General features: G+C 41.4%; 1 protein-coding gene across 1 annotated transcript; it reads left to right on the top strand.

Moving 5' to 3' along the window:
* The first annotated feature begins 502 nt into the window (after nucleotides 1-502).
* On the top strand, nucleotides 503-53,937 carry LOC131721030 (FYN-binding protein 1-like). The gene is made up of 11 exons (XM_059013928.1): nucleotides 503-543; nucleotides 14,764-15,442; nucleotides 23,430-23,526; nucleotides 35,179-35,264; nucleotides 36,754-36,791; nucleotides 40,120-40,157; nucleotides 40,549-40,681; nucleotides 42,085-42,244; nucleotides 42,561-42,717; nucleotides 52,361-52,380; nucleotides 53,879-53,937. Exons 2-11 carry the CDS (start codon nucleotides 14,821-14,823, stop codon nucleotides 53,935-53,937), a joined length of 1,410 nt encoding a protein of 469 aa, XP_058869911.1. The 5' UTR covers nucleotides 503-543; nucleotides 14,764-14,820.
* The last annotated feature ends 7,011 nt before the right edge of the window (nucleotides 53,938-60,948 follow it).

Below are 60,948 nucleotides of genomic sequence, written 5' to 3'. Positions count from 1 at the left end.
GGTTGGCATGCCCATAGTGCCCTCTCTATGCCAGCATGGGCCCAATGAGTACATTTGTTGCTGGGTTCTGCCAGCGTCCTGCACGACTGGAGGATAGCAACCTCTCAATCAATTGTCTTCAGGGGTTTGTACATTATTATTATTATTATTATTATTATTATTATTATTATTATTATTATTATTATTATTATTATTATTATTATTAGTAGTAGTAGTAGTATTATGTGGGTGGGTGGTACACATGTATCTGACAGTTGAAATGTGTTGTTGTATCGGTTGTTAATTTGTTTTTGTATTTCATTTTATTTGTACAGTGTCTCATTTCATTTAAAAAAAATTAAAAATAAAGAAACAATCACATGTGTTAGTTACCTGAAGAAGGTGTAATTATCCCTGTATGCTTTTAGTGAAGTCGTTATAAATTACAGGTCTATTTATTTGAACTGGTTTCTTCACAAATGACTTTGAAAAATACGGTTTTGCCTGCGAGTATATGTACACACTGTGTTGAAAAAGATCAAAGAGATTAGTCAGAGACATGAAGTGAGTATTTCCTGAAACCTTGCTGTGCTTTCTGAGCGGAGAGGGTGTCTGTGTTGAGTTGCTCTGAGAAAATGTTTGCCTGCAAAGGTTGACTGGCATAACAGTTATTTTAAGTGGAATTATAATTTAGAATATTAACTACGATATTGCAGAACACGAAACATGGTAAGCCATTTAAAACGTTTCTACAGCAAACGGGCATAGAGCGGGTGTTAATTAATCAGCCGGGTAAATCGATGGCTTTTATTAAACAAGAGGCGGCCGGCTAAAACAAACGCAAGTGTTACAACTCTTCGCGTTCACTCGGCGACAGTATTTATTTTTATTTATTTTTTCTTTTGGAGATACACGTTACTATTCTCATACCTTCGTTAAACTAAAATTAACAATGAAGGCTCGGTTGCTTACACGCCCCATACACATTATTGGTTTATTATTAGCAACGAACTTATTTTGTTTCTTAATTGTAGCTTGTGTTACACAGGCAGAGCTTTGTTCTGTGAAAAGTCTATGCCTTTTGTGGTCTTTAAGTTAATTTGACAATTTGGGTAGGGTATATTAATTGTCTGTATGTATATGCTGTATGTGCATCCTGTGAATATTTAACACATATTTTAAACAATATTTGTGAAGTTTCAGGATCCATAGTTTTAATTTAGCAGAACGCTGTGTTCCCAGTAAAGTTTTTTTTAAAAAGGGACATATAATGAAGATAATTCACAAAGCTTAAGGACTGTTTTAAGGAATGTTTTGTGAAGGACTGTTTTTTAAATGAAATTTTCAGTTCATGAAACCTCCACTGTTTTAAATAGGGGTTATTGATTTATTCTCAGTTTTCAAAGCACTGTTCAACCCAAGAGAACGTTTATAAACACTCTGTAAAAATTCATTAAACCAAGTTTTGTTAATATGTCCTGATATGGAGAAACAAAAAATGAGTCTTAAAAAAGTGTATTAAACTACACTGGGGTCTATCCCAGGATCAGTAGACTGCTGTAAAACATTGTGACCAAATCAGTAATTTTTATAGCATTTAAAGGCATAAACAAAGAAATGTTGATGATTTTACCTTTATAAAAGTTTACCACGCTACATTTGCAGTATTCCGTGGTTATGCTATGCATTTACCATAGTTTACCATGGTTTGTTTTTTAATGTGCTTATTATGTGTTGTTTATTATGTATTACTGGGTGCTGTAAAGACCTTTCTTAGGTCCATTCACCTTGGAGAATACTGTGTTCAGATATATCATGCAAAGGAAACCGGTGCATCAAGGAGGTCTGGAATAAAGAACACACATTCCACTGTACAGAAGAGGGTTCTCTCCTGTCTTTAACACATCCTTTGATTAAATTTCAGTCACTTTGGAATTGACCAGTGAGGAACCAGGCATGAGAGAGGCTTTCATGTGGAAATCTCAATGGCCATTTATTTGTGTCGTATTTTTGTGCAAATCTAAAGGTGTGTTCCTGTGTTCCAGGGCAGTTATCAAATAGGGAACTACAACTTCCTGTAAATGATTACCATCAATGAATCACTGATTAAGCCGGACAATATCTTAATACAAACAGAGCACACACATACAAAACGCTTAATAATACCTGAACGGTTAAGATATGTGTATAAAATTGAGAGTTTATCAGAGTATAGCCAATCAGAGACACTCAGTGCACAAGGGTCCCCATTTCATGGAACCTGAAAACAATTCCATATCAAAACAGTCCAGTAACTAGGCAGCTGCTAAAAGGACCATCAGTACATAATAGGAATCGCAATGTTTAACCAAAGAAAACAACTAATTCAATGCCACTAATCATTAGTTAGAATTAGTTCATATTTTCATTTGCAAAATACTCCCCACCAACATCCCTGTGCACTGTGAGAGCCTCAGACTGTCCTGAGAGCCCCGAGAACTGACCAGCACCATTCCTGCTGAGCAACCAACACCCCTGTGCACTGTGAGAGCCTCAGACTGTCCTGAGAGCCCCCAGAACTGACCAGCACCATTCCTGCTGAGCAACCAACATCCCTGTGCACTGTGAGAGCCTCAGACTGTCCTGAGAGCCCCGAGAACTGACCAGCACCATTCCTGCTGAGCAACCAACACCCCTGTGCACTGTGAGAGCCTCAGACTGTCCTGAGAGCCCCCAGAACTGACCAGCACCATTCCTGCTGAGCAACCAACATCCCTGTGCACTGTGAGAGCCTCAGACTGTCCTGAGAGCCCCCAGAACTGACCAGCACCATTCCTGCTGAGCAACCAACACCCCTGTGCACTGTGAGAGCCTCAGACTGTCCTGAGAGTCCCGAGAACTGACCAGCACCATTCCTGCTGAGCAACCAACACCCCTGTGCACTGTGAGAGCCTCAGACTGTCCTGAGAGCCCCCAGAACTGACCAGCACCATTCCTGCTGAGCAACCAACACCCCTGTGCACTGTGAGAGCCTCAGACTGTCCTGAGAGTCCCCAGAACTGACCAGCACCATTCCTGCTGAGCATCTGATATCTGCTATCCTAATCTACATTAATGATTTAGATTCTGGTATAGTAAGCAAACTCGTTAAATTTGCAAACGACACAAAAATAGGAGGAGTGGCAAACATTGTTGAAGCAGCAAAGGTCATTCAAAATGATCTAGACAGCTTTCAGAACTGGGCAGACACATGGCAAATGACATTTAATAGAGAAAAGTGTAAAGTATTGCATGCGGGCAATAAAAATGTGCATTATAAATATCATATGGGAGATACTGAAATTGAAGAAGGGAACTATGAAAAAGACCTAGGAGTTTATGTTGACTCAGAAATGTCTTCATCTAGACAATGTGGGGAAGCTATAAAAAAAGACAAACAACATGCTCGGATATATTGTGAGAAGTGTTGAATTTAAATCAAGGGAAGTAATGTTAAAACTCTACAATGCATTAGTAAGACCTCACCTATAATATTGTGTTCAGTTCTGGTTACCTTGTTACAAAAAGGATATTGCTGCTGTAGAAAGAGTGCAAAGAAGAGCAACCAGAATTATCCCGGGTTTAAAAGGCATGTCGTATGCAGACAGGCTAAAAGAATTGAATCTATTCAGTCTTGAACAAAGAAGACTACGCGGCGATCTGATTCAAACATTCATAATCCTAAAAGGTATAGACAATGTCAACCCAGGGGACTTCTTTGACCTGAAAAAAGAAACAAGGACCCGGGGTCACAAATGGAGATTAGATAAAGGGGCATTCAGAATAGAAAATAGGAAGCACTTTTTTACACAGAGAATTGTGAGGGTCTGGAACCAACTCCCCAGTAATGTTGTTGAAGCTGACACCCTGGGATCCTTCAAGAAGCTGCTTGATGAGATTCTGGGATCAATAAGCTACTAACAACCAAACGAGCAAGATGGGCTGAATGGCCTCCTCTCGTTTGTAAACTTTCTTATGTTCTTATGTTCTTATCACTATCAGACTCCACGGCGCAGTGGCTGCAGGTGTTATAATTACATTGTACTTGAAGTGTAGCTAACTAAATAATTCCATCAATTTTAACCATTGGTGCACTTCCATTCGTTATATAGGTCTCAAATGTTATATTAAATTGTTTTTATTTTAAAACATGATATCTGGTACTACAGTTGGTTGCACTTCCTTGGTCACCTGGATAGTGAAATTGCCTCCTCCTTCAACTGCTTCCTTCCTGTCAGTAACCAGTCAGATGCTTGCCCTATTGACTGACATGCTTTCAGCCAGTAACATGACCCAGAAGACACTGCTGAGGTAAAATGACTTCCTGGGAATAAAGCATAGAAACTGAGAACATTCTTTAAAATATCAGATATTGTGTTTTTAAAATAAAAAAATACATGTTTGCTGAAACACAAAAGCATGAGAACAGAAGCACATTTACGAATGATAGGCGATCCCATCTAAACTCGTCCGGTTTTTATGACCTGACTGATCTCAAAACTTTGTCAAGTTGGGTCTTAAAGGATCCAAGTGATTCTGCCTCAACAACATGACTAGGCAGCCCATTACAACCCCTCTCCACCAAAACATATGTTTCTTTCAAGACTGTACATTTTAAGTGCAAAATAGGTAAGATTTATGGAATTCTTTTGTTAGCTGTAGTATTTTCTCTGAGAAGTATATCTATAAATAACCATCACTTCATAAGGTATAATTCAACTAATGCACAGTGTTTTAGAAATGTACAAATCCAGTCTTTTTCTTTAAAAAATATGTAAGCTGTAGAAATAACCCAACACCGAACTCTGAGACATTTCTGGACTAAGCCCTGATCTTCCCAGAAAGTTATTACTGATAGCGACAGCACGCTGCTGCTGCTCGGGATTCATTTGTGATTAGATGATTGGAACTTCTCAATCGACTCTCAACTTAAATCATGAATCATTAGCTACATAGGTCTCAAATGTGCATTTTATAAAGAAACACGTTATAGAAAATGTTCTTTTAAAACATGATATCTGGTACTAACGTAGGTTAAAAAAAATCTCTGTTTGTCTTTCAAAACTGCACATTTGAGACCTATCTAATGAAGGGATGTGCATGGTGAAGAAAATGTATGAAACTATTTTGTTAGCTACGATTACTTTAGCAAACATTTAACATATTTGTATGGGAGGTCCAAAGAGGTCTTGTTTTACCTTGGGACAGCAGGAAAGGCAGCATTATGTTTCTGGGATTATCAGGTTAACGCAAAAGGGTAATGAATATAGTTTTTGGAATCAGATAGACAAAGCAAATGTAAACCATACAATTGCTTGTCAGGATCAGGGCGCCCTTTCTACGTTACTAAACTTGATCAAAGATGAAGACATTTTAAATGTTGGATTTTTTTCAACTGAGTTTTGTTTTGCTTTCATTTTGCGTTGGGCAGTCAGATTATGGCAATGCTTACAAAGTTACCGAGCCCTCTGCAGTGTTTACAAGAAACGTATTACTTTAGATTCACTGTATCCTGTGCTGTCCATATAGTTTTGATAATTTTATTCACACATCATAGTTAAATCAGCTAGGGAATTACTTTATTAAGGAATCTTCACCAGTAGAAAAATATTGCAGTGTATCTGGATCACACTCCCACCTGCAATAATACTGGCACTCTGATTGAAATGTCTGGTGTATTGTGGGAACAGAAACCCAGCATTGCTGCAGGAGGGAGCGTGATCTGGATACACTGCGATCCAGCATTGCTGCAGGAGGGAGAGTGATCTGGATACACTGCGATACAGCATTGCTGCAGGAGGGAGCGTGATCTGGATACACTGTGATCCAGCATTGCTGCAGGAGGGAGAGTGATCTGGATACACTGCGATACAGCATTGCTGCAGGATGGAGAGTGATCTGGATACACTGCGATCCAGCATTGCTGCAGGAGGGAGAGTGATCTGGATACACTGTGATCCAGCATTGCTGCAGGAGGGAGAGTGATCTGGATACACTGCAATCCAGCATTGCTGCAGGAGGGAGAGTGATCTGGATACACTGTGATCCAGCATTGCTGCAGGAGGGAGAGTGATCTGGATACACTGCGATCCAGCATTGCTGCAGGAGGGAGAGTGATCTGGATACACTGCAATCCAGCATTGCTGCAGGAGGGAGAGTGATCTGGATACACTGCGATCCAGCATTGCTGCAGGAGGGAGCGTGATCTGGATACACTGCGATCCAGCATTGCTGCAGGAGGGAGAGTGATCTGGATACACTGCGATCCAGCATTGCTGCAGGAGGGAGCGTGATCTGGATACACTGCGATCCAGCATTGCTGCAGGAGGGAGAGTGATCTGGATACACTGCGATCCAGCATTGCTGCAGGAAGGAGAGTGATCTGGATACACTGCGATCCAGCATTGCTGCAGGAAGGAGAGTGATCTGGATACACTGCAATCCAGCATTGCTGCAGGAGGGAGAGTGATCTGGATACACTGCAATCCAGCATTGCTGCAGGAGGGAGAGTGATCTGGATACACTGCGATCCAGCATTGCTGCAGGAGGGATGGTGATCTGGATACACTGCGATCCAGCATTGCTGCAGGAGGGAGCGTGATCTGGATACACTGCGATCCTAAGAAGAGACATTCTCTTTCTTCTGGCGAACGCTCCTGAGTAAATGTTGAGGAATGTGTTCCTCAGTTGATTTATGAGGGTTTTGAATAAGGACTTTAGAATTTAGGCCTACTCAAAATATACTGTAGGTTAAAATGAATGGATTATTTTCAAAGCAATTAGAATTTGTCTCATCTAGTCTGTTCCAATCCCTTTCCTTGCTTGGCTGTTATCAGCATGGAACAGTTTTTACTGTCCCTTACAGACAGACTTCACAACCATCTTTCAGTAGCACTAGCTCTGTGAATGCATATTATTTCAGCTGCTTCTGAAGACGCGTGGTGTAATGCAAACAGACAGCAAGCAGCCACTCTATTCTAAGACAGCGGCGAGGTCTTTAATAAGATCACAGAGCAGTGCTGAAAGACTAGGGCTCATTTCCTCTCCCTTATAGGCTTTTTCTGCTGTGATATTCCCTCATCAGGGATGTGGTGAGATACATGGGGTAGAGCTTTTGTGTTGTGGATTCCACTAACTCTGGCCCCTCGAGGTCCAGTCTATTCCAAGCAGGTCTTAAATGAGTTAATCAAACCCGCTAAGGGTCAGTTCATTAATTCAGGACCAGATTGGAACAAAAAAAAAACAGACTGGACCAGAGTTGTGCGCTAAACCAAACAGAAGCCAATAACCTGCTGATGTTGGGATATTAGCATGCCAGGGGTGGTGTTGTGAAGGTAAGTGAGTTGTAGTGAGGTAGTGACTTTATATTTGCATGTTTATGGCTGTTGAAGCTGTAGCTGAATAGAGGTAGTACAATCTGGATTATATATTTTCCCGATGGGCAAATCACAGGCAAATTTCTCACTCCATAGTAAACGCATTACATGGGCCTGTTAGCCACAGTTGAAGATCAGGCCCAGTGTCTGAATCTTTGGTACCAGTGCTGTGTTTTTGTGAACAAAAACTCCCATTTCTAGTTTGAGCTGAGCTTGAATCTAACAGGCCTCCACAAGTGAGGGGAGAATAAGCCAGCTGCAGCACCACATAGACAGCATTCTTTTATTGTCCTACTTTTATACAAGAGAAGTACAAATGGCTTTGAGTAAGCCTCATGCATTTAGCCTGTTGCAAATTTGCACCAGTTTGAGTCTTACTATTCAGAGAAAAAGGTTTGCCTACATTTCCTGTCAATTTGAACACAAAAATGTCTCGCCGGCAGTGCATGTCTGTGATAGGCCAACCAACTTACCAGTCTCTTCTCCTGTCGTCATGGCTACCATTGTGGCGGTGTCTAGGTGAGTGTGACTTCCTGTTTGTGTGGTTAGCATTGTTCAGGCCTCCTGACTGCAGAGCAAAACCTCGGCTGTGAGGAGCACCCTGTGTGCCTCACTGCTTAAGAGACACAGTTGTAAAATGTGACAAGTACAACATCAGCATTTCTGTATTTCTGTTGTAAGCAGGTAATAAACACATTAAACATCATTTACTTTGTAAAATGGGAAAATGAGAGTAAGCATGTCCTTTTGGGACTCGGATATATGAACATAAATATAAGACGATGACTATGGCAATTTTGCCTAGACGTGATGACCAAAAATTAAATATTTACTACGGAAGATGGTTTACCTTTAATGGAAATATCATAGGGTTTATATGCAGAAATACAGTTGTCAATTGCAGCATTCTTATTTTTCCCATGTGTATCAGATCTTGTTTGGGCTCACTTATGCAATTTTGCTCATTTTAAAGTTCCTACTTTGTATCAATTTTCGGTTGTGAGCTTCATCTTTAAACATCTTGAAACATCAGTCTTCTGTATGCTCTTTAGCATTATGAAACTGGATAAACATTAAAAGGTGATATTGTTTAAAAATTAAAATAGAAATAAAAAATAGAATGTGGCACTAGACAAGTTCATTACTGAAAATATACTCTCTGGTAGTTCCATCAAAAGTAACTCAACTTCAGTGGTAAATATTTCATTTTTGCCATCACTAGTAGCTAAAATTCCCATGGAATGGACCCCTGTCTCTTATGAACAATGGGAGGCCAGGTGAGGCAGTCATACATACAGACGCATGTCTCTCTGTCTGTCACATGTTTACATATATCTAGAGGACCATTTATCCAAACGTGCTGTGGACATCCTTTTAAATTATTGATTGTATCTGAAGATGAATAGGGTGTGAGCCTCCTAGTATTAAATGTACAGTGTCAGCTCATTTATTTCATATTCAGTATTTCTTCACAGTGTATTCCATATACAATAACATGCTGTACACACACAGTCTATATATACAATAACATGCTGTACACACACAGTCTAAATATACAATAACATGCTGTACACACACAGTCTAAATATACAATAACATGCTGTACACACACAGTCTCCTACACAAATACATGGACTCAGTTATAAAACCTGTGCTCTTATCGTCCAGGTGTGGGAGGTTAGAACCCAGCAGGGGGCTCTCTGCTTCCCTGACAGGGGTGTCTAGTGAGGGGCTTTCTTTCACAGGAATCCCCTGTGGTAGTGGCTGTAATCTGTTTGGTTCATATGAAGTAACACTAAGCTGTGAGGCTGACAGTTTGTAGTTAGCCATGTGCTGGGATGCCAGGAAAGCCCCCATTCAAATGCAATTAGTTCAGTTCAGATATCACCGTGTAACAATTTTTTTTTTTTTTTTGGTTCCTGGGTAGTAAGTGTTATTTCCTAATTGCTTATGCCTCAAAAGTATAGAAAATGGCTATTATTCCCCACAAACTTTGCTTTTGTGACCAGGACAGTGATATTTTGAAATTTACCTATTTCCAATGAGAAAACGGGCGAATTTGTGTCTTTTCGTTCACATAAAGTCAGAATAAAACAACATATGAATCCAAATTAACATGTATTTATACTAAAGTAATACAAAAATGACTACAAAAGATTTAGAAGTGAGTAGTTTTTCGAGATTTACGATTATACTGTAAATCACTTTCACGAATCAGCCCCCAAATGTAGTCTCCCATCATGTTCTCGTTATACTGTCCTTGGTAGCGGCGTTCAAAGTCCAGTATATCCTGGCGGAAGCGCTCGCCTTGCTCCTCCGAGTACGCTCCCATGTTCTCCTTGAATTTATCAAGATGAGCATCAAGGATATGGACTTTGAGGGACATCCTACAGCCCATTGTGCCGTAGTTCTTCACCAGAGTCTCAACCAGCTCCACATAGTTTTCGGCCTTGTGATTGCCCAGGAAGCCCCGAACCACTGTAACAAAGCTGTTCCAAGCCGCTTTCTCCTTACTAGTGAGCTTCTTGGGGAATTCATTGCACTCCAGGATCTTCTTTATCTGTGGTCCGACGAAGACACCGGCTTTGACCTTTGCCTCAGACAGCTTAGGGAAGAAGTCTTGAAGGTACTTGAAGGCTGCCGACTCCTTATCTAGAGCTCTGACAAATTGTTTCATAAGGCCCAATTTGATGTGCAGTGGTGGCATCAGCACCTTCCGGGGGTCCCAGCCGTACTCATCATACTTCAAGGCGTCCAGCAAGGTCTTGATGCTGTTGTAATCCTCTTTGAGGTGCACCGAGTGAGCCAGGGGAAGAGACGGGTACTTGTTACCATTATGGAGCAGCACGGCTTTGAGGCTCCTGGATGAGCTGTCAATGAAGGACAGTATAACGAGAACATGATGGGAGACTACATTTGGGGGCTGATTCGTGAAAGTGATTTACAGTATAATCGTAAATCTCGAAAAACTACTCACTTCTAAATCTTTTGTAGTCATTTTTGTATTACTTTAGTATAAATACATGTTAATTTGGATTCATATGTTGTTTTTTTTCTGACTTTATGTGAACGAAAAGACACAAATTCGCCCGTTTTCTCATTGGAAATAGGTAAATTTCAAAATATCACTGTCCTGGTCACAAAAGCAAAGTTTGTGGGGAATAATAGCCATTCTCTATACTTTTGAGGCATAAGCAATTAGGAAATAACACTTACTACCCAGGAACAAAAATTGTGTTACATAGTGTATTCAGTCGTAGATTGAAGACTAATGCAAAACTAAGTCAAGTAGATACATGTTTTGGTGAGTGCCTTGATTGACCCTGTGATGTATTTGTTTATGGTTAAAAGTTGCTATATTATGTAACTAAACCCTGTTCCTTGTACTAAACACAGAATCATACATGTGTCCAGGAACACAGAATCATACATGTGTCCAGGAACACAGAATCATACATGTGTCCAGGAACACAGAATCATACATGTGTCCAGGAACACAATGTACTGGGTGAAAAAGTTCTGTGTTTTGTGGCAGGATTGTTTTCATTGAGTAATAATAGAACAGCTGAGCTGCATAGAAAACAATGGGAGAGCAGCTGGGTATTCACTGGAGAAAACTACACACGATAACATTAAGTATGCCACACAAACCCACAAAACCAGGGAAAATGATCTGTACTGTGTACTATCTTAACATGTCCTGGGCATTGCAGCACAGACAAGGAGAGTGTGGAGCACTTCAAATGATCATTTAAAATGTAACTAGTTACAGTTACCAATAGTTCCTGCTCAGGCACAGTTTCCGTTTTACAGAGATATTGTTTTCAGTTTGGTCAGGCTGCAGCTCGGAATATTCTCTGAAGATCCAGCTATCAGACCCACACGTTCCCTCCTTTGACATCATTTTCTAGCAAGATGATATGCAAAGTGTGCTCATGTGACAAAGGTTTGTATGCAGTATTCTGTGCTACCTTGCAATTTATCAGAACATTTTAGCACTGTCCAGCAACTTAGTGATCTTAAGTGGAGTGGAGATCTGTTGAATGTTGTGATATTACCGAAGTGTGATAATAACCAGAGTGATATTATCAGTACCATGTCCCCATTGACTCCCATAGTCAAACATAGAACATTATTTCTTTTTTTTTTTTTTTTTTACAAATGTGTTTGATTTGTCAATTTTCAGTAACAAAGCACAATTCATGTCAATAACATTATATAATAATAATAATTTGCACCAAAAAAAATACAGAACAATAAAAACAAGCAAATACAGTAACACATTATTACACATAGTTGACAAATGCGATGAGGGATGAGATGATTGGGGACCGGTATACCTTCGGGATGAGATGGAATCTTTACCTGGCCAAATAACTCAGCAATGGTTGCTATATCAAATAAAACTTATTAGTGCACCCACGATCAGTAAACTTTTTTCCAATGCAGAATTATTTTGTATGAACAGGCACCTAAAATACTGAAAAATGGTTAATACCCTTTGGAGCTTTTTTAACATATGAATAGACTTCAAATGAATAGCATGAACTGCATACTGTACAAGCTTATTGTCTGTTTCAAGACTGAAACGAATGTGTTTAATGTATAAAAATAACCAACACGTTCGTGTAAAGCTATTAAAGGTTCCTGTGTCTTCGACAGCATTTTAAACAAACCTAACCAATGGGCTTGTGCTGCACAGGGCAGTGTAGGTGGATCCCTGTAGGTGGATCCCTGCACTGTTTCATTTTGCTGCTTTTCAATTACGTGACACATTCAGCATTTCTGCATCCCTCGGTGCTTGAAGAGGATCGAACAGGTAAAACCGTCTTTCTGACAAACAGAATTGAAACCAGTCAGAGTAGATACTGGAATTAACATCACTAACACCTAAAGGCTTTTTAGATTTCTCTTGTTTGATATTTGTACCATTGCCTGCATGGGTAATGATTTGTTCAATTACAAAATTAGATCAATTGTAATTCCATGGATTATGTACTATATTGTAATTTTTGAATACTAAAAGAACACAGTCAAACATGTTGACTAAATGTCTTCTGGGTTATTGTATTTTAACTATTGTATCTAGGAGTGGAACGGCTACTAAGTTGAGTAGTTGAGGAAAAATATTCGAATCGGTTGACTAGTTGCCTCCTTATAAACAATCTGAATGAATCATGTAGCCTATTTGATGTCTGGAGCTCTACTTGTGAACATGCTGTTTTGTGACACACTGCAGTTGACTGTATTCTGAAAGTGCTTGGAATGTTTTTATTTATGAATGTTCTAAATGTGTATATTAATGGATTGCAACGGCACCTGCACTTGTGTCTGTCGGAAACCACACACGTCCCAATCACGTGATGCGCGATCAATCAGCTTCTGAGGTCAATAGTCACTGTTTGACTATTTGCTGGATTGGATTGTCGTTGGTCTGTAAATGGTTTATGATACTGCTGTCTCTCAGGACCTTTTTGATAATGGGACCCTTTTGACAATTGAACAATTTTCTGGTTTATCATCACCGTGTCCTGAGAAAAATAGGTTTTAGGAACTTATATTTCTTGCAAATTGGACTTGGCGAACATCACCATTGACAACTAAGGATCATAAACAAAATGAACAAGAATCAATATCCTGTATGATGGGCTGTGCCTACAGAATTAACAACACCACACCGCTTTTATGAAAGATCTATCTAATCCAGGGAGCCAAAGCTGGCCCTTCCACTGCTGGTCTTTGTTCCAACCTTGTTTTAAACGGTTTAATTGAACCAATTTAAACTTCTTCCAGAGCTGGTAGTAGTTCATTATTTCGTCTGCTAAATAAACAAATAATAATAATAATTATTTCATCAAACCTGTTTAACCTGGAGTGGAATGGCCCTCCTTGATTGGACACCCCTGATCTAATCTAATCAAATCAGATTTACTGCACCAGGTTGGAGTTTCAGGTAAAAAAAAAAAAAAAAAAAAAGACATTCAAAGCATTAAAATACTGTAGACTGGTGGATTACTCATTAGGGCTGTCAGTTAAGACTCCAAATTAAAAAACGATTAATTGGGCACACAAAATCTAATCGTTAGAAAACATATTGATGACTGTACCACCCACAGAAATGTTCACTGCCTCCCTCTGACATCATTATTTAATATCATTGCTGTTCAGTAAAAGCTTGTGCTCAACAATGGAATGCAAGGGGTAATTAACTGTAATACAGCTTTGCACGTGGTACAGTAGCAGTCCTGGCATCAAAATGTTTCATCAGCTGTGGGCGGCTCTGATTGTACTTACAGTGTCATCATCATGAAACCCAGACACAGCACAAAAAATACATCATAAAAAAACCTTAAAAAACAGTATTATTCCCAGGTTTAACAGTTCATTTTGAAACTCCAAAGAAGTGCAAACTATATACAGTCAGTTTTCTTCAATGTGCACAATGAAGAAAAATCGATTTTCGATGTAATCGTAGCAGCCCTATTACACACACACACACACACATGCTTTTTAAAATGAAGTTCCATTGAAGACACACACTTCGTTTGCAAACGTTTGGGCAAACAAGCCATACAAATTATTGTCAGAGACAAATTATAATAATAACCAACGATGGCTACTGCAAGGCAGACTTTCACCAAAAAGATGAAATACGACATACATGTGAACCAACCAGGGAACAAATTAAAATACTGCATACAGGGAACACATCCTGTATGAAATAGTTCTGCTTGCCCTGCATCTGTCATCTTCTCTTTCTTGGGACACGAAAGTGCAACGTTTTCTTCTCGGTTTCACCTCGAGTTTTTGTCTCTATTCAATACTGTTGCCCTTTTTTGTATGTGCTGTCCTCCTGCTCATTAGTGACAGCAGCAGGCTGTTCCTTCTAGTTCCATCTTTTTTTTATTTGTTCCTCTCTTTCATATGTTTCTTGTGTAGAACTCATCCTTTCCACCTCATGTTTCTCACCATTTCACACCCCCATTCCACTCCTGGTCACCCACCATTACCAGACAGATCACAATGAGGGTGCTGTTCACACACAGCTCTCACAGAGAGGTGCTATCATCCCTAACTGATATAAAAATACCAATGTATAGAGTTCTTAATTAGTACATTAATGCCAAAACATTTGACTCCTATAGTCTTAACTTGAAACAACTGATTCTATTAAAAAGGCATAAACAAGAAATGTGGACCTGCTCTTTTTCTAGTTTCTAATTTAGCTGCATAAACCAACAGCTTCTCTAAGGGATCAGTACTCACCTTCTAATGTCTTCCAATTACTGACTCCAGGTTCCACCCATATAAGATTTCCACTTCTTTGTAGACAAACATGTGGCTTTGTAAGTCAATGTGGACTGTTAAAATGCTGTCATTTCTTTTTCAGGAGGAAAGGAACGAAGGTTTCCAAGCCTTGAGGGCCAAGTTCCATACCCAGACAGACATGAGCGAAGCCAAGCCTCCGCCTCCAGTCCTGGTCAGGCAAGCTAACGTCTTCAGCTCCAACTCCCAGGCTAACGGACCCTTCAAACCCAGCCCTAGAGGCTCCCCCCTGAGTTCGAATGTGAGCACCCCTCCCGCTCCTAAAATCCAGGGAGCCATTCGAGCCTTCGGGGAATCCCCGCGATTTCCCAAACCAGAGACTGTCAAGTCAGGCAGCCCAGGGAATGAAAGACCCTCCCCTGCTGCTTTGTTCCCACGACCCCCCGGACCAGGCCGCGTGATTTCCAGTGATGGTGGAGAGTTACTAGACAGTCCTGTCAAGTCCAAAGCTGAGGAATTTCGCCAAAACTTGATGCTGATGCAGCAAGTAAATCGTGGGTCACCAGATGGGCCTAGAGAGACCCCCAGACCTGCTGCACCTTCCCCTGCTTTGGTCCCACCCCTACGCAGCCAGAAGAGCGTCACCGAGACCCCCGCCCCCTTGAGGAAGCCCCTCCCCCCTGAAACGACTCTGGGCTCCAAACCCATCAAGCCCAAGAGACCCCCTCTCGTCAATCTGGACAACTTCAGGAAAGGCAAGCTCCCCCAGTTGCCTGGACGACTACCTGTTGGGAAGATGATTGGTATGTATTAGATTTGTTTATTACGCAGTACAAAACAACATTACAAATGTACTCTTATATAACGCTCTTCATGTCAGTGCATCCCAAGGCTACACAAATACAAACTGAAAAACACAAATACAAATCAAAAAGCACAAATTCAAATCGAAAAATACAAATACAAATCGAAAAACAAATACAAATAAAAAAACTGAAAACACAACAAAACAAAAGCACGAAACGCAAAAACAAAGGCAGGAAACACCCACAACACAACAGGAGTAATTTCACAACAGACGTACATCACGATGGAGGCTACACCCCCAGATACCCCAGTACAGTCTCCACCTGTTTCTGGAGAAGGTGGAGCTGTTTAAAAAGAAAGCACAAGTTGAGTCTTTAGTAGCTTAGTTGGCCGTGGTATATTTCTGTCAGTGTTATAAGTTGGTTGTCCGTGGTATATTTCTATCAGTGTTATAAGTTGGTTGTCCGTGGTATGTTTCTGTCAGTGTTATAAGTTGGTTGTCCGTGGTATATTTCTATCAGTGTTATAAGTTGGTTGGCCGTGGCATATTTCTATCAGTGTTATAAGTTGGTTGTCCGTGGTATATTTCTATCAGTGTTATAAGTTGGTTGTCCGTGGTATATTTCTGTCAGTGTTATAAGTTGGTTGTCCGTGGTATATTTCTATCAGTGTTATAAGTTGGTTGGCCGTGGCATATTTCTGTCAGTGTTATAAGTTGGTTGTCCGTGGTATATTTCTATCAGTGTTATAAGTTGGTTGTCCGTGGTATATTTCTATCAGTGTTATAAGTTGGTTGTCCGTGGTATATTTCTATCAGTGTTATAAGTTGGTTGTCCGTGGTATATTTCTATCAGTGTTATAAGTTGGTTGTCCGTGGTATATTTCTATCAGTGTTATAAGTTGGTTGTCCGTGGTATATTTCTATCAGTGTTATAAGTTGGTTGTCCGTGGTATATTTCTATCAGTGTTATAAGTTGGTTGTCCGTGGTATATTTCTATCAGTGTTATAAGTTGGTTGGCCGTGGTATGTTTCTATCAGTGTTATAAGTTGGTTGTCCGTGGTATGTTTCTGTCAGTGTTATAAGTTGGTTGGCCGTGGTATATTTCTATCAGTGTTAAAAGTTGGTTGTCCGTGGTATATTTCTGTCAATGTTATAAGTTGGTTGTCCGTGGTATGTTTCTGTCAGTGTTATAAGTTGGTTGTCCGTGGTATATTTCTATCAGTGTTATAAGTTGGTTGTCCGTGGTATATTTCTATCAGTGTTATAAGTTGGTTGTCCGTGGTATATTTCTATCAGTGTTATAAGTTGGTTGTCCGTGGTATATTTCTATCAGTGTTATAAGTTGGTTGTCCGTGGTATATTTCTATCAGTGTTATAAGTTGGTTGTCCGTGGTATATTTCTATCAGTGTTATAAGTTGGTTGTCCATGGTATGTTTCTGTCAGTGTTATAAGTTGGTTGTCCATGGTATATTTCTGTCAGTGTTATAAGTTGGTTGTCCATGGTATATTTCTATCAGTGTTATAAGTTTGTTGTCCGTGGTATGTTTCTATCAGTGTTATAAGTTGGTTGTCCGTGGTATATTTCTATCAGTGTTATAAGTTGGTTGTCCGTGGTATATTTCTATCAGTGTTATAAGTTGGTTGGCTGTGGTATATTTCTATCAATGTTATAAGTTGGCATTGTAACGGTAAGTATCATGTTTACCATAAATGAGTTTGTGTAGTAATAGCGGTTTTAGATTATTCAAATATAAGTGCACTTCTCAGTTGTTTTTATGTCAATACTATGTGCTGTTAGGTGTACAGTACTACAAAGTTCATCTTTCGCGTGGCCATCGTTGTTGAAATGTTAAGGAATACCAATGGTGTAGTGTGGCAGGGAAGGGGTTAAAATCTCCCTTCCATACAAAAATGTTTAACTGATAGATTATGTGTTAATTGTTTTGGCAGTTGGCTCGTTATTGTAAATTAGAGCCAACTGCCAGTGTTTAAGGAGAGCAGCCAGGCTGTTCTGGGTCTCTCCTGTGTGTCGTAACTAAAGGTACAGTATAAACCTTTTTGTGTTTGTTTTGTGTACTGTGTGAACCTTTTTGTGTTTGTCTTTTGTGTACTGTGTGAACCTTTTTGTGTTTGTTTTTTGTGTACTGTGTGTTTTGGTTTTTAACAGGTATACAGTTTCGCTGTCCTGTATATTTAGTTAGGTTCCTGACGTGTGTAGTCAGCGCTCCAAAGTGGAGGTAGGTTTTTGTTTAGTTTATTCTTATTTGTGTTTAAAATAAAAAGTGCACTACCGTGCGTTTTGAAATCCATCTCCTGTGTGTGAGTCGAGTCGGTCACTGAGTGCTGAAAAAGAACCCGCTGCGAGCCTGTGTGGCGAGCATCATGTTACAGTATATATATTAGGGTAAGCTAGAAATTCACACTCATGGGAGCCAAACTTTTTTGAGCTACAAAAAACAAGTAAAACTTAAATGTTGTCTAACTAAAATTGTAGTTTTTAACTACTATTACTACACAAACTCATTTATGGTAAACATGATACTTACCGTTTCAATACCAATTATAACACTGACAAAAATATACCATGGCCAATCAACTTATAACACTAGTAGCACACTACTCTTTCAAATAAACTTGCTTTGATTTTGAATGTGAGGTTCTTAAGAACGGTATTGTCACTGTTTGTGCCCCGGCACCTCTCTCTGTACAAATTAAGCACTGCTAATTTTCATACATTTAAATGAAATTATAGCTTTGCAGAACTAATTAAATTTAAGCATGCCTATTGCAAAAAAAAAGTATATTTTTTTATTTAAAAAGTAAAAAAGATATGTAACAGAAAGATGGTTTAACAGGTGTTGAAATAGCAACGTAAGATGTAATAGACTACTTGATGCATATTGTGATACAGAATTATCACAAAATGCAAGACTGAGCTTGTACTTGCATACAATTTAGTTAATGGCTGCTTTTACAATTGAACAAAATAGCCATACCTTTGCCTCGTTGCCAAACCTTTATTTCCTCTGTAATACAATAATAACAATACTAGCATGGATAAATTAATGCAATATAACAACTACGTCAAATATTGAAGCAGGTTATATATTTATAGTCTACTGGTTATTTAATGTTTGCAACAACAATAACAACAACAATACTACGACTACTACTAACAGAAGCTTATCTGGACACTGAGGCCCTGGCGCTCTTGTCCTGGTGGCTTCAGACACAATGGGCTAGTTACCTCCTGCCACGTCTGACGGGGGGAGGCACAGACAGCGACGAGAACTCTGTCCTCTGCCGGGATGATAGACTACCCCACTCTGAAAGAGTCTATGCTCACTCGAGTGGGGGCTACTCCCGAGGGCTTCCGAAGAAAATTCTTTGAAGAGGTCATGCGCTGGCTTAACCAGGATGCAACCACCAAAGCCAGGCTGGTGGAGGTGATCGTAGGTGAGCGATTCGTGGAATGCTCTGCGCTGGGGCCCTGCTTCTGGGTGCAATGACAGGCACCCGAGACCTTGTACCAGGCAGTACAATTGGCGGAATGGTACCAGGCAGTGGAACCGACGCATGCTAAGCAGTCTGGAAAACTGGGTACTCCAGCATCACCCCCATGATTGGCCAAAGAGAGGGCAAAGGGGCTGGGGGGGAGGGGTAGCCAAGTGTTTGGATGGGGTGTGGCGGCGGGAGCTCCCAGCCTGAGAACCGGGGCGGGGTGGTGTTACCCACTGGCTGCTGCGGTGTCGGACCGGGGCGGGGTGGTGTTACCCACTGGCTGCTGCGGTGTCGGACCGGACCGGGGTGGGGTGGTGTTACCCACGGGCTGCTGCGGTGTCAGACCGGGGCGGGGTGGTGTTACCCACTGGCTGCTGCGGTGTCGGACCGGACCGGGGTGGGGTGGTGTTATCCACAGGCTGCTGCGGTGTCAGACCGGGGCGGGGTGGTGTTACCCACTGGCTGCTGTGGTGTCGGACCGGACCGGGGTGGGGTGGTGTTATCCACGGGCTGCTGCGGTGTCAGACCGGGGCGGGGTGGTGTTACCCACTGGCTGCTGCGGTGTCGGACCGGACCGGGGTGGGGTGGTGTTACCCAAGGGCTGCTGCGATGTCGGACCGGGGCGGGGTGGTGTTACCCATGGGCTGCTGCGATGTCGGACCGGGGCGGGGTGGTGTTACCCACGGGCTGCTGCGGTGTCGGACCGGGACAGGGTGGTGTTACCCATGGGCTGCTGCGGTGTCGGACCGGACAGGGGCGGGGTGGTGTTATCCACGGGCTGCTGCGATGTCGGTCCGGACGGGGGCAGGGTGGTGTTACCCACAGGCTGCTGCGGTGTCGGACCGGGACGGGGTGCTGTTACCCACGGGCTGCTGCTGTGTCGGACCAGGGCAGGGTGGTGTTACCCACGGGCTGCTGCGGTGTTGGACCGGGGCAGGGTGGTGTTACCCACGGGCTGCTGCGGTGTCGGACCGAGGTCTTGCGCGGCCATCCTCCCATCGAGCCCCTTCAGTGGGTCCTGTGTTCCAACCTGTTCCAACCGTGGTCTCAGTCTAGTGAGGGGAGACTGGACTGTAATTAAATCTTGCACCTTGCGGCATAGCGGAGGCTTTGAGCCGAACTTTTATTTGTAGTTTCTGAATTTTCTTTTGTTTTCTCTTATTATTTTTCCCTTTGGATTATAAATATTATTTGAAGTACAGGAGTCTCTACACCCAGGCTGGAATACCATTGCTGGTAGACCTCCCGGGCATCTCTGGTGCCACCCCACCGGGGTACAGAATAAAATAACCCTGGTGCACATGAGTGGCGCCTTCAATTACACCTGTCCGTCTCATGTGTGTTTAGTGAATTCCTTACACCCTCCCACAAACATTGATAAAGACTACATTAAAGCCCTGTAAATAGATTTGACAGATTTAATGATTTTTAGTGTTTTCAAAAATTATCTTGCATGTAAGCACTCTCCCGTCTGTGAGGTTATACAAAATGTTTAAACATAAAATGTGTGTTTAGAGGATAATAAAATGAAAAAAAAGTTTAGACAACACAACTTCCTATCGAAATGTTTGTCTACATTATTTACTAAACTTCTTTACTTCTGTTTTCTGGTTCACAGATTGTTCTTTGTATTGTTGAAATGTTGATAATGATCTTACAGTCTGTGTATTTGAATTCAATAAGTACTGATATATCTGTTTCCCTGCAGGACAGTCTCTTTGTTTTGTGTTCCTCAGTGTTTAGTTAGTGGGTCCCTATTCAAAAACGCTTTCAAAATATGTTTCAGATCAATGTTTGATCTTTGGTAAAATAAACAGGATTGTTATATTAAAAAAGTGATTTTATATTTTTGAATGGTATTACCCTAACCCTGAATCTTAACCTTATCAATATTAAATCTATATGCCCAGTTATCACATGTACTCTGTACTGTAGTTTCTAGTTCATATAAAGCATTGATTTTGTTGTCATATGAAACCATTGCAAAGGGAATAAAATATAAAGAACTGAAAACTGAGGACCAATGGTTATAGTCAGACATATAGCTAACTGCCTGTCTATATTAGAAATACTAAAGAAACCTTGTAAATTCAGTGAATTGGGCGGTGCGAGGCAGGCATCCTTGGGCGGTGCAAGGCAGGGCAGGAGCAGTCCTTCCCATGACGGTGGATGTGGAACCAGCAGGCATTCACCCTCTGCTGGTGGAGGTGGGAGGGGAAAGCAGTCCTCCCACGGCGGCTGAGGCGGAACCAGCAGGCATTCACCCTCTGCTGGTGGAGGTGGCGGAGGCAGAGGCAGCTCTTGCTGCTCTGCTCCTGGCGATGGTGGAGACAGAAGCAGCTCCTGCTGCTCTGCTCCTGGTGGTGGTGGAGACAGAGGCAGCTCCTGCTGCTCTGCTCCTGGTGGTGGTGGAGACAGAGGCAGCTCCTGCTGCTCTGCTCCTGGTGGTGGTGGAGACAGAGGCAGCTCCTGCTGCTCTGCTCCTAGTGCTGGAGACGGCAGCGATGGCTCCTCTCCCTCTGGCGCTGGAGAAAGCAGCGATGGCTCCTCTCCTTCTGGCGCTGGAGAAGGCAGCGATGACTCTTCTCCCTCTGGCGCTGGAGAAGGCAGCGATGACTCCTCTCCCTCTGGCGCTGGAGAAGGCAGCGATGACTCTTCTCCCTCTGGCACTGGAGAAGGCAGCAATGACTCTTCTCCCTCTGGCGCTGGAGAAGGCAGCGATGACTCTTCTCCCTCTGGCGCTCTCGACGGCAGCAATGGCTCCTCTCCCTCTGGCGCTGGAGAAGGCAGCGATGACTCCTCTCCCTCTGGCACTGGAGACAGCAGCGATGACTCCTCTCCCTCTGGCGCTGGAGAAGGCAGCGATGACTCCTCTCCCTCTGGCGCTGGAGACAGCAGCACTGGCTCCTCTCCCTCTGGCGCTGGAAACAGCAGCGGGGCCCCTCCCATATCTGCAGCCAGGTAGTTGAGCACCATGGCTGCGATGTCTGGGAGGGATGCTGGGTGGTGTTTCTGTTACCAGGCCTCCCAGCGCTCCCCATCTCTCGCCCACAGGAGGTTGATCACAGCAGGGAGGGCGACCATTATATCCCTCTCAGGCTCCGCCAGCCAGTCCCAGATCCCCTCAGAGGAGACAGGATTCTTCCACCTCGGAGGATGCGGGTCCTCTCTCACCCTTGCTGGATGCTCAGGCTCCTTCCTCTCCTGCCATGGAGAGGGTTGGTCCGGTGCTACGTGCCCGACCTCACCAACCGCGAAGTACCACTCCTCACCCTTCAAGCGGGTGAGGCAGACGTCCGCTGCGCCTCCTGCTGCTGTTGTTGTTGCTGCTGCTGCTGCTTTCTCCTCTGGCTACTTTTTCCCATTTTTTTTTTTCAAAAAAAATCACACAAAAAACACTTTGAAAAAAACGTCCTTATCCTTCCTGGTCCGACTGTTGGAGGCGTTTGTTTTGTCCCACGCAGGACACCATATGTGGCAGGCTGGCTTGCAGTAGTGACGTCACGGACCAGGAAGTACAGAAACCAAACAACAGTGGATGGGCGGTTGAAGCTGAATGCAATTGCATTCAGCGTATTTATTAACAAACAAAAGATTTAAACAAAACACAAAACAAAAAGACACAAGGGCCAGATGAATAAACAGACAAACATACATACTGCACACTTACATTTCAGTACATACAGACATACATACTGCACACTTACATTTCAAATACATACAGACATCATACTGCACACTTACATTTCAAATACATACAGACATCATACTGCACACTTACATTTCAAATACATACAGACATCATACTGCACACTTACATTTCAATACATACAGACATCATACTGCACACTTACATTTCAATACATACAGACATCATACTGCACACTTACATTTCAATACATACAGACATCATACTGCACACTTACATTTCAAATACATACAGACATACATACTGCACACTTACATTTCAATACATACAGACATCATACTGCACACTTACATTTCACATCTACATGCTGTGAATATGTGTTGGCTATGGAGATTAACTTTTTAATTCAAACTTCAGCCTTTATATCGCCTGCGAAGTGGATCTGGTGAAGGCAGACATACGTGTGTCACACATATTTTACAAAAAAAATATATAGAAAACTGCTTATCTGATTGACATGAACCTTGGTATTAACAATATTTAGTGTCATTTATTGAGTATCAGATTCTGGGGGTATCTGTATAGTATACATCTGTCCTTTTGTATGGCAAACTGCTTATCCCATTGTATTAACATTGTTGTCGTGGTTGGTCCCTTAGTTGTTTTTGTACTTCTGACATTTTTTTCGACTGTTATTGTATTTCAAATTGGTCTTTATAAATAGTCTGAGACAGATTGGGGATTATATTAATTGAGATGACATATATCAAATCTTTAACCAATGAAATCCCCAATTACTTTATCTCTCTCTCACTCTCTTTTTCTCACAGTGGCCAGCAAACCTCCACAGCCAGGATTCAACACTCCCCCAGCCCCGCTACGTCCTGGACTGAGGCCCAGCCCCTCCATGCCACAGCGCCCCCCACTGTGAGTACCATGCTTCTGATTCCCTGCCCTTGCCATACTGTAGGACTGTCAATACAGATACTTTGCAGATGCCATCAAAAAAGGAAACAGTTTTGATAGTACTACACTGAATAAAGGGGCTGGTTTATGATGCAAATGGACTCCTGGGGTAGTCTGTTATATATCAAATATTAGTAGGTGCTGGCTTGGGCAGGTGAATGCACACACTGATCCTGTTGATAATGTTACTGTATGAGGGGTCGCAGAGTGGTTTACCAGATAAAAGCATGGCCGCGTGGTGTGCAGAGGGAGTCATGAAGTCAGAGGAGTGCAGGTTCCTGGCTGTGCCGAAGTCTCTGGTCTTCACTGGGGATTCCACAGGGAGTACTGGGTCTGGCCCTAGGTTAGTGAGGCAAGCAGGGACTCCTCATCGTGTTACAGCTACTGGCCAGGCGCCTGTTGAACTGAAGTGTACACCAGCAGGGCTTGCTTTTATGCTCCAGGGGGCGGTAGCTCACTTACTTCTGCGCTCGAGTTTCTGGTGGACTAACTCCCACAAGAGAGGCAGGTTTATATAGGCTGGGAGATTGGCTTGATGAGGGCTTAATTAATCTATTAATTTTTTTAACCCTGTCAATCTAGTCACCTGCCCTCAACTCTGCTCACAGTGAAGCTAAAATGTCAGTGTAACAGGGGGAAGTGTTACGTGTGTGGGTCGTCACTGAACAGTACTGAGGCAGACACAGAGTATTGGGTGTTGACACGCCACACAGGTGTGCAGATTTAATCAACACAAGTGCTGACACTAGGGTACCAGCAATGATAGCCCTAGTACCACATTTAATAAAGAAAACAAAAGAAAACAAATCTAAAAATAAGTTTGCCACACTAAAAGAGACGTCCCACTCCAGGAACCTACTACTCTACGCTAACCCTCTCTATACACTGTTTGGGATCAGCCTCCCCTAAACTAAACTACTTTTGGGCTCCCGGAGTCACGGCCTCACGGCGACTCCTGCCTCTTCACAGGTCCACGGCTGGGCAATGCCTTCACAAGCACCGTCTTGCAGTTGAAGGGTTCCGTAGTAGTTAATCCTGCGGAGCAGACGCTCTCCTGAGTTGTGCTCGTGTGCAGGGGTAGAAGCTCCCGGGGTTAGTGCTGGCTCCATAGCTTCAGCTCCTGGGTTGTACGAGCCTGCAGCACAACATGAAACAAAACATAGCAATTTTTTGCTCAGTGCTCGTCTGTATTGCTATGGCCGTGCAGTAGCCTTGAGCTGTGACGCAAATGCTTTGGAGCTCCGTGCAGCCTCCCCGGGCACGCCCCCCAGCCAATCCGAACCTCCCAATCGGCTCAGCGCCGGGCAAGCCAACCTGCTCAACACGTCCCAGCTGCTTCCATAAGGCACACAGACTTCCAGTTGTGTCCTACCATATAGTCGGCCCATCCCTGTGTAGGGGTACCACCAACCTTACTTAGCGTCCTTCCTGTTCGGGAGGTAGACTTGCAGCTCAGATTCCTTCTCTCTCGTTCAGTGTCAACCACAACTGTGGGCAACAACCTCTCTCAGAAAGCCCATGGTCCAAGTCCCTATAACATCGGGAATACACTCTATCACAGGTGTTATAGACACATTTCCAGACACATGTGTCTGTAACACTTCCTAGTAGCTGATTCATTCCAGAAGTTTGTTAAGTCGGATCATAAAGGACCCAATGATTCAGCAGCAACACTATGGCTAGGGCGCTCACATTCCACCCCCTCACCACTCTGTGTGAAGAAGTGTCTTCTACCCTCTGTCCTGAGTCTCCACTGAATTTCCACTGGTTTCTTGCTTAAAGTATGAGCTAGCATTGACTGTGTCAACTCCTTTTAAGATTTTACTTCAATCAAGTCCCCCCTAATTCTTTTTTGGTCTAGGCTAATTAAATTCAGATCCCCATAGCGCATCCTTTCAGACCCTGGGATTAGTCTGGTTGCTCTTCGCTGAATCCTCTCCAGGGCCACAATATCCTTCTGGTACTGTGGTGACCAGAAGTGAGCACAATGTACTGCTGTGTGCATTATACAACCTATCACATCCTTGCTGCATTTGTTTTCTACACTTGCAAGCATTTTGTTTGCCTTTTGCAACTGATTGTAGCTTCAAAGACTTTTCAAAATGAAGTGTGTCTGCACAAATCTGAGCAGAACTGTTAAAATGGTACAGCATCTCAGAGACTGTGGGCTTGGGAAATGAATTTGAAAACTTTAGGGACTGCACCTAAAAAAACAGAAAAATTAACATCTCTTCCAAAATGAAAGATTGTGGTTTCTGCAAAGGTGTATTTTCTGTGGGTGGAGGTGCAAGGTTGAGCTGACTGTAACAATCAGGATTCACACCTCTTTATTAAATGTATTTCACTGCTTCTGCACTACATTGAGTCCAGTATATTCTATGGTTTTTTAATACTCACATGTTGCACATCAATAAGGAATGAGCTGTGAAGACTGAGGGGACTGAATTTATTTAGCCCAGAACATGGATTTAGGGGTGACCTCACTGAAGAACAACACAGAGACACGGACTGGAGGACACAGCTAGAAATAAAGTCAGACAGAGAAAAGGAGACACTTTGTCACACAGAGTGGTGAGGGTATGAAATGTGTTACCTAGCCATGTTGTTGATGCTGAATCACTGGGATCCTTTAAGACTTAACAACATTCTGTGATCAACCAGCAACTAGGAATCGACCATTTATTAATCTTCTTGTGTCTCACCAGTGCATTATATAACCTCATCATTACCTCCCTAGAGCGCTCTGCACTTTGTACTATATAACCAAGTATGCTGCTTCTCTACCATGGTTTGGCAGGCTTGGATTTTAAGCACATATGTTGATCAGTTGTTGAGTGTGTGAGTGGGTGAGTGGGTGTATGGGTAACAGATACGTCTCCATAGCCGTTGTGTTGCGAGTCGCACTGTTTGAGGTCTGATTGAGGAACATTTTGCAACGGGGTCTGAGTTTTTTGTGCATTGTGTTGATTTACAGGATGCTGTGTTTAGATCACAGTAATTGTATTCTTATTACAATACATTATCTGAAAAAGGATTTTGCTGTTCTGTTCATCTGTGTGGAAAATTCAGTTTCTAAACAAATTATCATTTTAACCTTAGGGATATTATGGCAGGGCTGAGGCCCTGAGCATCTAAACGTGTGTGTTTAGATGTGTGTGTGCGTGTGCGTGTTTGTGTATAAATAAAGTTTTGGATATTTGAATTTAAGTTTGGCAGGGATGATGTTAAAATCGCATTCCTGTGAAATCCACATGCAGAATGTGGCCAGGTGCTAACTGATGAACCGACTGTCAGTTGGACCTGGCCACATGGTACACAAGAGGAGCCAGCCCCTTCGTTCTGGGTGAGGTACTTTAGGGAGAGAGAGAGTAGTAGGTTGTGCACACAGTCCCTACACGTGGGCGTGGGCATGGGTGTGGGCCTGGGAGCTTCATTTCTTTTGTGTTTTATTTAATTGTACTGTGTTACGACACACAGTAACATTAGGTAAGACTTGCTGGAATGTTAGTTCTGTGTACTTTTAAAAGGGTCCTATCATGCGAGTGTGAGCTGATCAGCTGAGACAAACCCTGCTCAGTAATAAAATACACCAGACATACATAATACAATACAATCTCACTAAATAATTCATGTCATTGTAGCTAACAAAATAACCCCATAAACCTGACCTATTTTGTACTTCCATTACTAACACAGGTCTCAAATGTGCAGTTTTGAAATGTTCCTTTAAAACATAATGGGCATCATTCACTACCCAGTGGCAGGCAACCTAGTGCGTGGGGAAAAAAGTACCGCATTCATGTCATTTAAATATAATGAATAATGTTAATGAGTGGAAATGTATGCAAATCACCTCACAAAATACCATGAGGGAAGCATTTGATATGCAAACCATATTCACTTAAGGGCCTCAGTGTGTGTTAAAAGCACCGCTTATTGAAACCAGACAGTGTCACAGAACCAGCAGAAGAGCTGCACAGGAGAGCGAGAAAAAGAGTCAGGGAGAGAGTATTTCAGATCAGGCAGACGTAACTAGGGCTGTGTGAGGAGGAGGCATGGCCATCGCTAGCAAAAAGAACATAAGAACATAAGAAAGTTTACAAACGAGAGGAGGCCATTCAGCCAATCTTGCTCATTTGGTTGTTAGTAACTTATTGATCCCAGAATCTCATCAAGCAGCTTCTTGAAGGATCCCAGGGTGTCAGCTTCAACAACATTACTGGGGAGTTGGTTCCAGACCCTTACAATTCTCTGTGTAAAAAAGTGTCTCCTATTTTCTGTTTTGAATGCCCCTTTATCTAATCTCCATTTGTGACCCCTGGTCCTTGTTTCTTTTTTCAAGTCAAAAAAGTCCCCTGGGTCGACATTGTCTTTACCTTTTAGGATTTTGAATGTTTGAATCAGATCGCCGCGTAGTCTTCTTTGTTCAAGACTGAATAGATTCAATTCTTTTAGCCTGTCTGCATACGACATGCCTTTTAAACCCAGGATAATTCTGGTTGCTCTTCTTTGCACTCTTTCTAGAGCAGCAATATCCTTTTTGTAACGAGGTGACCAGAACTGAACACAATATTCTAGGTGAGGTCTTACTAATGCATTGTAAAGTTTTAACATTACATCCATTGATTTAAATTCAACACTTCTCACAATATATCCGAGCATCTTGTTGACCTTTTTTATAGCTTCCCCACATTGCCTAGATGAAGACATTTCTGAGTCAACATAAACTCCTAGGTCTTTTTCATAGTTCCCTTCTTCAATTTCAGTATCTCCCATATGATATTTATAATGCACATTTTTATTGCCTGCATGCAATACTTTACACTTTTCTCTATTAAATTTCATTTGCCATGTGTCTGCCCAGTTCTGAATGCTGTCTAGATCATTTTGAATGACCTTTGCTGCTGCAACAGTGTTTGCCACTCCTACTATTTTTGTGTCGTCTGCAAATTTAACAAGTTTGCTTACTATACCAGAATCTAAATCATTAATGTAGATTAGGAATAGCAGAGGACCTAATACTGATCCCTGTGGTACACCACTGGTTACCTCGCTCCATTTTGAGGTTTCTCCTCTAATCAGTACTTTCTGTTTTCTACATGTTAACCACTCCCTAATCCATGTGCATGCATTTCCTTGAATCCCTACTGCATTCAGTTTGAGAATTAATCTTTTATGCGGGACTTTGTCAAAAGCTTTCTGGAAATCTAAATAAACCATGTCATATGCTTTGCAGTTATCCATTTTCAATGTTGCATCCTCAAAAAAGTCAAGTAGGTTAGTTAGACACAATCTCCCTTTCCTAAAACTATGCTGACTGTCAACCAGGATATTGTTACCATAAAGGTAATTTTCCATTTTGGATCTTATTATAGTTTCCATAAGTTTACATGTAATAGAAGTCAGGCTTATTGGTCTGTAGTTACCTGGTTCGGTTTTGTCTCCCTTTTTGTGGATCGGTATTATGTTTGCAATTTTCCAGTCTGTCGGTACAACCCCTGTGTCAAGAGACTGTTGCATGATCTTGGTTAGCGGTTTGTAAATAACTTCTTTCATTTATTTGAGTACTATTGGGAGGATCTCATCCGGCCCAGGGGATTTGTTTATTTTAAGAGCTCCTAGTCCCTTAACACTTCTGCCTCTGTTATGCTAAAGTTATTTAAAATTAGATAGGAACAGGTTGACATGTGGGGCATGTTGTCTGTGTCATCCTTTGTAAAAACCTGTAAAAAGTAATCATTTAATATATTTGCTATTTTTTTCTTCATCTATGATTTTGCCATTTGTGTCTCTTAGACATTTAACCTCCTCTTTATCTCTATCTCTCTCTTGGCCTTTCTAACTTCCTTTTTGACTTGTGTTTGCAGTTCCAAGTACTCTTTCTGTGTACTTTGTTTTTGGTCCCTTTTAAACGCTCTGTAAGTGCCTTTTTTCGCTGAATATTTTTTTTAATTGATCTATTAAACCATTTTGGCCATTTTGTTTTAGATTTAGATTTGTCTACTTTTGGGATGTAATAGTTTTGCGCCTCTAGTACTACATTTTTAAAAAACAGCCATCCTTTTTCTGTGGATGTTTTCTCTATTTTACTCCAATCTACTTCTGTTAGTCTCTGTTTCATACCTTCTTAGTTTGCTTTTCTAAAATTGTAAACCTTAGCTTTAGTCATTACTTTTGGGGTTTTAAAAAATACTTCAAATGAGACCATGTTGTGGTCTGAGTTTGCCAATGGCTCTCTGACCTCTGTTTTAGTTATTCTGTCTTTGTTATTTGAAAAGACTAAATCAAGGCATGCCTCCCCTCTAGTCGGTGCCTTGACCAATTGCGTTAGGAAGCAGTCATTTGTCATTTCCACCATTTCAATTTCGTCCGTTGTGCTCCCCACCGGGTTCTCCCATTTTATACGGGTTAAGTTGAAATCCCCCATTAGTATGGCTTCTCCTTTTCTACACGCATTTCGAATGTCATTGTATAACAGATTATTTTGCTCAGTATCTGAATTTGCCGGTCTATAACATGCTCCTATTATTATGCCCTTTGCATTTTTGTCCATTTTTCTGACCCATATTGATTCTGCATTGTTTTCTTTGTCCTGATTTAACACCTGGACTTCAAGACTATTTCTTATGTATAGCGCTACCCCTCTGCCTCTTCTGTCCTGCCTGTCTTTCCTATACAGTGTGTACCCACTAATTTTATATTTGTCTCCATCACTCTCAGACAACCAGGTTTCTGTAACACCTATCACATCGTAGTTACTTGTTAGTGCAGTAGCTTCAAGTTCTAACATTTTGTTTCTGAGACTTCTAGCATTAAGATAAATACATTTAATAGTTGTCTTACACCACCTATATAGATAGTCCTTGTTGTGGAATGTGCTCCAATGTTCACGAAAGGTGAAGCCTTCCTGTGTGCACCACGATTTCAGCCATGCATTTTGATTTTGTATTTCCAGCTGTCCATATGGTCCTTTGCAAGGTGCCGGCAGTATCCCAGAAAATACCACAGTTTTGGTCTTATCTTTTGTTTATTTAGCAGACACCTTTATCCAAGGTGACTTACAGAGACTAGGGTATGTGAACTATGCATCATCTGCAGAGTTACTTACAATTACGTCTCTCACCCGAAAGACAGAGCACAAGGAGGTTAAGTGACTTGCTCAGGGTCACACAATGAGTCAGTGGCTGAGGTGGGATTTGAACCGGGGACCTCCTGGTTACAAGCCCTTTTCTTTAACCACTGGACCACACAGCCTCCCTTTTAATATGAGCACCTCGAGGTCGTGTCCTTGGTTGTTTTTTTGCATCATAAATGGTGATGCTCATGTAAAAATTCTACAGAAGACTCTGTTGGTTCGTAAAGTACAAGACTGTTGGTTTGCGTGTAACAGAGATTTGAAGGTTGAACAGTAAATACCAAGCAGTCATATAAATACTGCAGCTAGAGCTTGAAACCGAAGTTTGACCTCAGTAGAATGGCAGCTCTGGTTATGGCCCTGGGAGGAGGTAATAAATAGATACAGATTGAGCACAGAGATCATTCACAATATCAAGAATTTCACAGAAATCGTGTATTTGACTGCCTACCATGAAAAATATGCATTTTATTTCCTTACAGTATTTTACATTACTCTTCACCTCCCCAGGTGATGTCATACTTTTACAGCAGCTGTACACGGTCAGGCGTCAATGCCATGCATTTGGTTACTACGGCAACGGGGTCACACAAATACCGGCTTCACGATTGGTGAATTCCTCATACTGTACAATGACATAACATCCGAGTCAGAGGCGGGAAGTTTAAAATGGTTTGTGACAGGGATGGCTGAGTGGTCTGACGTCAGGCAGAAGCAGGAACAAAAATACTGACACCGGGGCAGTACTGCAGTTCAAAAAGGCTTGCGCCGTTTTTATTAAGCAAACACAAATAAAATAAATATTTAAACACAAAACACTGTGCTCACCGAGCAAAATAAAAGAGTAAACAAACACAAATCTCGAACACAAAATCAACAATAAATAATAAATAAACCATACAGGTCAGGCTGGGCAGTCGCTGTCACTGTTCCTGTATGCTATAATTTAGTTTCGTTTTCACACGATCGCTCTCGCTCTCTCCGCTCCTACAACACCCACCTCGAGCTGGAGAGCTGCAGGCTTTTTATAACAGGTGACCATCTCCCGATTAGCAACAAATTAAATCACCTAATTAATTCGGGAGATGGCCACCTTCTGCACTAGTTTTAATTATGTTGTGGATGGGGCTACCCATCCACGCTAAACAAAACAAATCGGCTACGCCGTCAAAATACAAACAATAAAACATATGGTGCCTGCTGACATAAATACAATAAATCATAATAAACAAAAAACAATAATCTGCACAGGGGCGGAGGGGACTCCGTTCTAAAAATAAACAAAACAATGTACAGGGCTGCTCGCCCTGTTACATGGTTGTTTAGCTATTGTTGATGTATTAGTTTGCAGTGTATGATTAATGTAATGTGTCTTTGGATCATCTAAGAAAAGATACTATTGATAAGCACTGTAATACAGCGTGTGTAAACCTGGTGCTGAATTCCGCGCGACCTGACAGCTTGCAAATAAATAATTTGGCTCGCTTTATTTGTGCATATTATTAGCTTCGTGAATAGAGCGACCGCTGCTTGATTTTTGCGTGCAGTGTGGCTTCCCCCTGCCACGCAGTAATTCTGCTCATTTACTGCAGATTAGAGAATGAGGACCAATGTCTGACACTACTTCAGTTTAAAGGACTTTCAGTTGTTCTGTCTTTTTCACAGGAAATATGAGAAACTTCCTGGATCATTTCACCTCAGCAGTGTTTTCTGGGTAAAACTAGTATGTTACCGGATGAAAGATGTCCTTCAACAGGGAAAGTAGCTGATTGGTTACTGACAGGAAGGAAGCCAGTGGGGACAATTTTATCATCAGGTGAAATGACCCAGGAAGTGCAAGATATACTATAAGCATGGCTAGTAAACAGAGCTTTCTTTACCGAGTGTAGTAGAAAATGTATGTTTGCTAAAATATTTGTATCTTTCAAAACTGCAGATCTGAGACACAATGAATGGATGTACATTGCAGTGAACTCTAGAATTGAGGGCCCCTGTTTTACACACTTCAATAGAATTCTAGAATTGCGGGCCCCTGTTTTACACTCTTCAATAGAATTCTAGAATTGAGGGCCCCTGTTTTACACTCTTCAATAGAATTCTAGAATTGAGGGCCCCTGTTTTACACACTTCAGTAGAATTCTAGAATTGAGGACCCCTGTTTTACACACTTCAGTAGAATTCTAGAATTGAGGACCCCTGTTTTACACACTTCAATAGAATTCTAGAATTGAGGGCCCCTGTTTTACACACTTCAATAGAATTCTAGGATTGAGGGCCCCTGTTTTACACACTTCAGTAGAATTCTGATATTTGACACCTGCTATCCGACTGAATGTTATAGTGTGGCTCGGATGATAGTATTTGGAATAGAAAGTGTGCTGTGTATATAAGAATGAGTCCACCACAGAGATCTATACAGCTCAAGTTGCTCTTTAATGGTAGTAACTAGGCAGAGCCTGTTTAAGTTAGAAATAGTAAAATAAACTGAATAAGTTAAATGACAAATATTTTTAATATAAGTCTTTTTAAATGTCTTCAGATGGTGGTATGGTTTTGATTTCACATACTCCCAGATTGTGTGAATGAATGGTTTCTTAAGTCGCTTTCTTAAGTCGCTTATGTGAGTGATAATTATCCACAAACGGGACACTAAGCTTGCAGGTTTCAGAGTGGCTAGTTAGTTACGCAGGCAAGAATGAAAAAGAGAAGAAAAAAAGTTAATAGTAAGAACTAAAAGTAAAAATCATAAAATAGATATGTGAGAATTAGGAGGGTATTTTAGGAGGATATTTGCTGGTGCAGTGGTGTTATACTGTTCAGTGCGAATGGGGTATCGGTTTGGTGTGCTATGATTGCTCTAGTTCTTCTTTCTCGGAGTGCTTTGGTAGCATGTAAGACTGATATGCATGCGTGCAGTTTGAAATGTTGCAGCAGCTTCTTTCCTTTGTATTTGCAAAAGCATGACTATAGGCATGCACCGGATGAACAGTGTAACGATCTCCAGCGTTACGCATAGCTCTACACACACACTTTATCTTTACATCTCTTTAAAGTCAGTTTGTTCAAAACAATCTATTTATTCATATGCTCAGTAGCTTTAAAAGTCATTTTAATTTATTTTTTTCACAATCATTCTAAGGGGTTGAGTCCTGTTTCTACAATATTGAGTTATTACAATTCTCTTTAAATCTGTCTTTGCCGGCTTTGAGCTGCTTTGAGCTTGTCTGGAGAATCCTAAGTGCCGGCACTCAGCAGCCTTCCTCTTTCAAACCCGCAAAGTGACTGTGGCTAACAAAATTACTGCATACACTCTCCCCATCAGAGACATCCATTCACTATAGAGGAGGTCTCAAATGTCCCGTTTTCAAAGAAACGTGTTGTAGAAAACAGTTTTTTTTCATTTTAAAACAATATCTGGTAATGCACTTGCTTGAATGAATCTTTTTTCTTTAGTCTGCGCTATCACAGTAATTTTACCTGGGAAGTGAAATTGTCCCCACCCCTTCAGGCCTTCTTTCCTGACAGTAGGCAAGGCAAGGCAAGGCTAAACTGGGAGCTTTATTTTACCTACTGTAGTACCAGATGTTTTAAAATGTAAATACAACACATGTTTGCTATTACGTGTGTTTCTTTCAAAACTGCACATTTGAGAGTTACAATGTGAGTGGAAGTCTACGACAGGCACGCTTTATGAAATGCTGAGAGGGAAGAGAAGAGCACCCCCTAGTGCCGTAGCTGGTTTTCCTGACCTTGCTCAGTTATTGAGCTGATGCAATCAGGCAAGTTGGTGTGGATAAAGACCTCTTAGACAAATCTCTTATTGGCAGGTATAATCTGCAGAGGCGAGAGTGTGGCTTTAGAAGCAAACTAGATCCAGGTGCATGGCTGGAGTCTGATGATAGATCCATTGTACTGTACACATCTTAATCATTTTAGCTAACAAAATAATTCCATACATCGTCCCTGTTTTGCACCTCTATAGCTTACATAGGTCTCAAATGTAAACTTTTTTTTTTTATTTTTAATTTGGAATTGCCAATTATTTTTCTTATTTTCTCCCCAATTTGGAACATATGATATAGCACACATGTTTTTTTTTCATTTTAAAGTCGTACTTTTGGTTAAAAGAAAGTTTTTGTGCCTTATTCTTAGGATATCTCTTGCACTGTCAATTCTTGAGTCATTTCACCTCCGCTCAACTATTTTGTTAGCTACAATTACTTGAAGGTGAGACAAATAATTCAATTAGTCTCACTCTCTAACCTTTAATCACACATTGATGATGCAAAAAGCCCTTGTGGGATACTGAACTAAGGCTACCTAAAATGGTTTTCAGCCGCTAGGCTTGTGGCTATGATCCCTGCTGAACTTTTAATAACCTGTGGGAAAAGAATACTTTCTTTATAACCCTTTTGCATTATACCTGTAAGTGACAGTTATTTCAGAATTCTCAACCAAGACTGTCTCTGATTTCACAGGCCTGAGGAAGAAGAGCAGGACACATACGACGACGTGGATTTCGTCCCGCCATTCCCTGCCCCCCCACCCCTGCCCGCCAAGCAAGGTACAGGACTGTGCTACTGACCCACAGAGTCACCGCCCCCCCCCCCCCCAACCATCAAGCAAGGTACAGAACTGTGCTACTGATCCACAGAGTCACCGCCCCCCCTGCCCGCCAAGCAAGGTACAGGACTGTGCTACTGACCCACAGAGTCACCCCCCCCCCCCCAGCCCCCCAACCATCAAGCAAGGTACAGGACTGTGCTACTGATCCACAGAGTCACCGCCCCCCCTGCCCGCCAAGCAAGGTACAGGACTGTGCTACTGACCCACAGAGTCACTGTCGTCCCCCCCCCCCCACCATCAAGCAAGGTACAGGACTGTGCTACTGACCCACAGAGTCACTGTCCCCCCACCCCCCACCATCAAGCAAGGTACAGGACTGTGCTACTGACCTGCAGTCAAGGGATCTCCCAGGCTTGCTGTTCATCACAGCTGGGGGGGAGTTCAATTACTCTATCATCAAGTTCTGAGTCATTTCTGACCCCCCCTCCTCCTTATCATCAACCACAATCACAGCCTTGTCTAGGCATGGAGTGGGCTTAGGTGCTCTTCCCAATGTTGTTGTCTACTTGACGTAGTTTCTTATAGTCTCCACTGAATTTCCACTTACTGTCTCCCTCCTCTGGTCTGGGTTTCTGTGCTGTGTTTGAAATAGTGTCTCGGGTGAAACACCTGACAGATTACGCTATTGAACACTACTGGCTGGAAACTGCTTTGTGTTGGCCATGCTCCTTTATTATCCTGCCCATCTAACATCCCTCAGATCAAGCCTGAACTCCAATCATTAACCCCCTTCACTAGTCTTCTCTAATGAGATCTCCCAAAGCAGCCTATCAAAATAGAACATGAAACCCACAGGGTTTTCTGAGTAGTACGAGCTCCAACCAATGAAGCTTCAAGGTGTTTAGGTAATTGCACGTAGAGGTGCACAATGATCTTAACTGTTCCATTAAGCCAGGCCTCCAAGGAGAACAGCATTGCACACACCCCTAACCCCTGATCTTATATCACAGAGAGAGCCAGGCCTCCAGGGAGAACAGCACTGCACACACCCCTAACCCCTGATCTTATATCACAGAGACAGCCAGGCCTCCAGGGAGAACAGCATTGCACACACCCCTAAAACCCTGATCTTATATCACAGAGACAGCCAGGCCTCCAGGGAGAACAGCACTGCACACACCCCTAACCCCTGATCTTATATCACAGAGACAGCCAGGCCTCCAGGGAGAACAGCATTGCACACACCCCTAACCCCTGATCTTATATCACAGAGACAGCAAATAGATCTTGGTCAACTTCCATAGCCTGGTGTCTATAATTAAAGTTGGCTTCAGTGAGTGGATTTGTTCCAGTACCATCTGTGTCCATCAACGCTTTACCCAGTTCCAGGGTTTTCTCCCAGTCTCTAGCCCAGGAGGACCTGCTACAGAACTGGTTGTTAGCTAATGAATCAAAATATGTTGAACTAAAAGTGCGTTTGTTTTCAGATTCCTGGAACAACCAAGGGTCTAATCAAGGAGATGAGGTAAGAATTCCCTTGTGATATCACTGTTAAAGTGCATGATACTAACCAAGTAATTCCAGTCAATCAGAGCTAATGTATTGCCACCATATAACAGTGTATACTGTTATTTAAATATGTTATTTAAATGGTCTGATTGTGGCAGTTGTGTGTGTGACATGCTATACAAATGTATTGTGGTTTGTTGTTTTTTTCTGCTATGTACTGTACAGTGCTTTGCGATACTTTTGTATAAAAAGCGCTATATAAATGCAATACATAAATAAATAAATACATGTTGCCTGGTGACAGGTTAGTGGTTGCACTCTGGTGTACCAGCTTGCGACCCAGTTGAACACAGGAATAATGAACCCACGACCCCAAATTATTCACTATTCGATATTTTAACTTAAATACTTAACCAATCAACTCCTCGTTTTTTTCAATAAATTCAGACAGAAGTAGAAAGATTTCCTAACGGCATTCTATCATTAGTTTCTGCCACAGTTGCAGCTTTTCCACCTTTTCCGTGCATTACTAAATGTAATTCGTTTAGGTAAGTGAATAAATCCGCAAGGTATGCCAGCTAAAGAAGCCAATTATTGTCATCAGTATAATCGGCAAGGGGTGCTTTTTTCAGTGAGGAATGAATGCACCCTTTTTGAAGCTCAAACAGATGCTGCAGCATCTTCCCATGGGAAAGCCAATGTATTTCAGTGTGCATTTAAAACAGCATGAATTTCATCAGACATGTTCTTACAGGCCAGAGCTCCACGGTGTAGAAAGCAAATTACTTTTAACTTTTCTGCAGCACTGGTGCCCAGGATTTCATGTCGATTCCCACTGGTAATATTAGTTACTCAGCAATTGTGTGCAGTTTTTTGCAGTATATGCATTGTAACCAGGTAGGACACATTCATCTCCTTCTCTGAGACAGTGATCGATTTTTTTCAAGAACGTTTGCTGTTCAGCTAATTGATCAGCTTCTGGATGCTGTGTCTCAAGATGCCATTTGGATGGCTTAAGGCTTCGTTAGCCAGTACTACACAACAAATGACACAATGAGTAGTCGGACCATCCTCGTTTCCAATGTAAGAAAAACCGAAGTTAATATAAGAAGTTAACCAAGATCATGCAACAGTCTCTTGACACAGGGGTTGTACTGACAGACTGGAGAATTGCAAACATAATACCGATCCACAAAAAGGGAGACAAAACCGAACCAGGTAACTACAGACCAATAAGCCTGACTTCTCTTATATGTAAACTTATGGAAACTGTAATAAGATCCAACATGGAAAATTACCTATATGGTAACAGTATCCTGTCAGCATGGTTTTAGGAAAGGGAGATCGTGTCTAATTAACCTACTTGACTTTCTTGAGGATGCAACATCGACAATGGATAATTGCAAAGCATATGACATGGTTTATTTAGATTTTCAGAAAGCTTTTGACAAAGTCCCGCATAAAAGATTAATCCTCAAACTGAACGCAGTAGGGATTCAAGGAAATGCATGCATATTAGGGAGTGGTTAACATGTAGAAAACAGAAAGTACTGATTAGAGGAGAAACCTCAAAATGGAGCGAGGTAACCAGTGGTGTACCACGGGGATCAGAATTAGGTCCTCTGCTATTCCTAATCTACATTCATGATTTAGATTCTGGTATAGTAAGCAAACTTGTTAAATTTGCAGATGACACAAAATAGGAAGAGCAAAGGTCATTCAAAATGATCTAAAAAGCATTCAGAACTGGGCAGACACATGGCAAATTACATTTAATAGAGAAAAGTGTAAGGTACTGCACGCAGGCAAAAAAAATGTGCATTATAAATATCATATGGGAGATACTGAAATTGAAGAAGGAATCTATGAAAAGACCTAGGAGTTTATGTTGACTCAGAAATGTCTTCATCTAGACAATGTGGGGAAGCTATAAAAAAAGGCCAACAATATGCTCGGATATATTGTGAAAAGTGTTGAATTTAAATCAAGGGAATTAATGTTAAAACTTTACAATGCATTAGTAAGACCTCATCTAGAATATTGTGTTCAGTTCTGGTCATCTCGATACAAAAAGGATATTGCTGCTCTAGAAAGAGTGCAAATAAGAGCAACCAGAATTATCCCGGGTTTAAAAGGCATGTCGTATGCAGACAGGCTAAAAGAATTGAATCTATTCAGTCTTGAACAAAGAAGACTACGCTGTGATCTGATTCAAGCATTCAAAATTCTAAAAGGTATTGACAGTGTCGACCCAGGGGACTTTTTCGACCTGAAAAAAGAAACAAGGACCAGGGGTCACAAATGGATATTAGATAAAGGGGCATTCAGAACAGAAAATAGGAGGCACTTTTTTACACAGAGAATTGTGAGGGTTTGGAACCAACTCCCCCATAATGTTGTTGAAGCTGACACCCTGGGATCCTTCAAGAAGCTTCTTGATGAGATTCTGGGATCAATAAGCTACTTACAACCAAACAAGCTCGTTTGTAAACTTTCTCATGTTCTTATGTTCTTATGTAATTATTATTATTATTTATTTCTTAGCAGACGCCCTTATCCAGGGCGACTTACAATTGTTACAAGATATCACATTATTTTTACATACAATTCCCCATTTATACAGTTGGGTATTTACTGGAGCAATCTAGGTAAAGTACCTTGCTCAAGGGTACAGCAGCAGTGTCCACCCATCTGGGATTGAACCCACAACCCTCCGGTCAAGAGTCCAGAGCCCTAACCACTACTCCACACTGCTGCCCTCTTCTGAGAATTTCTGAGAATTCTGAGAATTTCTTGTTTCTTTGAGCTGCAAGTAGGATTAGACATCTTTCGTTTTGCATCCATTTGAACACCTGTTTTCAAAATCACAAGTAAACGCAAATAAAATGTCCTCTTATGCATTATTTTCCGGTTCATATTTAAAGCAGAAGACTGGTGATAAAAAAAATACATTGTTTACATAATTACTGCTTATGATTTATATGCAAATTATATTTATTTTGAATATAAGCACAAGAAGTTGTATAGTGAAACAAAATCTTAATAGTGTGCACTAAACGTCATATTTTGTGGATTGTTTGACGACCCATCAGAAACCTTGCATTGACACGTATTTGGGTCGCGACCCCCACTTTGGGAAACGTTGCTCTAAACTTTCTAAGCTTCTGACTTTTAAAAAGTCCCTGGGATTTGATGACTGATACAGATATAAAAAGTGAACTTGAAGAAGAATACATTCGATGAGGGACTCTGATAATTCAGACCCATGCCAAGTTGCTTTTTAAAGATGAATATTCCCTGATCCAGCTGTTAATAAAACTGAGCGCATTGCTTTCTCTGTACAGGACAGCGATGGCAGTGAGATCTATGAAGAGGTTGACAGGTAAGGCTTTCATTGGCTTCATCTCATTGCAGGGTTACTGGGCCCTGTTCAGAAAGCTCTGAACTGCATATCCGATTGTGATGAAACAAAGTTATTAACAATATCTAAACCTGTATAGTATGGGGGCGTCTGTCTGTACAAACACACTGCCAGGCCACTTTATTAGGACCTGTCTGTGGGGCATCGCAGTGGTGTAGGGCATGTTCTCCTGGTACCCTTAGAAAACTTTACCAGTCATTTTGCAGTTTTCCCAGGCTTACCCATGGTATAAATTTACCATAGTTTACAATGGTTTTTAATATGCTTTACCATACCTTTATCAAAACCAAAGTTATTCTAATACACTCCATTTGTGAGCTTGTTAAACACTGTCCCTCTCCTCCTCCTTCAGCACAGAGACCCAGCATCACAAAACAGGAGACAACAAGAAGAGACAGAAGGAACTGAAGCGGCAGCAGGAGCTCGACAAGAAAGAAATGAAAGAGAGGCAGAAACGAGAAAGCGAGTTCAGGAAGAAATTCAAGGTAGAAAAGCACTCTGAATAACCATACCTTTCAAATCCTTCACTCAGTGGATGTATATTTGTAGCGTGTTAAGTTTCCTATCTTTGTTGGGATCCCTGAGTTGCTCACCGTCACGTGGTGTGCAGAGAGAGTCATACAGTCAGGAGAGCGTGGGTTCCTGGCTTTACAAAGTTGCCAGTCTTTGCTTTGGGGTGCATCACATTGACACTGGTGCTCCCACAGGTTACAGCAACCCTCAATAGCCAGGCACCTGGTGAGCTCAAGCAGGGCAGGGCAGGGTGGGGCAGGGCAGGACAGGGCTGGTAGCTCAAGTTCCTGGGTGTAAAGAGGCAGTTGGCTTGGTCGTGGGATTGGATGACACCCATTGACCTCCATTTCTCCTGCACTGTGATGGGGAATTGCTGCCGTGAGGGAACAGAATTGGAAAACCGGGGGTAAAATAATAGGGCAATCGAAATAAAAAAAGGTTTCCTATCTTTGCTGTACTCTATAATGCATATATTTTCTCCAAGTCTTGGCAAGGCAACTTCTCGTAACCCGGGGAGTTCACATAAACTGTTTTAAAAATGGTACATGGCTCATTGAGGGCATGGTAAAAATACATTAAATAATTTATCTTGTGATCTCAACATAACGGTTTGAAATGTCGAAATCCTGAGAGAATGTATCCCATGATCATGACAGAACACATTTCTATTTATTTTTTCCGCTGTCCTTAATGAGCCACTGTATGAAGGGAATATACATTTGTGTTCCATACAAGTGAGCACCATTGTTGAACAATATCATGTTTTAATATTTATCATGTCTCATAATGCTCTACAACATGCTGATCACTGAAGCTCTAAGATGGCATTATGGCAAAATGGCTGCAAAGTAGAAAAATGCGCCTTAAAATCAGCCTCAAAACAAGAGGGCCTACATAAAATGTGATATGCATGAGAAAAATAATAATGTGTCAATAGACAAGCTCTGCAAATATACCCTGTGGTAGTTCCATTAAAGGTGAAACAACTTCCATAGTAAATGTTTCATTTTTGGACGTCACTTGTAGGCAAAATACAATAGTGCTTTAAATCAGTCCTCTGATCTTGCTTTCTGTGCTCCTTTTTAAAGACTTCAATCAAGTTCCCCTTGTTCTCTGCTCATTTGATTCCGTTTTCATCTTTGTAACTGATTCCTTTAGCCCTGGGATTAGTCTGGTTGCTCCTCACTGGATTCTTTTCATCTGAGAGGGATGTGATATGCCTGCAATACAAGCTACTGGCTGGCAAGAATGACAGTATCATTGAGATTATGTACTTGTTCTTACAGCTTCAAGTTCTTGTCAAGATTCTGTTTTACAGTCTTCCACAGGGCTTGTATATTCTAAATGAAATAAGCATCCTGTTGTGTCTGTGTAGCTGACAGGTTCAGTGGAGGTCATTCACTCAGCGAAGGTTAGGGTGGACTGTCGTGGAGGAAAGAACGATCTGTACGTCAAGCAGGGAGAGATCGTGGAGATCGTGAGGGTGAAGAACAATCCTGAAGGAAAGTGGCTTGCCCGAACATTCGACGGAACCTGTGAGTGAAGGGTTTTGTGCTTCTGAACCTTGTTAACTTTTTATGTGTAATTGCATTATAATATTTTTGCAATGCAGACTCCCATCAGATTAACACATTCTTTTATAGCTTGTTTGGTTTCATTTAATAACTGCCAGCAATAAAAAAAAAAAAACAAGATAAAGTATCTTCACAGCCCTAATATTTAGAAATAACTGAGTATTGTGAACAGCCAGGTGTCAGCTTTTACCAAATATTTGTATTTAGTTTTAATGACTGCTTTATTTTTATTTCATAGTATTTTGTATTTGTCATGAATGTTGCTTTTCCCGGACAGACGGCTACATTAACAACACCAGCGTGGACGTGGATTATGAGGAAGTGAAGCGGAAGATTCAGAGCCAGGGCCGAAGCCGGGTGCTCGAGTCCTCCTCGGGGCCCGTGCAGGATGAGGATTTCTACGATGATGTGGGCTCCTCGGAGCAAATGAGCAGGTAACACCGTACACCCTACACCCTGACAGGCCTATCAGCGGGCACTGCATTGCACAACACAACACACTGTGGGTAAAGTGATTGTCTCTCTGCAGCCTGACTCTCACAGTGATTGTCTCTCTGCAGCCCGGCTCGCATAGTGATTGTCTCTCTCAGTCTGACTCACACAGTGATTGTCTCTCTGCAGCCTGACTCACACAGTGATTGTCTCTCTGCAGCCTGACTCACACAGTGATTGTCTCTCTGCAGCCTGACTCACACAGTGATTGTCTCTCTGCAGCCCGGCTCGCATAGTGATTGTCTCTCTCAGTCTGACTCACACAGTGATTGTCTCTCTGCAGCCTGACTCACACAGTGATTGTCTCTCTCAGCCCGACTCACACAGTGATTGTCTCTCTGCAGCCCGACTCACACAGTGATTGTCTCTCTCAGCCTGACTCACACAGTGATTGTCTCTCTCAGCCTGACTCACACAGTGATTGTCTCTCTGCAGCCTGACTCACACAGTGATTGTCTCTCTGCAGCCCGACTCACACAGTGATTGTCTCTCTCAGCCTGACTCACACAGTGATTGTCTCTCTGCAGCCCGACTCACACAGTGATTGTCTCTCTCAGCCTGACTCACACAGTGATTGTCTCTCTGCAGCCTGACTCACACAGTGATTGTCTCTCTCAGCCTGACTCACACAGTGATTGTTTCTCTCAACCTGACTCACACAGTGATTGTCTCTCTCAGCCTGACTCACACAGTGATTGTCTCTCTCAGCCTGACTCACACAGTGATTGTCTCTCTCAGCCTGACTCACACAGTGATTGTCTCTCTCAGCCTGACTCACACAGTGATTGTCTCTCTGCAGCCTGACTCACACAGTGATTGTCTCTCTGCAGCCCGACTCACACAGTGATTGTCTCTCTCAGCCTGACTCACACAGTGATTGTCTCTCTGCAGCCCGACTCACACAGTGATTGTCTCTCTCAGCCTGACTCACACAGTGATTGTCTCTCTGCAGCCTGACTCACACAGTGATTGTCTCTCTCAGCCTGACTCACATAGTGATTGTTTCTCTCAGCCTGACTCACACAGTGATTGTCTCTCTGCAGCCTGACTCACACAGTGATTGTCTCTCTGCAGCCTGACTCACACAGTGATTGTCTCTCTGCAGCCCGGCTCGCATAGTGATTGTCTCTCTCAGTCTGACTCACACAGTGATTGTCTCTCTGCAGCCTGACTCACACAGTGATTGTCTCTCTCAGCCCGACTCACACAGTGATTGTCTCTCTGCAGCCCGACTCACACAGTGATTGTCTCTCTCAGCCTGACTCACACAGTGATTGTCTCTCTCAGCCTGACTCACACAGTGATTGTCTCTCTGCAGCCTGACTCACACAGTGATTGTCTCTCTGCAGCCCGACTCACACAGTGATTGTCTCTCTCAGCCTGACTCACACAGTGATTGTCTCTCTGCAGCCCGACTCACACAGTGATTGTCTCTCTCAGCCTGACTCACACAGTGATTGTCTCTCTGCAGCCTGACTCACACAGTGATTGTCTCTCTCAGCCTGACTCACACAGTGATTGTCTCTCTCAGCCTGACTCACACAGTGATTGTCTCTCTGCAGCCTGACTCACACAGTGATTGTCTCTCTCAGCCTGACTCACATAGTGATTGTTTCTCTCAGCCTGACTCACACAGTGATTGTCTCTCTCAGCCTGACTCACACAGTGATTGTCTCTCTGCAGCCCGACTCACACAGTGATTGTCTCTCTGCAGCCCGACTCACACAGTGATTGTCTCTCTCAGCCTGACTCACACAGTGATTGTCTCTCTGCAGCCCGACTCACACAGTGATTGTCTCTCTCAGCCTGACTCACACAGTGATTGTCTCTCTGCAGCCTGACTCACACAGTGATTGTCTCTCTCAGCCTGACTCACATAGTGATTGTTTCTCTCAGCCTGACTCACACAGTGATTGTCTCTCTCAGCCTGACTCACACAGTGATTGTCTCTCTGCAGCCCGACTCACACAGTGATTGTCTCTCTCAGCCTGACTCACATAGTGATTGTTTCTCTCAGCCTGACTCACACAGTGATTGTCTCTCTCAGCCCGGCTCGCATAGTGATTGTTACTAACAAAATAATTCCCTGTTGTGCACTTCCATTTGTTGTCTCAAATTTGCAATTTTGAAAGAAACTCGTGTATTTATAACATTATATATGGTACTACATTTAGTAAATAAATCTCTGTTTACAAGCAATGCTTTCCGTTAGTGTTGCACTTCCGTGGTCAGTTCACCTGGAGGGTAAAATTGTCCCCACCCCTCCAATAGCTTCTTTCTTGTCATAAACCAACCAGCTGCTTCCCCTATCGACTGACATGCTTTCAGCCAATAACGTGACTCAGAAGACACTGCTGTGGTTAAGTGACCAGGGAAGTGCAAGTGTAACAAATGACCTGAGAAAAAATCAAGGAAACCAAGAACTTCCTTTAACCTAAAGTAGTACCAGATAAAATGAAAATACAAGTTTGCTATAACGTGTTTTTGTTTTTCAAAACTGCACATTTTAGACTAATGTAGCTAATGGAAGAACAAAACAGGTGAGATTTACATGATTATTCTATTAGCTACAGTTAGTTTAATAGTGGAAAATGAATGCTAAAATTATTGTGAAAATGAATATACAATCCTCAAAAAAACCTTTTCAGTTAAACTTATAGACAAATACTAAGATGCTGAGCCTTTATTGATAAAATCTATAACTTTCTGTGAAGATGTGCCAGAAAGCTTTTTTTGCAGAAAAATAAATAGTTCTAGCGTCATGCACGTGATCGGCTTCACTGCTAACTCTTTTAGTTCTAGCGTCATGCACGTGATCGGCTTCACTGCTAACTCTTTTAGTTCTAGCGTCACGCACGTGATCGGCTTCACTGCTAACTCTTTTAGTTCTAGCGTCATGCACGTGATCGGCTTCACTGCTAACTCTTTTAGTTCTAGCGTCACGCACGTGATCGGCTTCACTGCTAACTCTTTTAGTTCTAGCGTCACGCACGTGATCGGCTTCACTGCTAACTCTTTCAGTTCTAGCGTCATGCACGTGATCGGCTTCACTGCTAACTCTTTCAGTTCTAGCGTCACGCACGTGATCGGCTTCACTGCTAACTCTTTCAGTTCTAGCGTCACGCACGTGATCGGCTTCACTGCTAACTCTTTTAGTTCTAGCGTCACGCACGTGATCGGCTTCACTGCTAACTCTTTTAGTTCTAGCGTCACGCACGTGATCGGCTTCACTGCTAACTCTTTTAGTTCTAGCGTCACGCACGTGATCGGCTTCACTGCTAACTCTTTTAGTTCTAGCGTCACGCACGTGATCGGCTTCACTGCTAACTCTTTTAGTTCTAGCGTCACGCACGTGATCGGCTTCACTGCTAACTCTTTTAGTTCTAGCGTCAAGCACGTGATCGGCTTCACTGCTAACTCTTTTAGTTCTAGCGTCACGCACGTGATCGGCTTCACTGCTAACTCTTTTAGTTCTAGCGTCACGCACGTGATCGGCTTCACTGCTAACTCTTTTAGTTCTAGCGTCACGCACGTGATCGGCTTCACTGCTAACTCTTTTAGTTCTAGCGTCATGCACGTGATCGGCTTCACTGCTAACTCTTTTAGTTCTAGCGTCACGCACGTGATCGGCTTCACTGCTAACTCTTTCAGTTCTAGCGTCACGCACGTGATCGGCTTCACTGCTAACTCTTTTAGTTCTAGCGTCATGCACGTGATCGGCTTCACTGCTAACTCTTTTAGTTCTAGCGTCACGCACGTGATCGGCTTCACTGCTAACTCTTTTAGTTCTAGCGTCACGCACGTGATCGGCTTCACTGCTAACTCTTTTAGTTCTAGCGTCACGCACGTGATCGGCTTCACTGCTAACTCTTTTAGTTCTAGCGTCATGCACGTGATCGGCTTCACTGCTAACTCTTTCAGTTCTAGCGTCATGCACGTGATCGGCTTCACTGCTAACTCTTTTAGTTCTAGCGTCACGCACGTGATCGGCTTCACTGCTAACTCTTTTAGTTCTAGCGTCACGCACGTGATCGGCTTCACTGCTAACTCTTTTAGTTCTAGCGTCATGCACGTGATCGGCTTCACTGCTAACTCTTTTAGTTCTAGCGTCACGCACGTGATCGGCTTCACTGCTAACTCTTTTAGTTCTAGCGTCACGCACGTGATCGGCTTCACTGCTAACTCTTTTAGTTCTAGCGTCATGCACGTGATCGGCTTCACTGCTAACTCTTTTAGTTCTAGCGTCACGCACGTGATCGGCTTCACTGCTAACTCTTTTAGTTCTAGCGTCACGCACGTGATCGGCTTCACTGCTAACTCTTTTAGTTCTAGCGTCACGCACGTGATCGGCTTCACTGCTAACTCTTTTAGTTCTAGCGTCATGCACGTGATCGGCTTCACTGCTAACTCTTTTAGTTCTAGCGTCATGCACGTGATCGGCTTCACTGCTAACTCTTTTAGTTCTAGCGTCATGCACGTGATCGGCTTCACTGCTAACTCTTTTAGTTCTAGCGTCATGCACGTGATCGGCTTCACTGCTAACTCTTTTAGTTCTAGCGTCATGCACGTGATCGGCTTCACTGCTAACTCTTTTAGTTCTAGCGTCATGCACGTGATCGGCTTCACTGCTAACTCTTTTTTCTATACTAGTCTGTAATACTGTTGGTGAATGTCATGATCCTCAACTTTTCCGTCATACTGATTGCTCTAATTCTGACTTTACAGCTGTGGCAGGGAATAGATCTCACTGGCATACTCTGACTTCCTACTTGCATTGTTCTGTCGACACTGTCTGCCAGATGTTTTCTTGCCTAAGACATTGACCTCTGACCTTATATAGCAGCCATATTCCTGCTGGACAGACTGAGGGGTAGATGTACTGAGATGTTCCAGTTGCAGCGCAAACTTACTGCAAAGTATACATTTTGCCGTATGTACTGAGAAAATATGTTAATAAAGAGAGCCGCAATATACTAAATTAAATATTTGTTGGGGTTTTTTAGCGAGATCTCTAGTATTGTGAGAGTCGTGCAACATTTTTTAAAATAAGTAACGGAAGGCAGTTTAATCCCATCAGATTCTATAGTGGGGCCCTGTGGCAAAGTGATTTGCAGTGCAGAGGTGTAGAGGTGATGCAATGCTCAAACAGTGACAAACAACAAAGTTAACGGTCTAAACAATCCATTTATTTATAATCCTGATTGTTTGGCAATCATAAATAATAGTAATTGGCAATACACTATGTGTACTGCAAAGTTAAAATCACAGGGTTCAGTCCCGAAATAATAATAACAGTACAAACACACACAGAACACAAACACGATCACAAGTCCAGAGTGAGTGCTAACGTGCAAGTGGTGAAATATAATTAATAGTGAACTGTAGTGCAGTGCTGTCCGGGTTTGGTGCTGGCCTTTAGCTCCTGCATCGTGTTAGCCGTCTAACAGTGACACTCGAGTACAATTAGAACGACAAGCAAACAAACACTCACATGTATTTTACAGTCCTTCAGCGGTTCTTTCACAACCATAACAAAGGAACAGTTCGCTTTGCCTCATCACCTTTTGTACCTTCAGTCACGCCCCCTTGATTAGAGAGTACAATCGCTTTTCCTCCAATCCGCGATTGCCACAACGCCTCCCATCTGGGGCGATGACTTGGTGTACTGTGGCTCCGCCCCCTTTCTAGATGGCCGACTTCCACCTTTCCCTGGAATGAATTGCCAAACCATCCAGTCCGTGGCACACTGTTCTCTTTACACAGCGCCCTCACAGGTCAGGAGGGAGATTTATAACCAAGATTCATTCTTTCTCCATCACAGGCCCCCACCTTCAATAAATAAAAAATGTGATTCTATCAAAAAGCTTTTCATAATCATACAGTAGCCCCTCGCTAAATTGTCCAACATAAGTTGTCGGATTATAAAAAAATACAATAAAATATGAAAAATATATGTATGTACAGTAGGCCTATATAGTATACAGTACAATGCATTGAGCACAACTGGCAACACACAAGAAAAAGCAGACTGGGAAATGCCAGCAACAATTGCGACTGTTTAAAACATGCTTCCAAAAGTTCTTAACGAATTGATTCCTTTGTAAGTGTCGCAATTGCCGGTGTACTGCCACAGTATGCCTCCTTGCCAGAATTTTTGTGTATTTTCTTGATTTTTTTTATTGGCATTTAATTGTAATGTTGATACTTTAAAAAAAAAAAAAAAAAAAAACATCTACATTTCAATCCTATACCGGCAAGGAATTCATTCTTTGGTGCAACTCAAAATCTTTGTACCACACAGATATAAATCTACCAACATTTTTATCTTACTGGGCCACCTGTTCCACGAGGGTTTTGCACTATCCTCCATCAAGGTGTATATCGCTGCAATATCTAGTATTTTACCAGGGTGGGAATATCACCTGGTAGGTTCGCACCCTGCGGTGTCCAGATTTCTCAGGGGGTTAACCACTTAAGGCCCCCAAAGAAACATATCGTTCCTCAATGGAACCTAAGTCTAGTACTGAATAGACTCATGGGACCACTGTTTGAACCCATGGCAACATACGACCAGAAATCCCTGACATGGAAGACTGTATTCTTGGTAGCAGTAACATCAGCAAGAAGGACAGATGAGCTGCAAGCACTGGGCATTGATGCACTCTATTCTCAGATTCTCAGATGTTCAGGGACAAGATTGTCTGCAGAAGTGGTAACACAGTTCCAGCGAGATCAAATCAAAAACTTTTCCTTATTTTTTCCAAGGACCACACAAATTAAAATCAGAGGCCAGACAGCTGAATTTCTGTATTCATAGGATTATCAAAAAAAGACCATCAGGACATATTTTTGTAGCTTTTAGCTCACAAGCTCAAGGCAACCCTGTCTCTAAACAGACAATCTCTAGGTGGATTACATCTTGCATCGAGTTCTGTTATAACGTGGACAAGAAATTGGCAATACACAGGACCTGTAAAAGCACACTCAGTGAGAGGGTGGCTACTACATGGGCACAATTCAAATCAGTCCCAATTCAAGCATTTGCAATACAGCTATGTGGGCCTCTTCCGAGACCTTCATAAAATATTATAACTTAAATGTGTCTTCTTCTCAGCCAACCTTTGCTCACTCAGTACTCTTTGTGGCTTCGGGCACTGATATCTAACCTACCACCCTTTGTCACTTCCTATGGTAGAGTTCACTCGGTGTGTGGAGTCCATCATACGAGGCAAGAAGACGAAGATTACCTGTTATATGGTTTCTTCGTAGAATGATGAACTCCACACACCTATATCCCACCCTCCTTCCCCCTTGCCTACCTTTTCTAATCAGTTATGAACTATATTAAACCATTTTTATATGTAAAGAACAGACACAAATAAGTTGTAAAACTTAACATTTATTTATGTAACTCTAACAATAACAATTTTAATAAGTACATGGTCCGGTACTGGTGCCATTATCTAATATATATAAACATAAAAAAAGATGGTTCTCATTTTTAATTTCTTACGGTTTTATAGGATAATAAAACAAAATATTTCCATCAATATTGAGGCTACATTGGCACATATAAACTCAACAGCCATGTTTTTGAGGTCCTTGGCACTTTCATCTGTGCTGACGCAGCTGACATGGCCCATCGTGACACCTGAAACACTGCACCTGCAAAATACAAAGAAGCAAGCGTTTTGCGGAGCGCCTTCTTTACTGTATCTAACTGCCATGTAAGCGAGTCCCACCAGAAAATCACAAATGTTACAAATCTTATAAAAACTATTTAAAGATGATATGTATGTATGGCACCAAAATGCTCTAGAACCACAAACACAATATAATATAAAGTATAGCTTACTAAAGTTAATTACGCAATATAAAGCCACACTTGAGTGAGTGGCAGTACTGCCCTGTGTGTTGAAGTTGCAGTTAGTCCATGTGATACCAATACGTTTGTAATAAGACATAGTAAGTAAATACAGTATACAGTAGAAAAAAATGAAAAGGTTGTTTTGGATGTACACAAACGGTTTCATTATTTAAATGTTTAAAAATATATAATGCAGGACGTTTCAGCCAGTAGGCCTTCTGCTGTGCAGAACATGATGTATGAACATGTGTCTAAAATGTACATTACATCTGTAATACCAAAAGTTAACATCAAACCATGACAATGAATAAGCTATATAGATTAAACAGATGATTGCTTAACTATGTGTTATTACTAGCATATTCATATCACACGATTTAGTGTAAAATATTAAAATAAAAATGTTATCTGGTCCGTTTCAACGTAACGTGAGGAAATGGACATTCACGAGCTATTTTGTGTTGTGATGTTTTTATACTGTCTGCTGTCTAAAATGACACATCTGTAATACTGAAAGTTCACAGTAAACCACGGCGATGAATACATTTCTATTAATATTGTATTTCACAGAAAACAGTGGGGTGGGGGGTTGCCACGACACCGGTGAGGGAAACAGTCAGCAGCCACACAAGTTTATAAACTGCAATGCGATTTCATTTCCATTTTTAAAGAGCAATGTGAAGAATGAAGGAAATGGCACAAAAGTAGAACATATTTTACAACTCAAGTGAGCGATCTGAGCCGTTTAGTTTCAGTGTAGGAACTATCAAGTAGTTTTTTTTTAGGAATGTTTTTTTTTCAGATGCTTATATAAACAGCTGCAATATTTTCCAATCTAAAAAGTAATACTATTATTAATAATGAAAGAGTCTGTAAGCTAGTGTGGTCCAGTGGCTGATGTATTGCAGGAAGCAGAACAGGAGAAGCAATTGAAATGCAAATGAAATATTTATTTTCAGGACCAAAAAATAAATAAAAGAAACAGTTCAAACAAAACAAAACTATAGGAATTAAATCCAGCTATTTATAATATCAAACCATGGGTGCACAGACTATAACTTTCAGACCTCTGAGCAAACTGCTCACTAGTCTGTCACCTCGCTTTTGAATGAGCCAGCCATGGCATACCTTGCCCACACTAGCCCCTCCCTTTAGCCATAAGAGAGCCTCGTGTGAAATTATTTTTATTTATTTTTTATAATTTTTCGTTTTATTTTCACAAAAATGTCGTTTTATTACAGATACACATTAATAAAACAACTCAAATAGATAAATATATCAATAGTATAAATCATGCTTTAACTACATACATATTTTTTATTAAACATTATCCAATTTTTTTTGTTTTGCAACTTGACAAACAGACTTCACACAAAAAATAATTTAGATACCATAATTTCTCATTAGTGACTGTAACAGTAACGTACAGTCCCCCACTCTTTAATGAGCTGCCTATTTACAGTAAATACTGCCCATGCCCTCTATAAAAATACAATACAATAAGATCAAATAATATATATTATATATGTTAGTACATTTAGTACATTTCACCCTAGACTTCTGACTTGTTTGCAACTGGTTTGTTACTATTGCGACAGCCGCAACACTTTAGTACATCTACCCCTGAGGGGTTTGCTTCAGGACTCCTTGCAGGAGCCTCTATTAACAATAAACATATAAACTCTGTGTTTGACATTTATTTCTATTTCTGTTTACAGCAACCGAAAAGCAGATAATGGTGAGTATCTAATTTTAATATGCATAAAAAAGAAGTCAATTGTATTTCTTTATCAGGATAATTCAGTGCATGTATATACATTTTAAAATGTGACCTTCAGTTCTTCTGAGCTGTTTGTGGGGGTATTGCCGCAGCGAGGGAGCGAAATTGGACAGAAAATTAAAAACACAGCACTGCTTGGTGAGAATATGTAGATATACTGCTGCCTCCCAGTCTTCAGCTCTAACCATTAAAGTGAATATGTCCATAGAACATTGTTCCAGAACTCTTGAGGATCATCCAGGTGCTTTTTGGCAAACTTGAGACGAGCATTCATGTTCTTCTTAGTGAGCAATGGTTTCCGCCTTGCTACTCTGCCATGAATCCCATTTTTTGCCCAGTGTCTTTCTGATGGTGGAGTCATGAACACTGACCTAAGCCGAGGCGAGAGGAGGCCTGCAGATCCTTGGGATGTTGTTCTAGGGTCTTCTTGTGACTTCCTGGACGATTTTATGCCTTGCTCTTTGGAGAGATTTTGGCAGGACGGCCACTCCTGGGAAGATTCACTACTGTCCCAAACTTTCTCCATTTATGGCTCAATATGGCTCTGACTGTGGTTCGGTGGAGCCCCCAGAGCCCTTAGAAATGGCTTTTGTAACCCTTTCCAGATTGATAGCATCACAACTTTTTTTCCCGAGGTCTTCAGGAACTTCTTTGTTCGTGGCATGATGTGCCTCTAGAACCTGTGTGCTGACAACTTCACTCTGATGGTAAGGGCCAAAGTTAGTCAGATTTATATTGGGCAGGGGGGCTGGCCAAATCAGGCTGGTTGTTAACCAAAGTACTCAACAGCTGACCCTAATTATCCCTTTAACTGGGTTGAGTTAACTCGGGGGGGCAATAACTTTTTCACATCTGAAGATTGCATGTTTGATTACCTTGCACACCAAACAAATGAAAGAAGCACCAAACTTTGGTGCCATTTTTTTTTCTCTCAGACTCCCTCTATATACTACTGCAATCCACAAAAAAATCTGACCAAATACAATGTGAAAAATGTGCAAAAAATGCAGAAAATCAGACGGGGGGCAAATACTTTTTCACGGCACTAATATATATAAAAACACTCAAGTTTCCTTTACTAAACTTTGCAGTAAAAGTGCAGTTTTTTTTTTTTTCCTCTGATGTAATTATTTACAGAAATTGCAGTCATGTCCTCCAACTCCAAGATTTATTAATTTAAATAAAATGACATTAATTAAAACTATGTGCATTATTTTTTTTTGTCACAGGATCTGAACAAGAGTAAAATCCTATGTTTCTTTTTTCTGCGTTGATTTCTGCTTGTTTTGAATATTACCTTTAGCACGAATTGCCCCGCCCAGCCATCCAAGGTTTCTGAGCAGTGCAGTGCATCACAGCAACTTGTTGCTAAACTATCAATACCTATAAATATTCCCTGAAGGCCCAGCCCTTGAACTCGTGGTCTCCCTGGTAACGCAGGTGTGTTTCTTTTCAGAGGACGTTTACGACGATGTCGAAGCAATCCCAGAGGAATTCCCTCCCCCCACCTCCTGAAATCTGGTAAGGCACATGAGTCACACTTCCCTGATTGAAAAGAAAATGTGTGTAAGACAGGAGGAAATAGTCCCTTTATTCATTACACACATTTTAAACTGTGTACACGGTAACCATGGCTGGTAGTACACACATTTTAAACTGTGTACACGGTAACATGGCTGGTAGTACACACATTTTAAACTGTACACGGTAACATGGTTGGTAGTACACACATTTTAAACTGTGTACACGGTAACATGGCTGGTAGTACTCACATTTTAAACTGTGTACACGGTAACATGGCTGGTAGTACACACATTTTAAACTGTACACGGTAACATGGCTGGTAGTACACACATTTTAAACTGTACACGGTAACATGGTTGGTAGTACACACATTTTAAACTGTGTACACGGTAACATGGCTGGTAGTACACACATTTTAAACTGTACACGGTAACATGGCTGGTAGTACACACATTTTAAACTGTACACGGTAACATGGCTGGTAGTACACACATTTTAAACTGTGTACACGGTAACATGGCTGGTAGTACACACATTTGGGTCATTCCGTACCAACTCAACCAGAGCCGTTGCCCGACCCGTCTCACATTTTGCTAGACAAATTCACCTGGGGGTTTTTGGGCCCACTGAGTTCAGAAATGCTGATTTTTTATTTTTATGTTTTTATTTCCCCTTTGAGCTGGGACCTGGCAAAGGTCGACCTAAAGTGAAAAAGTGACCCTGACCAGAAAATCACCCAGGGCTCAGCTTAGACGCTCCCATCATGTGTATCACCTTGTTCAACTCGTAATGAATAGGACTTTAGAGAAAAAAATACCAGGAGCACCTAACTCACTTTTGACAAGTTGCCAGATGAGGGTAAGTGACGAGTTTTATCTGAACTTCAGTCCAACCCTTTACCCTGTAGGGGATGCGGGTCCTAAAATGTTAGTATTGCTGTAAGAACCTTAGGGACCACTCTTCCGAATTTTGTGGAACACTTTTGGTTTCAAGTCCCCACACTGGTCATTAATCCCCTCTGAAATTTGAATTGTGGGTATTTCTACCAGGTTTAGGTTGGAATAACTCATGTAGGGGCTCCAAAAAATCAACCAAAGATATTTTTGGATAGACATTGATGAGAGCTACAAGAATCAAGCAAAACATTTTGGTATCCACAGATTTTGGATTTTTGAAGTTGCATTTGTCATGCATTCAAGCATTGCTTATGGCCACTTTGGTGAGGCTAAAGTACAACATAGTCCTAAATGAACTGGTGTTACTCTTCAATTTTGCATTGTCTGGGGTTAGATCTAGAGTAGAAAGTGACAGGGTGTGCTCCAGTGGCACTAGCTTGAAGCTGAGGGATTATGAACTTGCGTGTGGAACTTAGATTTCTTTGTTACAGTGACACATTTGAAACTACCAAAACCTCAATTAGATGTGTTTTAAAAAACTTCAAACACAGAAAATTGATAATCTTGGCAAATCTTTATGTGCTTGGGGGGTTAACCATTTCTCACATGCTTACCGTACCATATGCGGTTTACAATCTCAATACAATTTCCTTTGGCTGTGAGGTCTGGTGTTCAAAAAAAAAAAGCCTTCCGCCATCTTGACAGTGCAGCGTGGTTGCCATGTGGTTTTGAATACTGCTCCATGCAGTGCTCCAGTGTCCTGGCACCATGCATACTGGCAACTGACACATCCTGAAGAAATAGGACTTGGCCTATTGTGGCAAGGTAGAGGTTCCCTGCCACTGAAGACTTAAACTCCAAAGACTTTCAGGTGTGCCTGCCCAGGAGGCTTCATTGACTGATTGGCCAGCTTGAGAATGCAGCAAATGGCTTTCTCATGAATGGTTGGCCAATCAGTCAATTATCCCCCGAGGTAGGCACCACACCCTGTAAAAACCACAAGGAAAGAAGAACATTGTGAAGAAAATCTTGCTCCCCGTTCCAGTTCACGCCCGCAATCATTTTAAATCTGATGATTACTGAACTTTGTGTTGTGTGGTTTCTATGGCAGTTGTTATCCAGTCACACTTTAAAATGTTTAATATCCTTTCCTTTCTGCGTAGTTATATACTTGTCATAAGAACTGAGATTTTTTGTTTGGTTCCAGTAGGAGTAGACGTGAAATTCTAGTGATGCCGGAAGTTGTTAACCCCCCTAGTTCCTTAAATTTACCATAGTAATCTATTCTTTGTGTTTTTTTTTTGTTTTTTTTTATCAGTTTTTTAAAACACATCTAATTGAGGTTTTGGTCGTTTCAAATGTGTCACTGTAACAAAGAAATCTAAGTTCCACACGCAAGTTCATAATCCCTCAGCTTCAAGCTAGTGCCACTGGAGCACACCCTGTCACTTTCTACTCTAGATCTAACCCCAGACAATGCAAAATTGAATTGAGTACCGCCAGTTCATTTAGGACTATGTGGTACTTTAGCCTCACCAAAGTGGCCATAAGCAATGCTTGAATGCATGACAAATGCAACTTCAAAAATCCAAAATCTGTGGATACCAAAATGTTTTGCTTGATTCTTGCAGTTCTCATCAACGTCTATCCAAAAATATCTTTGGTTGATTTTTTTCATCCCCACATGAGTTATTTTGGCCTAAACTTGGTAGAAATACCCACAATTCAAATTTCAGAGGGGATTAATGACCAGTGTGGGGACTTGAAACCAAAAGTGTTTCACAAAATTCGGAAGAGTGGTCCCTAAGGTTCTTACAGCAATACTAACATTTTAGGACCCGCATCCCCTACAGGGTAAAGGGTTGGACTGAAGTTCAGATAAAACTCGTCACTTACCCCTTGTCTGCCAAAAGTGAGTTAGGTGCTCCTGGTATTTTTTTCTTGAAAGCCCTATTCATTACGAGTCGAATAAGGTGATTTTTCTGGTCAGGGTCACTTTTTCACTTTATGTTTACCTTTGCCAGGTCACAGCTCGAAGGGGATATTAAAAAAAAAAAGGAAGATTAGCATTTTTGAACTCAGCGGGCCTGAAATCCCCCAGGTGAATTTTTCTAGCAAAATCTGAGATGGTCGGGAAAAAGAATGCCCCTTTTCTGGTTGAGTTGGCGTGGAATTACCCATTTTAAACTGTGTACACAGTAACATGGCTGGTATTAGACACATTTTAAAGATTGTATTTATTCAATACCTTTGTCGAATTTCTGAATTATTTTTCAAAACGTTTTCAACTGGTGGGTGGAATTCAATTTAAAAAATAACAAGAAAAACTTCTAGTTTCAAATCCATTCAGTTTTTTTTTTAATAACTAGAAACTAGAAGTTTATTCCAGACACTTTCTTAATTTTCTAATATCTGAAAATGAAAATCTTCTTTACCTGTTAAATGACAAAATGAGTATCAGTGTTGATAACAAAGTGAACAGGCACATAGAAATAACTAACGGTCAGTTTTAACAATGGAATTGCGGCCTACTTTAAAAGGGGTAAGGCTTTAGTTTGCCAGACATAAATTCTATTTATTTATTTTTTTATCTTTTCAGTATTAGCCTTTTTTTTTTTTTTTTTTAAAGAATTAGGGGCTCCTGAGTGGCGCATTCAGTAAAGGCGCTCCTCGTGGAGTGCAGGATGCGCCCTATAAACTGGAGGTCACCGGTTCGAGTCCAGGCTATTCCACTTCCAACCATGGACAGGAGTTCCCAGGGGGTGGTGCACAATTGGTCGAGCGCCGCCCAGGTGGGGAGGGCTTAGGTTGACCAGGGTGTCCTCGGCTCACCGCGCACCAGCAACACCTGTAGACTGGCCGGGTGCCTGCGGGCCTGCCTGTAAGTTGCCCAGAGCTGCATGGTCCTCCGATGCTGTAGCTCTGAGGTGGCTGCATGGCGGCCTGCAAGTGAAAAGAAGTGGACGGCTGACGGCACACGTTTCAGAGGACACGTGTGTCCGTCTTCGTCTCTCCTGAATCAGCACGGGGGGTGGCAGCGGTGAGCCGGGTTGAAATAAAAAATAATTGGGCTTTCCAAATTGGGAAGAAAATGAGAAAAAATAATTGCCGATTCCAAATTTATATTTAAAAAAAATAACAATTAAATGTAGGTACCTGCCTTCTGGGAACATTTTTTTTTTACATTATGAACATGTTTTGTATGTAATATACACCAAGATACTGAAGTGTAGTATAACTGTTTGGATGTGTGACTGTATATTAAAGGAGACAGTTGAGCTGTTTTGTGGTTAACACATACTGTACATATTTACGCCGTATCTAGATTTTGAATTGCAATCTAAGCCTTTTATACTATTGCAAGATGTGTATATGTTTAGACAGCTTTCTAAGGAATCGGCCTTTTCTGCTCTTAACTGTACTGTTCATCTTCTAGCCTGGACCCAAGGAGGAGCAAGAAAGAAGAGAAGGAGGAAAAGGAGTTCAGGAAGAAGTTTAAGGTGAGCGGAATGGTCTTTGTTTTTTGTGTAGACACTGATTTCTGGTCCTTCTGAACTTCACTTCCATCAACACCATGAAAACCATTGTGAAAGACTATACAATGTGGACTACCACCAGTTATACCAGCAGTCTACAAATATTCAGTGTGCAATATGTAAAGGCCAAAGATTACCGACATGGACCATGTTTTGGTAGTATTCCATTTTATTAATTTTAAATTCTTTGCCTGTTTTGAAGGTTCCCCTGATAGTAAAATTAATGGACAATTAACAACTCTCTCTGAAATTCAAGTTTTAACACATGTATGTATCACATCTTGTAGAATTTCTATTTCTAATTTAATACATCAACCTCCAATATTTTACCTGACAGTATAATTGTGGTGGATATTTATAACTTAATATTGATTTTCTAGGGTAAATTAAGTAAAACACATTTCTTAGTATATCAATTAATTATAGTATCTCAATAGAAAATATATCTAACTTTTACCAGTTAATGTAAATAAATTCAATTAAAATACCAAGATTAACTTAATAATTAAATACAGTGCACTCTGTTTATAAGCATCACATCCGTCCAGGATGATTTGATTCTTATAAGCTCGTTGATTCTTAAAAGCAGATCGATATGATTACAATTAGCAAAAGCATGCCTCCGCGCATCAGCAGTTTAAATACAGTATACAGATATCAATGCTGCTCAATCACTGAGGACAATTATTGGATTATTATAGGAGAAGTATTGGTTATAATGGGCTACACTTTGGGGTGCTGCTGCTCGTGGGGTACGGCTTGCTCACTAAAATCTTTAGTGGTTTTGCAAAGAGGGGGTAAAAACCTATTTAGGGATACCTCGATATTTAGTGAGCAAGGCGTCTAAGGGGGGTTAAATGAGTCAAAACAAGCGGGTAATATAGGGAACCGCTATGCTGCTGATACAGATTTGTTATTAATATTTTCTTTTTTTTTTTTTTTTTTTAAAGAAGGAGCGATTATTTTTTAAATAGTGGCAATATATTAATTGAGCAAGATGTGTAAGTGAGTTAAAACACACAGAAAAAGAACACGCTGCTTTGTCAACTACATTGCAAATAAGGAACCGGGAATAAGTAACCAACTTCCAGGTGGTCTTTTTGGGGTGATTCTCCGTTAATAACTATGCAATTTTCACAGTTACAGTGGTATTTTATAGACCAAGCAGTTCTGAAAAGTTCTGTCTTTACTATTCTTTATCTAAAATGAATATTTAATGAAAAATACGCTTGCAAAGTCGCCCCCCCCCCCCCCCCCATGCGTCTCTTTTTAAATGAGTTATAGCATAATAACGAACTGGCGGCGCCATGTTGTTGGTTTGTGTAGAATCAGGTTCGTGGTCGTTAAGACCGTTGCCGAGTGGCAATGCATTTCAGTCCTTTTTCCACAGAAACACAAAAAGATATTATCACTCGAGTGGCAATGCATTTCAGTCCTTTTTCCACAGAAACACAAAAAGATATTATCACTCGAGTGGCAATGCATTTCAGTCCTTTTTCGACAGAAACACAAAAAGATATTATCACTCAGGTGGCAATGCATTTCAGTCATTTTTCCACAGAAACGCAAAACGATATTATCACTCGAGTGACAATGCATTTCAGTCATTTTTCCACAGAAACACAAAAAGATATTATCACTCAGGTGGCAATGCATTTCAGTCCTTTTTCCACAGAAACGCAAAACGATATTATCACTCGAGTGACAATGCATTTCAGTCATTTTTCTGCCCCTCACAGCTTTGCCCCGCCCTTATGGCTCTGGCCTTCCGTGAAAAAAACCTTGTGCCTACAGTTAAACATAGAGGTGGTGCGATCATGGTGGTGTTTTAGCAGTTCAGAGACTGGAGACATTCATGTGATTAAAGATCGAATGAATGCAGCCATGGATCAAAACATTCTACACAGTACAATGATTCCATCTGCTCGAAGGCTGATTGGCAGAGAGTTTATCTTCCAACACAACAACAACCCAAAGTATACAGCTAAGTCAACTTCGGAATTCTGTCTTGAAGGAAACAAAGATAAATGTTCTGGAATGGCCTTCACAATCACCAGCTCTCAATCCAATAGAAATGCGTTGGACTGATCTGAAAAAAATTTGTAGCCAAGCATTGAGTATCCAATCTGTCGAGCTGAAGGAACTATGCAAGACAGAATGGTTAAGAATTATCATATATGTCTGAAAGCCATAATAAAAGAAAAAGGAGGACACACGAAATACTGAAGCAGGGGTGCCAATACGTTTGTCATGAATGAATACTTAAAATGAAATAAGTTTGTTGTTTTGTTTTTTGTTTTATTAAAAAGTGGTTAAATTTACTAGGTTGCTGTCCTTAATCTGTTACCCTGTATTATTATTATTATTATTATTATTATTATTATTATTATTATTATTATTATTATTATTATTATTTATTTCTCAGCAGACACCCTTATCCAGGGCGACTTACAGTCGTAAACAAAAATACATTTCAAGAATCACAGTACAAGTATTAATACAATTAAGATAAAATACAATGACTTCTGTTCTAGCAAGTACAATTATGGTATACTAAGCGTAGGGTGCCA

The sequence above is a fragment of the Acipenser ruthenus genome, chromosome 47, assembly GCF_902713425.1.
Source record: "Acipenser ruthenus chromosome 47, fAciRut3.2 maternal haplotype, whole genome shotgun sequence".
Taxonomy (NCBI): Eukaryota; Metazoa; Chordata; class Actinopteri; order Acipenseriformes; family Acipenseridae; genus Acipenser; species Acipenser ruthenus.
The sequence above is the reverse complement of the archived record's forward strand: the minus strand, read 5'-3'. Positions and strand labels throughout refer to the sequence as shown.

What these genes read in the sequence shown, in the direction of transcription:
- LOC131721030 (XM_059013928.1), top strand. Translation starts at nt 14,821, where the DNA reads ATGAGCGAAGCCAAGCCTCCGCCTCCAGTCCTGGTCAGGCAAGCTAAC. An exon ending in ACCCCTGCCCGCCAAGCAAG is followed by an intron (nt 35,265 to 36,753) that starts GTACAGGACTGT and finishes GTTTGTTTTCAG; the next exon opens with ATTCCTGGAACAACCAAGGG. An exon ending in ATCTATGAAGAGGTTGACAG is followed by an intron (nt 40,158 to 40,548) that starts GTAAGGCTTTCA and finishes CTCCTCCTTCAG; the next exon opens with CACAGAGACCCAGCATCACA.